The sequence below is a fragment of the Papaver somniferum genome, chromosome 5 (assembly GCF_003573695.1).
Source record: "Papaver somniferum cultivar HN1 chromosome 5, ASM357369v1, whole genome shotgun sequence".
Taxonomy (NCBI): domain Eukaryota; kingdom Viridiplantae; phylum Streptophyta; class Magnoliopsida; order Ranunculales; family Papaveraceae; genus Papaver; species Papaver somniferum.
In genome coordinates this window covers 69732710-69804798 of record NC_039362.1, presented here as the reverse complement: position 1 = coordinate 69804798, position 72089 = coordinate 69732710, and the positions used below count along the sequence as shown (strand labels likewise).

General features: G+C 37.3%; 3 protein-coding genes across 3 annotated transcripts; 2 read left to right on the top strand and 1 right to left on the bottom strand.

Moving 5' to 3' along the window:
* Positions 1–55485: 55485 nt before the first annotated feature.
* LOC113281846 (probable tRNA (guanine(26)-N(2))-dimethyltransferase 1) lies at positions 55486–60352 on the top strand. Its single transcript, XM_026530723.1, has 12 exons — positions 55486–55809; positions 56538–56828; positions 56953–57040; positions 57192–57313; positions 57416–57555; positions 57683–57755; positions 57874–57962; positions 58126–58231; positions 59035–59247; positions 59372–59566; positions 59676–59753; positions 59884–60352. Exons 1-12 carry the CDS (start codon positions 55660–55662, stop codon positions 60157–60159), a joined length of 1821 nt encoding a protein of 606 aa, XP_026386508.1. The 5' UTR covers positions 55486–55659; the 3' UTR covers positions 60160–60352.
* Positions 60353–60949: 597 nt separating this feature from the next.
* Positions 60950–62656, top strand: LOC113281847 (probable UDP-arabinopyranose mutase 2). Its single transcript, XM_026530724.1, has 4 exons — positions 60950–61414; positions 61566–61816; positions 61899–62067; positions 62157–62656. Exons 1-4 carry the CDS (start codon positions 61091–61093, stop codon positions 62487–62489), a joined length of 1077 nt encoding a protein of 358 aa, XP_026386509.1. The 5' UTR covers positions 60950–61090; the 3' UTR covers positions 62490–62656.
* Positions 62657–62841: 185 nt separating this feature from the next.
* LOC113279152 lies at positions 62842–69671 on the bottom strand. The gene is made up of 14 exons (XM_026527857.1): positions 69570–69671; positions 69263–69370; positions 69005–69139; positions 67903–68499; positions 67535–67682; positions 67113–67451; positions 65615–66963; positions 65176–65454; positions 64966–65051; positions 64637–64855; positions 64092–64220; positions 63520–63876; positions 63148–63266; positions 62842–63006 (listed from the first exon to the last, which is right to left on the bottom strand). The coding sequence occupies exons 1-14, from the start codon at positions 69669–69671 to the stop codon at positions 62885–62887; spliced, it is 4089 nt and encodes a 1362-aa protein (XP_026383642.1). The 3' UTR covers positions 62842–62884.
* Between the last annotated feature and the right edge of the window lie 2418 nt (positions 69672–72089).

Below are 72089 nucleotides of genomic sequence, written 5' to 3'. Positions count from 1 at the left end.
AGTCTATATAGCAATACGACTTTTATCTCAAGATAGGAGATAGAGTAGATAGACTTTTGAGTGATAGATAAGTTCAAGTCTCCACAGACTTTTTAGTCGATGAAGTTCCACCAGTTCCTTGAGTAGTTCTTCGTATTTGTATGATGATCGCCATGGAGTCTAGAGCTCAACTACACTTTCTATCCTAGTCCGAGACTTTTTTAGCTAATAGTAGACTAGAAATCAAGACTTATAGTTTTGATCACTAATATTGACAAACATGCTTGAGATAGCAACGCATGCGAGTTCGACCGAGAAGTGCTCTAACAATCTCCTCCTTTTGTCAATTTTAGTGACAAAACTATCAATACATATGGAATACAAAATAAATAAACTTTTGTAGCTTCTCTTCCACATGCATGATCTCCTTGGTTCATTAACATTACTCGAAATCTTCGTCACTTTCAAGTACTCCAATGATTCCAAAGGTTGTAAGTTTAGCATCATCGTTGTTGAAAATCCGTAGCTATAACAATGAGAAAACAAGAGCAATCATTGTTACACAGTGTCATAGTATTATTACACAGCATCAAAGTTCAATGGTATCACAACTTCGACAACAGTACTATGGTGATATGTATCACTCCCCCTTAGTCAATACTCCATGGTGATATCCCGCTTACTCACATGGAAACCACTCCCCCTTACATAATGATCTGAAAACCATATGTATTTGTAGTGTGAACTACACATTAATTCTCCCCCTTTTTGTCAATAAAATTGGCAAAGGTACGAAAACTAGTGGGATCCTAATGAAATTTCCATAGAGACATTTCATGACCAAAAGAAAGCACATATCAACTTTTTAGATGCCATCATATAGCCAAATCTAAATGCATTCATCAAGGAGTTTATACAGATACAGGATAACCCTTATAATATTCCACAACCGCACTCCCCACAAATATTTGGCAATTAAGCACAAGTTCAATTAAGAACTCTCCCCCCAATAATGTCATCCCCGAAAGAACAACAAGAGCGACCTTACTTTCACAAGAAAAGAAGTGTTAGAGCATAGCTCGGTTGAACCCACCAAACGTTGGTATGTCAAGTTTGGTTATCATATTTTAGTGAATCAAAACTCATGTGAAGAGTCGCTTGATTATGTACTAGAGTAAACTTCGTATAGGTTAGATTGAAAGTATTAGGATATGAGACATTAAAAGTATTGCGAAGTCTTGAAGATGTGAAGAATCAATGAGCTACAACGACAACAATCATCCTTCCACTCGAGGTTAGTGATATTTGACCTGAACTGTTTCATTCCCTAATGTATCTTTCAAGTCGTGCATATTGAAAACAAAACTGCGAAGCATATTTGAACTCTAGATAGACATAGTATTAAGGAATACAATACGAGGTTTATTGCTTAACCATTAAACTTTTTAGATAAAACATCGCCATGATCATTTGAATGCTATTGTGATTATGTATGGGTATGAGGTGAGGATTTCATCCTAGGGAACAATGTTTTACATGTGTTCTAAGGAAGTAAGTTCATAAACTTGTTTATGAACCGAAAAGGAAATTGCCAGGCGTTATTGGTTTTGTTATTCATTGCATATCTTATGAACAACCAATATGTGTGATTGAGTATAACCGTTCACGACTTGTTGTGTTCTTGGTAGAACTATTCACAAAGGCCTGACTTATTGTTTATGGGTGAAAAGTGTTTCTACTAGTTTTGGTAAATTTGGGTGTGTGGATGAGAAAAGAATCTAAACCCTAAAAAAATGCACTGCACGGGAGTGCTTTTGATTCGAGAGATCAATCTGTACAATTCTGGCCTAAACCAAGAAATGGTCGTTCCAGAATTGCTTCGGTCACAAAGTGAAGGAGATGGGGTTGATCTTAGGGAGAGAAGCGAAGAAGTTGTTGAGATTATGAAGGTGTTGGATGTTTATGACTTGTATCAGAATGTTGAACTGGCTTGCACAATGTAAGCTATCAGTTCTGGGTGTTTTCTGGATACTGACGACAACACTTGGTTTTTCTGTGTTGTTTGAAGATAGGTCGAAGAACCTATTTATACAATTCATTTGAGCGCAATCCTCATCTCGTAGGAAGTGGAGGAAGTTGAGTGATGGAGTAGTGGGGTCGTGTAGGTGATTTTCACACGATCACGCCTTTTCCCACTTCCCTCATAATCGTTAACCGTCCATGCTTCCTGACACGTTCTCGTAATGGGCGCGTTGCACACCGCACACTGTAAACCGTCAGACCAATACCCCAGTTTGTGACATGTTTGATGTCTCGAATGAGTGGGTCAGGTCGTGGGACCCGCCGCAGGAAATAGCATATGGTGCTATTAAGTTAAATAACTAAGTTATTTAAGGATTTGATATTCGTGAAATATCGTGCATGCTCGATGCATGTAATGCATCGTTTTAAAGAAAGCGGCTCAAAACAATCAATATGCATAAAGCATCGGTGTTTTAAAGCTCGATCGAGTAAGTCACGGATTAAGTGTCTTAAAATGACAGCACGTCCAACCATCTTCGAGTGATCGTTTGGAGGCCGCGTAGGCGGGCCATTATCTGGTCGATCACTCCTTGTGACAGAGTGGCGGACGGTAATCATTGAGGCGCTTTATTGATCGCCTAACTTTTAATCCAAGTCGTCCGACCAAGCTGGCAAAGTTGAACGGACGAGATGATTTACGGCACATATTTGCTGTCGTTGATGGATTTTAGGGTTTTTAGAGATGCACAACATCCCCTCTTTGGCTTGATCGAATCCAAGCATGGGTGCTAATTTTGGTGGGACCGACCAGGCATGCGTGGAGACGGCCTGCCGGCGTGCATGCCTACACCTCTCGGTCCCATAAAGATTCGATCTAGGCCACTCAATTTGACCGATAAAGATGAGTGGTCGTGATCGATTTGCGACAGACGTATATTGCCGCAAAGGTTTAAAAGCCGTGTGGCATGCCACCTTTGGGCGTGCGTTTCGAGGCGCCGGGCCCTAGTCTGCATAGGCCGGCCGGTCACACGCAAAGGTGGGCCCATGGTGATCACGTTGACATCCTTGGTACCTCTTGAGTCTATATCTACACCCTCCGTTTAAGCTGGCGAAGATGGATGGTCACGATCAAACTACAACATATGTGCATTGCCGCAAACCCTAATTAGGGTTTTGAATCAGTCATGCACGTGTGACTTTGGCCAAGCGGTTTGGCACGTCGTGATCCTCCTTTGGAGATACCGATCACGTGGGTCCCATGTTGGGCTGACGGTGAACGTATGTGCACCTTTCTGATTGTCCTAAATGCAATCTAAGCCATCTAAATAGGCTGGATAAGTTGGATGGTTGTGATCGATTTTAAGACACTAGTGGAATTCCGCAACCCTTAGAAACATCACGCCTGCCATGGTTTGAGCAATCATCTCATTGCTCCATGACCTCGCCGTGAGAAAACCGATCGGGTGAAGGATAAGTGGGCCCGCCAACGTGTGTGTTAGCGCTTCCCTGATCATTCATGGGATGATCTAATACGTCCAACTAGGTTGGTGAAGTTGGGCGGTTGTGATGGTTTTAAGACTGCCCTGAACAATCTATGCTCGTCGAACTTCTCCTAAAACAGTGCGGCCACTCAACTTTGGGTTGGCGTTTGATGGCGTTGGGAGAGTATGGTGATTGTTTAACCGGCTAGGGCATAAGTGGGCCCTCCGGTGGTCATTACAACAATTGCCTATTTTTGCCAGGGTTTGGCTAGGCTTGTTAAATTGCGCGGCCAACTTACGTGGCCATGATCGTTTCTGAGACTGATTTGGACAGTCCAGATTTTCCTTAAGGAAATTAAATACGTTCGATAGAGCTTTCTTTAATCAAAAGCGCATCGATTCGAAATTCTCTTTGTCAGAGAGTGATGCATCATGTGTAGGTATTTCATGCATGTCTCAATATTGGCACGGAGATTCATGCTACTCTGATTAGAGTGAACACTCAGTCGTCATGTCATGTCAATAAAGAGAGTTCGGCTGAGAACATAGCACGGGAAATACTAGGCAAATCATGCATTAATTAATTATGCTAATAAAATTCACGGAATATTTGGGATTGTTGTTGCATGCACCATTCTGGGTGAATTTTGTGTATTTATTGAATTGCTTCGAATAAATAAAGTGAAGAGGTTTTCTGCACTCATCACTTATCAAACGGCTTTACCCTTTGCAAGATGTCAGAGCATTAAATTTGGTTTTCCAATTTTAGTCGTGAACTAAAATCCACCATCAACATTAAGTCCCCTGCCTAGCACATAATGGTTGCACTATTGTGGGGTAGGAATTAGATGGTGACAGTAAAAATAAATCCACAGGAAAAGTTTCTGTGCGTGTTACCAGGATAGAGTCTGGCCCGTTTATCGGACTAGATGCGCTTCTTCTTATTGCATGGTAGCCTCCTCAAATATTCAGATTTGATAAGCATCCGCTGATTGTTATCTCGCATCTGTAGACTTTATACACGGAAAGTAAAGACTCATTTTCTTCCCGGGATCCTGTAATCTTGTGAAATATAAAGAAGGCTCTGAGGCTCTTCTTCCCGCCATAGAATTGCTCCCTTCTCTATCCCAGGTATTGCTCCATATTTACTACGCGACTTGATCTTCTGATTGATGATGATTTTTTTTTTACTGATATAATCATAGATTCTTCTTGCAGTACCTCATGGAGGCTGTTGGCGGTGACTACTCTGTTATCTCTCCGGAAAGGAGTTTCGAAGTCAACAAACCCGCTGATGCGTTCGAGGAGGTAATAGCTAAAATCGATCCTCCGCTTCGTGAAATTGGTCGTGCTATACAGGGCATGTATATTCTGCACTTGTGCATCGCCCGAGAACGTATTCAAGCTCTCTTGACTTCAATCGACATGGAGGAGAAATGGAGGTGTGATGAAGCGTCGCAACTACCGGTAAGCGCTGAGAGATTCGCGACACGACTAAAAAGGCGGAGGGTTAAACACAAACGGCCCCCGAATGAAGATGAGTGTGGTTACACGATCCATGATAGTGTGATAATCCTCGACTCTGATACAGACGAACCCGAGCATCCGAAGGTTGTCAGCACAATCTCCAATGTTGCAGTGGCCCTTGAGGAGGATGTGGACGTCGTTCCTACTGACGATGTTGAAGCGGAGAACGTCGCTGATGCAGAAATATCCGAGAGAGAAGTTGAGGCGGACCTAAAGGAGGAAGCGGTAGTAGCCTATCACGACGATGTCGGAGCAGGCTATGGCGGTGGTGAAGGCACGGTTGATCTCCTTGATGACTAGATCTCCATGTTTCCTTTTCTTCTTCTTTTTTTTTGGGACGAGTATTTTTTCGTAATTTTTGAACACTTCCTCCTCGTACTCAGTGGCGGCTGAGTTTAAGGTCTTCCTCTTTTTGCTTGCTTGTTTGAACAAGGGTTTCATATTATTTTTTGAAATAAATCTTCCAATATGGCTATATCATAATCTTTTCAAGCAGTGATGCGCCTTCATGTGATCGCACGTTATTCTTGTGAAGAAAAAGTAATACCATAATGAAACATCACGAACATGTCTGTGCTCCTGACATGAAGTCCGCCTGATTCTGTTGGAGTACATTGTTCAAAGCGCTTTCCCTCTTTCCCCCTGCACATATTCTATTCCTCCAACGTTTTCCAAAGGATACAAAATGTTTCTTTTAGGGTTATCTTTCTGGTTTAATCTGATGGATAATGATGATGTAGGCTGACTTAGAATTTTGTGTCATGTTCAAGGGGTAAAGAAATTCCTAAAAGGAAATAGTGTTCTAATTAATTGAAAATTGAAACCCTAATAATTATGAATGCAAATAGTGCAATCATTTTGGAGGAATTACAAACATTGCATTAAAGGGAAATTGTTGGAGGAACTACTACGGAGAACACTGGAGGAAAAGGGTAGTACAATGCTTTTAGGTATTGTAGGGCTCGAGCCATCGTGAGTGAATCGTCACGCCTTCAAGCTTGTCGGAGTTGATGAGCTTGCAGTAACCGCCCAAGATAACATCCGCCACCAGGTATGGCTCGTCTTCCTTTTCTGTAGGCAAGTAAGTCTGAGCGGTCATCTTCATTGTCATGTCTCCAACTCGAAACGTGGTCGTCTTCACTACCAAATCTCCAATTTGAAATGGGTTAGGGCGTTGCACAACTACTTGATTCTGAGACCGGTTGTCTTTGACCGGGGCAGCTTCTAAATTTTTGATAAAGCATTTAAAAGGACCAGCCTCCCACTCACATCTCCTAGCGGTGACAGGGTTGTTGATCGAAGAGAGTCCCCAAGCCTTAGCGGAAGGAGGAGTGACTGATTGCAAAAAGGGTTGTTGAATAAGACTTACTTGGGCTTGGAATCTTCGGAGATATGATGATAAGCTCTCTCCTGGAAGCCGCGTCACATTCGTGAGTGGTTGATATGGCAGCAAGTAGTCCTCAGGATCAGACGGCTTATTGGTGATCCTCTCAGGTACAGACATCGGTAAAGGACATACTTCTAGCTTCGCCTTATTGTCGTGTATCCATGAGCGCCTTAGGACCATATCATAGATCGAATATTCTTTAACTATGTGAAATTTAGCGTGCGTTAGAGCATCTCCCACCTTAACCTCAAGATTGATGTATTCGTAAGCATCTCGGGCTTCTCCTTCTGAATTCTTGATTATGGTTGGGTTGTGAACAGCTTCCTGTTTTGAAATCTTTGCGGCTCTCAGAGTCTTGACAGTGATGATGTTGAATTCGGAGGCTGCATCAATCAATGTGTTGTCGAACTCGACATCCTTCAAATGAGTGACGGTCAAGAGTCCCCAGTTCCCCTTGCTGGTTGCATCTTCCAGGAAAGATTGAGGTTCCGAAATCGTTTCCTTGTCTGGATACAAACGCCTGCCTGACACAATGAGATTGAGGGCTGCAAATATATCTTGACGTTGTGCCTTGGAGAAATACGAGATTTCACATAAATGCTCCATCATAGATTGTACAGTCTTGCGAACATAATCACCGAAAATCATGCAACTCCTAATAGGAAGAGGATCTCTATGAACACCTTTGTTTCCTAATTGGAGTTCTCCTGCTTCTACCTTTTCTCTGAAAATGCGCTTCAATTTGTTGCAATCACCGGTTGGGTGATGGACTAACCTATGATAACGGCAGTACCTGGGATTTGCCATTTCTTCCTCAGTCGGCGGACGTCTGAGAGGAGGTAGCTTGATCGCGTTGTCTTGAATCCATGCTTCCAAGAGCTCTATGACTTCATTCATGGGAAAGGGGAAGTCTGGGACCGTGTCTCCAGCTTCTTGCACAAGAGTTTTGTATGCACTCTTTCGGGACGGGGTTGTCTGCGCTGGTACTGCACGCTTGGGTTGTTGTTCTGCTGCCGGAGCTTTCCTTTTTCCTCCTTCGCCCACCACACTCACAGAAGGACCGGTGTTATATTGCTTGTTAATGAGACGCCTTCTTCCTCGATTCTCACGTGTATCTTCGTTTTGAATAATTCTGGTTCTTTCCAACAATGTCGGGGCCGTTGTGGCTGAACGCTTAGCGGCTTCATGGAGCTCAGAAAATGTTTGAAAACCCATATTCTCTAACAAAGCACGGTATATGGGCACCATTCCGTTAATACATGACTCCACTAACTGGCGTTCGTGACATTCGGATCATGACAATCCAACGCTTGAATCCTGAATCTCTTAACGAAATCGTTTGGATGCTCGTTGTTTCGTTGAAACATCCTCCCTAAGTCTGAAAAGGTGATCTGCTCAGACACGAAGAAATACCTCCTGTAGAAGGCACTGACCATCTCACTCCAATTGGATATGATGTTAAGTGCGATGTTGTTGTACCAGGTGTACACTCTTCCAGTAAGTGACTTTGAGAACTCTTTCAGGCGGAGAACATGATTATATTCGTGTTCCCCTAAAGATTCCAAAAACCGAGACATGTGTTCACGAGCGTTACCAGTACCATCATAAAGGGAGAACTGAGGAGAGGTGTATCCTCTTGGAAGGGGAATCCGTTGCACATCCTGAGGGTATGGAGGTTGATGCTGGTGCATGTCCATTGGATTTCCTTTTCCCCGGTTTTGGAGGAGTCGCTCCAGGTCCTCACGCGTAATGAAATCGGATGGTTGGTCCCTTTCCCTTGGACGTTCAGGAGCAACACGAGCTTCTTCATCCATGTAGGCCCGCGCCGTTGAAGTGCCTGCTCCGGTGTATTGACTGCGCTCTTTGTTGGCTCCAGGGGTTGTCGTGACTCTCGTGGAAATCGCTCGGTTAATGTCTTGAGAAAATTAAGTACCTCTTTCTGAGTCATAGCCATGTTCGTTTGGGCTCTAGCAAGAATTTCTTGTCTTTCCATCAAATCCACCATTGTAATAGGGGGTTGTCCTCCTCTGGCTCCCCCAGCTCCTCATCCTGACGGAGGAGTGGCAGTTGATCTGGTGACGACTGGAGGCGTTACACTTGAAGAAATGTCGGGGTTTGCAGCTGCTCTGGTTCTGGTGATAGGAGATGTCACACCCAATGGAATATCTCATGCTCTGCTGGTGTTGGTGGTAGAGGACGTAATTCCACGAGATACATTGATCGCATTGACGGGATGTACGGTAACACCACTGACCGGGATATCGACGCCGAGAGTGCTGACAGCGCTAGTTCCGTCGGGATTGGTTGCTGATCCAGACCTAAGATCCACCATTTTGAAATCAGTAAAATTGAACTGGGTATTGAAGAAATTGACTTCACAACCGAGAGATTAATCTCCCACTGTGGTCGCCAATTGTTTATGGGTGAAAAGTGTTTCTACTGGTTTTGGTAAATTTGGGTGTGTGGATGAGAAACGAATCTAAACCCTAAACAAATGCACTGCATGGGAGTGCTTTTGATTCGAGAGATCAATCTGTACAATTCTGGCCTAAACCAAGAAATGGTCGTTCCAGACTTGCTTCGGTCACAAAGTGAAGGAGATGGGGTTGATCTTAGGGAAGCAAGCGAAGAAGGTGTTGAGATTATGAAGGTGTTGGCTATTTATGACTTGTATCAGAATGTTGAACTGGCTTGCACAGTGTAAGCTATCAGTTCTTGGTGTTTTCTGGATACTGGCGACAACACTTGGTTTTTCTGTGTTGTTTGAAGATAGGTCGAAGAACCTATTTATACAATTCATTTGAGCGCAATCCTCATCTCGTAGGAAGTGGAGGAAGTTGAGTGATGGAGTAGTGGGGTCGTGTAGGTGATTGTCACACGATCACGCCTTTGCCCACTTCCCTCATCATCGTTAACCGTTCATGATTCCTGACACGTTCTCGTAATGGGCGCGTTGCACGCCGCACGCTGTAAACCGCCAGACCAATACCCCAATAAGTATCCCCCAGTTTGTGACATGTTTGATGTCTCGAATGAGTGGGCCAGGTCGTGGGACCCGCCGCAATAAATAGCATACGGTGTTATTAAGTTAAATAACTAAGTTATTTAAGGATTTGATATTCTTGAAATATCGTGCATGCTCGATGCATGTAATCCATCGTTTTAAAGCAAGAAGCTCAAAACAATCGATATGCATAAAGCATCGCTGTTTTAAAGCTTGATCGAGTAAGTCACGGATTAAGCGTCTTAAAATGACAGCACGTCCAACCATCTTCGAGTGATCGTTTGGAGGCCGCGTAGGCGGGATGGTCGATCGCTCCTTGTGACAGAGTGGCGGACAGTAATCATTGAGGCGCTTCATTGATCGCCTAACTTTTAATCCAAGCCGTCCGACTAAGATGGCAAAGTTGAACGGACGAGATGATTTACGGCACATATTTGCTGTCGTTGATGGATTTTAGGGTTTTTAGAGATGCGCAATATCCCCTCTTTGGCTTGATCGAATCCAAGCATGGGTGTTAATTTTGGTGGGACCGACCAGGCATGCGTGGAGAAGGCCTGCCGGCGTGCATGCCTACACCTCTCAGTCCCATAAAGATTCGATGTAGGACATTCAATTTGACCGGCAAAGATGAGTGGTTGTGATCGATTTGTGACAGAAATATATTGCCGCAAAGGTTTAAAAGTCGTGTGGCATGCCACCTTTGGGCGTGCGTTTCGAGGCGCCGATCCCTAGTCTGCATAGGTCGGTCGGTCATACGCAAAGGTGGGCCCACAGTGATCACGTTGACATCCTTGGGACCTCTTGAGTCTATACTACACCCTTCGTTTAGGCTGGCGAAGATGGATAGTCACGATCGAACTACGACAGATGTGCATTGCCGCAAACCCTAATTAGGGTTTTGAACCAGTCACACACGCGTGACTTTGGCCAAACGGTTTGGCACGCCGTGATCCTCCTTTGGAGAGACAGATCACATGGGGCCCATGTTGGGCTGACGGTGAACGTATGTGCACCTTCCTGATGGTCCTAAATGCGATCTAAGCCATCCAAATAGGCTGGCTAAGTTGGATGGTTGTGATCGATTTTAAGACACTAGTGGAATTCCGCAACCCTTAGAAACATCACGCCTTCCATGGTTTGAGAAATCGTTTCATTGCTCCATGACCTCGTCGTGAGAAAACCGATCGGGTGAAGGATAAGTGGTCCCGCTAACGTGTGCGTTAGCGCCTCCCTGATCATTCATGGGATGATCTAATCCGTCCAACCAGGCCGGTGAAGTTGGGCGGTTGTGATGGTTTTAAGACTGCCCTGAACAATCTATGCTCGTCGAGCTTCTCCCAAAACAACGCGGCCACTCAACTTGGGGTTGGCGTTTGATGGCGCTGGGGGAGTATGGTGATTGTTCAACTGGCTAGGGCATAAGTGGGCCCGCCGGTGGTCATCAAAACAATTGCCTATTTTTGCCAGGGTTTGGCTAGGCTTGTTAAATTGCGCGGCCAACTTACGTGGCCATGATCGTTTCTGAGACTGATTTGGACAGTCCAAATTTTCCTTAAGGAAATTAAATACGTTCGATAGAGCTTTCTTTAATCAAAAGCGCGTCGATTCGAAATTCTCTTTGTCAGAGAGTGATGCATCCTGTGTGGGTATTTCATGCATGTCTCAATATTGGCACGGAGATTCATGCTACTCTGTTGAGAGTGAACACTCAGTCATCATGTCATGTCAATAAAGAGAGTTTGGCTGAGAACATAGCACGGGAAATACTAAGAAAATCATGCATTAATTAATAATGCTAATAAAATTCACGGAATATTTGGGATTGTTGTTGCACGCACCATTCTGGGTGAATTTTGTGTATTTATTGAATTGCTTCGAATAAATAAAGTGAAGAGGTTTTCTGCACTCATCACTTATCAAACGACTTTACCCTTTGCAGGATGTCAGCGCAATTAAATTTGGTTTTACAATTTTAGCCCTGAACTAAAATTCACCATCAACACTTATGTATTGGTATGACTTTTATTAGTGAATTCGATCTTAAGTAATCACCTGAGATGGTATGATCGGGTTTGTGATTTTATGTCTGACCAATATGGGAAAGGGGAACCGATCCTAGTAAGAGGTGCAGTACATCACAAAGGGGAACCGATCCTTGTATGAGCTGCAGCAAGGTTTATAGAAGAAAGGGGAACCGATCCTATGAACATGTGCAACACGTTTTTAGGCAAAGGGGAACCGATCCTATGGACATGTGCAACACATATAAGTTAGATACCATATATATGTGGGGAACCGATCCTAGTACCTAGTCAACCGAATTTTGAAAGCTAGTGTGACTATGCACAGTACTCACATTGAAGGTAGAACCGAAACTTGTTTTGGTAGAACCGATAAACCCATAGTTGTGATTGAATATTATTTGATCAATCGCATAGTTCTTGAAAGTCGGATGCACCAATTCTAAACTTGTTTGGAAGTGTGGAAAATCGGTTTCAAAGTTGTAAGTGTGAAAGAGAACTTACAAAGTAAGGATGTTGACATACTTTGAACACGTGTTATGAATGTTTATTATTTAATTGTTCAAAGTTATTCCTTAATAGATAAGGGAAGAGAACCCAGGATCGAAACATAAATAAGTTAAGAATCTTTTAATTAAGGTATTTAACTTCATTTTGTAGGGAAATAAGAATTAGTAATGTGCATTTACTAATTAGAGATTTTCCAAGAGATTTCGATTATTATTTTCGGTTTTGGAAATTCCTTGGTGTCCAAACTTCCTTGTCTATAAATACTTGAAGTTTGCCTTTCTTGCAAACTAATCCTTCGTAACAACAAGCTTCCTCTTTGTTGTGTTGTTACTGGTGTAGCCGCCTATTCGGAGAGGAGAGTAACCTAATTAGGCGAAATCTCTTACGGCCGCTCAGTTTAAAGTCTTCTTTGGGATTGAGAAGCTCTAGCGTGTATGTATGAGTTGTCGTAGGCACAACAAATTAATAAATATATTTCCCACAAATTAACTGGTAATATAGCGGTAGTAAGAGATCGTTCCCATAGAGAGTGTGTAATTGATAGGTTATTTGATCAGCAAGATAAAGTAAATAACAAAGGGGGGATTTGGTTTAAAGAGTATAAATTAAAAGACAATAAAGAAAAGAGATGATCAAGGAATCCTTCGTCGTTACCAAGTGATAACTGGATTAATATACTTATCTATTGTTCGTAAGAACCATTCATCACCAACCGTGGAATAACAACTAGCTCAGTGTTATCCCCAAAACTCCTTTTACCACGGATACGGAAGCTCTCCAATATCAGATTTTATTCAACTGAACCACCAAGTAGTCGCTCACTCAAGGTGTAATCCAAACGAACGCTTTAAGCTTTGTGAATTAGGTTAATCCCAGTAGTTAAACTCTTAGCTCAAGGTTTACTTGCTAGTGTTGTTTTCACACACGATTAATCCACAGAATCCCTCTGTAAGGTCTCGTGATTTCTACTTGTGTAGAGAGTTATTCGATAATTACTTATCTCCTAACTTCCACTAGCAATAGATCAATCTAGCGTGCACTCCAAATCAATCCAATAATCACTCATAAACCCTAGATATGATAAAAACAAACGATGATGATAAAAAATCTCAATAGGTTTGTATTATTAATAAAGCTTCACGCTTAGAACATTGAATTCATCCTTAATCAACAAAGGATTTAGCTACTCATATTACAAAGAAGATGAAGAATGGTGGTTTCCCCTTAAAGGGGTAAACCCTAGGTTTTTGATGTAAAACTTGTGATATGAGATTCGATGATATTTTTACATAACCTAATATCTTTTTATAGGTTTACATTACTTGGTCTCCAAGTATTTAGTTAGGTTTAGGAACCTGATCCGAAAATATGACCTAACGACTTCAAACGTCCCCTTAGGCTTTCCAGGATCTGAATACACGTTTCTCATTTGATAAGTTCGCGTACCCAGTCCGCAAACTTCAAATTCCATCAGATATTTTCGGAAATAAGTCTGCGAACTCTGTTCGCAAACCCAGTTCGCGGACTTCACTGTCTTCGGTATTCAATGAAAACTGTTTTGGCCACAATTTCTTCATCCGAACTCGGAATGTCCTCATTATTTTTGCATTATTTTTATCTTTAAATTCTATTCAAGATGATGATGAGGAATCCTTAATTTGAATGAGTTAAGATCGGTCTTTGGCCTATGTCTTGATTATGAGCGTTTTGCTCCTTTTCGTCGCACGTCTTCCACTTCTCTTGGACTTGGGCGCTTGGATACTTGGGATACTTCTCTTATTAGCTATTTTCAGAACTTTGTAGCTCCTTTTTGGATGATTCACCTAATAGAGACGAATAAGAGAAAACAATGGTAATAATACGAATACATGTAAGAATAATAGCTAAAACAAGTATGGAATGGATACTAAAATCATATGAATTATGCACTTATCAAATTCCTCCACACTTAGATTTTTCTAGTCCTCGAGAAAACTAAATAAAACTAATCCTAAATACAACAACTCCATCTCGTTGAGGATACGATTACTCTTAGCATGAATAACAGGCCTTTAAACCCCTAGGTGCCCCTAGTGGACGAGTTATAGTCCCGTGAGGGATTACAAGAGGTATTCCCACAAAACCTACTCTAATTTCTCGCCTTGGAAGACCTTCTAAGGATAGACACAAAGCAAAAAACCAAATATTTAGCTTGCATAAGTTCTTTAGCTCCATAAATTCCAATCATCACACATAAGTAATTACTTAGTGTGTCATTCAACCTGATTGTAAAACTCCACTAAGATATTCATTTTACTTGTTGCAACGTTTATCACAACACTCGCATACTGAAATCACATGGATAGATAAGAAAATGGAAATAGAAAAGTGAAGTGTGCAAATGTTGACTTAAGTGAAAGATGTTACCCATAATACTTGTATGAATGTCGTCAAAGGATATATATTTATAGTGCACTAGTTAAGAGAAGCACCCATTTAACTCGACCACATGATTAGATACTCTAAGCGCATGTTCCTTTTCAGCAAGTACATGATAGTTGCCTTGGATCCTGCACTCCATGCTTGCTTAGGCGACGGAGACAAAGACAACGTTTCACACATACTGCTATCAAAGTGTCAAGAACCTCATCAATAGTCTTTTGAGTTGCTATATAATGATGATATGGTTTTTGTTTTCATCGACTATGATTATCCGCGATTCCGGACCTATCATTTATCAGTGTCGAGAAATGAAGAGGAGCCTTATTTATATATATATATATATATATATATATTTTTTTTCTTTTTTTTTTAATCATCGGCTCACTCTTTACTCTTTAAGAGTCTAAGACAATTGTCTTATGGGGATTTTATGTACTCAACCAATGATTACCTTGCTACAACATCCACGACAGTATCAGGATCCCACCAAATCACTTTAGAGAAACATAAAACTGCAAAAATAAAAAGAAAGTGATTCAGTAATGATTAATTGCGAGGATGACTCTTTCAAACTACTACCATAGCTTAGTTTCGCATTCAATTATGAACGTATATATTTAAGGATTGAAATACATGGAACTTAATCTATAGCTTGAAGAACTGTTTCAACCTTAAAAGGTGTAGTGTGTCATCCAAAATATCTCATAAGTAACTCCAAAATATGAAGTCTCAAGAATGCAAGAAAACAAAGAGTATTATTATTTGTTTTGTATGCAAACCAAACATGCTTAACTACTCCCCCACACTTAAACTCAACATTGTCCTCAATGTTTAAAACCGAAAATTCTGATTTCTGACATAACATCCCTGAAAAACTCGAAAACTGTACAAATGGGTAGGGAACTTGGAAAAACATCCTAAACGAAATTTGTTCACCTACTCTTTTCTATAACGTGTCAAAATTTTACAGTGTTTCGATAAAAGGTCTGACTTTTATGGCCTCCGGACTGACTGACATGCAATCTGAAAAAGTTCTGGAAAAAATCTGAAACTCAAATGTCCAGGCCTATCTCTCCAACTTAAAAGACTCCGAATTCAAATTTTCTTTTTGGAAAATAAATGTATGTCTTTCCTCTTTAAAAGTTGGGATCAACCACTCAAATCGGACTCCGTATGAAGTCTCGAGAGCTATTTTGGTAACAACTGCGCAGTCAGAATTTTCTGACGAGAATTCATCAAAACTTTCATTATAGATATTTGACTTTGTAAAACTAAGATGGGAATGCAAGATATGATATGAAAAACTAATAAAATTAAAAACAAAAGTGATAAAGATACAAAACCGATGGTTTGCCTCCCACGCAATGCTTGGTTTAACGTCGTCAGCCCGACGTTATTTTTATCGTCCGTACACCAACAATCTGAAAATTTGGCAATCCTTCCAAATAAAAATCTGCAATTCCATTAATAAATTCAAAATAACATTATCACAAAATATAAATATTGAAGTTATCACTTTATTGAAGTTTCCCCCACACTTAGTCCTTTTTACACTCGAAAGTGGATAGAGAACATAGAATTCGGGAACTTCAAAAGGTTCCTCAGCTTGGTGAACCTGCACAATACTCGAATCAAACACATCAAGTGGTGGATACTTAGAAGCAAAATAATCCGTTAAAACTTTAGAAGCACACAACTCCGATCCTAAGTGATGTCAATCAAAAGATTTAGAAATATTCAAAGGATTAGACAAACCTTCCACAATCTCTTGTATTACAGGATCCTCGTCATTCTTAAAGAATTGCAATTAATTATTTACCTCATTAGTATCGTGGTCCTCTATCAAACTATTTATCCATTCTTCGTCAGTTTCTGCTTCAATCAAAATCTCAGCATCATTATAATCCTTGGCTAGCTCAGTTGGGTCTTCCACAACTTCAACCAATTTGGTTTCATTCTCAATCTCTATTTCTTCAACAATCTCTTCATCGAAATCAGAATCATCTCCTAGAAAGTCTAGTTCATTGGTGCAAATCCTAAAATCATTGTTTGAGTACGTTACACCATTTATAACAACGGTTATGTCATATCCATTTTCCTCCTTTTGAATAGGCGAGTGATCATTATAATGATCCAGAGTTGGAATAACTTTACCATTATTGCAAGGACTTTCCAAAGGTTGCTCATCTTCAAGATACTCATGAATCATATATCCATTATTAATCATGGGAACGTCAAAATTGATTTGGCTTTGAGGCCAAACTTCTTCCTCAGTTATTCCCTTCTTAATTTGATCCATTTCTCTTCTTAGGTTGTCCATAACCTCTTGAAGTTCTTGAAGCGTATCTTCAGTCTTTTTGTTATGTTCATCCAGTTGTTGGTTTTCCCGGTCCAAACTATTCATAAATTGGTTCATTAGATCTTCGAGAGTAGAAGAACTATCTTTAGGAGCATAACTTTTCATAGTCTGGTCGTGTTCATCCATCATTTGAATGTGCTGGTCCAATTTTTGATTTTCCCGATCCATATTATCCATAAATCGATGCGTTAGATCTGTAAGACTAGAAGAATCATGATTAGAAGCATAACTATCCCCCATCCTTGTGGTTTTTCACTTACATACCCGTCATAAGGTTGTTGATATGCATGAGAATGACCATAAGGTTCCGTAGGATATTGATCACAGCCAAAAGATTGGTTTTGATTATACCCATAGGATGGTTGGTAGTTTTCATATGAATGAGATTGAAAACCATAGTGATTACCACTGTTGTATTTGTAATTTTGTGCTCCGTACATGTTATTTCCGTAAGGAAACATCACGACTCACAAGAACAAAAGACAATATCAAAACAAAAACCTAAAAAAATAAAAAAATAAAAAAAATATATTTCCCACTAATTAACTGGTAATATAGCGGTAGTAAGAGATCGTTCCCACAGAGAGCTATGTAATTGATAGGTTATTTGATCAGCAAGATAAAGTAAATAACAAAGGGGGATTTGGTTTAAAGAGTATAAATTAAAAGACAATAAAGAAAAGAGATGATCAGGGAATCCTTCGCCGTTACTAAGCGATAACTGGATTAATATACTTATCTATTGTTCGTAAGAACCATTCATAACCAACCGTGGAATAAGTTCTAGCTCAGTGTTATCCCAAAAAATCCTTTTACCACGGATACGGAAGCTCTCCAATATCAGATTTTATTCAACTGAACCACCAAGTAGTAGCTCACTCAAGGTGTAATCCAATCGAACGCTTTAAGCTTTGTGAATTAGGTTAATCCCAGTAGTTCAACTCTTAGCTCAAGGTTTACTTGCTGGTTTTGTTTTTACACACGATTCCTCCACATAATCCCTCTGTAAGGTCTCGTGATTTCTACTTGTGTAGAGAGTCATTCGACAATTACTTATCTCCTAACTTCCACTAGCAATAGAACAATTAATAGATCAATCTAGCGTGCACTCCAAATCAATCCAATAATCACTCATAAACCCTAGATATGGTAAAAACAAACGATGATGATAAAAACTCTCAATAGGTTTGTACTATTAATAAAGCTTCACGCTTAGAACATTGAATTCATCCTTAATCAACAAAGGATTTAGCTACTCATATTACAAAGAAGATGAAGAATGGTGGTTTCCCCCTAAAGGGGTAAACCCTAGGTTTTTGATGTAAAACTTGTGATATGAGATTCGATGATATTTTTTCATAACCTAATATCTTTTTATAGGTTTACATTGCTTGGTCTCCAAGTATTTAGTAAGGTTTAGGAACCCGACCCGAAAATATGACCTAACGACTTCAAACGTGCCCTTAGGCCTTCCAAGGTGTGAATACACGTTTCCCATTTGATAAGTTCGCGTACCCAGTCTGCAAACTTCAAATTCCAGCAGATATTTTCGGAAATAAGTCCGCGAACTCGGTTCGCAAACCCAGTTCGCGGACTTCACTGTCTTCGATATTCAATGAAAACTGTTTTGGCCACAACTTCTTCATCCGAAATCGGAATGTCCTCATTCTTTTTGAATTCTTTTTATATTTAAATTATCTTCAAGATGATGATGAGAAATCCTTAATTTGAATGAGTTAAGATCGGTATTTGGCCTGTGTCTTGAATATGAGCGTTTTTCTCCTTTTCGTCGCACTTCTTCCACCTCTCTTGGACTTGGGCGCTTGGATACTTATCTTCTTAGATATTTTCAGCACTTTGTAGCTCCTTTTTGGATGATTCACCTAATAGAGACAAATAAGAGAAAACAATGGTAATAATACGAATACATGCAAGAATAATAGCTAAAACAAGTATGGAATGGATACTAAAATCATATGAATTATGCACTTATCAGTGTACCGTTGGTGGGAAACTAGATAATTGTGGTTTATCTTTTGTTTTCATTGATTTGATTGACTAACGGTGGTTGAACTTTGGTTGCACCTAGTTTGTTTATGCTTGAGAATCTTCTCTTCTGATATAAGATTCACTCAAACTAGTTCAGAGTTTAGACAGGGATCTTTAGACTGTTGTTAATTCTAAAGACGATCTTGTGATAATCCATTGTTAACAGACTTCGTTCTGTGCGTGATTGATCACAAAAGATTCAAGTGATTGTGTGCAGGTTATTATTGAAGATCTAAGAAGATTTGAAGACGAAGAAGATATTGAAGATTTCTGATTTGTGGGTTCATAATCTTTGGTGTGCACAATACTTGTTTCGGTAAAAGAGGATCTAATTAATAATCGGTTTATCCTTGTGATAGATTGGATTGACTAATTGAGTAGATCGGCATCAACACAATTTTTTGGATTAATAGTGTTGTTGGCTTAATCTTAAACGATTACTTCGGTAATTGAATATAAGATAGATCTAAGAACCTGACGAAGGAGTTTATGTTAAGATAAAAAGAAGAGCTTTTGTCCGACTCATATCACTTGGTTGAATAGAGTTGATACCAAACAGATTTGTTGTTCCTTTACTGTTTGGAATACGAACCAAAGGAATTGTTCCAAGTACGTGACTAAGGTCGGAGGCATGGGAATACAGACGGAACTAGGTGAACTATAGGTTTAGTTGCTTGGTCTCAACTATACGAAGTTAGGTGTAATTTTGTGTAGCGGCTTAATCCTAAGAGTATTCAATTCTGAACAAGGTCCCGGGGTTTTTATGCATTTGCGGTTTCCTCGTTAGCAAAATCTTGTTGTGTCATTTACTTTATATTTCCGCATTATAATTGTTTTATTATAATTAAAGTAAATTACACAAACGTTAATTCCTATTTACTTGATAAGTGAATCCTATTGTGTTTGGTCAAGTACGAACCTTTTTATCAAGTAACATACTTCGTTGTTGTATTGTCTCGATCTCGTATCCATAGACGATCACACGAAGTGTAAACCGATTAGTTGTATTGTCTCGACTCAGTCCATAGACAATCACTTTCGGAGAAAGGACTTATAGGTAGGAAAAGTTTTAGCTTGAGGTATATTTGGGTACCTTCGCCTTTTCAATTGGTATCAGAGCGGGAAAACACGAAAAGATCTAACAATCTATGTTTGGTGCGATCCAACCTATAAGAATGAACTCGAGTTCTCATGAATCGACTTCAATTAACGTACCGCCAAAATTTGACGGAACAAACTATCAATGGTGGAAATCTGCTATGAGATATTTTCTTCAATCATGAGACTTTAATACTTAGCTATTACTCGTCGATGGTTATATTCGTCTAAAGATAGAAAATTCGAAAACTGAGTTTAAACGCTTAGTAGATTTTTCGAACAAAGAAAAGGCACTTGCAAAGCAGAATTTAGATGGTATGAATGCTATTATTCATGATGTAAGTCGTGATTTACAACATCATGTGTCAACATGTCAAACTTCGAAAGAAGCTTGGGATAATCTTCAGATCGTATTCAAAGGAAATTCATCAGAGAAAGAAACTAGACTTCAAACTCTCACTTCCGATTGGGAAAACCTTCGAATGGATGACAACGACGCTTTTGAAGAGTTTCATATTAAACTCTCTAAGATAATTAATGCTTCTTTCTCGTTAGGAAAGACTATTTCTGAAAAAGATATAGTATGCAAGATTCTCATATCGTTGCCATCTAAATACAATTCTAAGAGGCATGAAATCATAGAAGCAAACGATCTTTCAACTCTCTCACAAAGCACATTCGTTGGTAAGTTAAAGATCTTTGATCATGAATCACAGTCTATTCAAGGTAAAGGAATCGCTTTTAAAGCTGCAAGAATTCCGAAAGCTCCAATGGAAAGGAATAGACAGATGAATGATTCAGATGAATAGATTTCAGAAAATTCTGATGATGAAATTGAACAATCATTGTCATTAATTACTAGACAGTTTCGAGATCTCTTAAAGAAAAGAAACAAGAGATTCGTTAAGGATACTTATCGATCTTCTCGCCCACATGATCTAGTTCCTGTCAAAAAGGATCATGAAGAAGATGATGAATATCATCCGCAGTGCTTCAAGTGTAAAGGGTTTGGTCATATTGCTAAAGACTGTCCCAATCTTAAGAAATACACTGGAAGCAAGGCATTGGATGTAACTCTAGATGAGACCTCTGATTCATACGACTCTAAAGAAGAGGAAACAATTAATATTGCATTAGTTGTCAATCTTATTCCTTCCCCGTCCATTAGTGATTTACCCATTTTAAGAATGGACATATCTTACGATGTTATTAAATCACCTAATGGTAAACGTAAAAATAAGACAAGATGCAAAAATTGTCTTAAAAACAGAATTGCTAAGAGTTGCATATGCAATTCCAGTCAATCTCAAGATACTTCGTTAGTACGGGGTAACAAAAGGAGATCTTTTCATACTATACTAGATCAAGAACACTCTGGTTGTTCAAAATTCCATAATGAGAGAAAAACTCATACTAATGCCACTTGATCGATATTAGAATTCTTTCCTCACCACGTATGCCAATTCTTTGAGTGAGGAAGAAGAAAAATCAAGGCACTTTTGTGTAGATTATGGACATAATATCTAGTATTTGAAGATATTTGATATATTCGTATTTTTAGGAATATTATATTTTTGGTAGTATGAAAATTATAAAAATATATTTCTTCTAATTTGGTCATTCCTTGTCCGAACTATGGGTCTGGATCAAACGGTTTCTCTGGAGAAGATGCTAGATCAGAAAGATCATCTTAAAACTAAGTCTGGATCGTCCCTTGATATTAAGAGTAAAATTAGAAAGGGAGATGGGCTTAGAAAGAAGAAAAGAGAGAATACTCTGAAGAAAGATCAGTGTATTGAGGCATTGACACACTTTTGTGTTCAATCAAAGACAAAATTACATGCTCTTGCAGAATCCTTCACGAAAATTTCTCATCTGCAAGAGATTCTGGTCAAGCAACAAGGTTTTGTACTTGAAGAAATTCAAAAGCTGAAGAGTAGTAATCCACCTTCATTCAGCTCTGATATGAAGGACTAGGTTGCAAGAGAAAAATAGACATCAATTTTTGATTTCTTTCAATGATTGTATTGGTATATTATGAATAAAATTATTTGATAGTTTTCGGTTTACATAGCCTGTGCTTGAATGCTTTTATCTTATTGCTATGTATGTTTATGGGATGTCTGATTTCGGTTTTACTACCTTAATATTCGATCTCATATATTGTGAACCCTTGTGGTTTGGGTGGCTTTTTGATTTAGCAGGATTAAGTTCTAGCCCATGTTGGTAGGATTTATCAAAGGATCATGAGGGGTTCTGGTAGAAACAATATGTGAAAAAGTCACAATATGTTGAATCGGTTTTGGTCTAGCATAAAAGCATATGTGTTCGACGGTTTTCAACTTTTGCTTGCAATTGTTAAAACCGATTTTCAACCTTTCTCTGGTAAAGACTGGTTGTTGTTATTCTTTTGTTTTTGCATAAGGATGACAACATGATGATATTGCGATATCAATTCTCCCTGGACGAAGATGCAGTCATATTGGAGAAGTGGATGCGAAATTTGAGGTAACAATCTTGTTAGTTAATTGTTTTCCTGTTTAAGAAAAGCCTGAGTTTATATCATATGTATTTATTGCTTTTGCTTAACAAAATTTCGGTTCAATTGATGTTTATTCCATTATGTGTGTGTGGATGTGTGTTATTCAATTGGTTCCGGTTAAGAAAAACTATTGTTATCTTGCTTTATTGTGTGGTATCAATTGTTTAGGCTTACAAAATTTTGGTGCAATTGCGGTGCTTTTAATGTCTATGTTGTTTCAATTGCTTCCGGATGAGGTGAATAATTATGCAAGTTGATTTATTTGGTTTGTATGAATTATTTATGGCTTAATGAAATAAAAGGATTACGGGATGAGTTGTTTAGTCCAATTCGATTCCGGATAAGAGAAACTAAGTTAATTATGATCTTAGTTAGACTTATCGAAGTAAGGTTTCGGTTATTCAAGTCTAATTGAATGCCTTAACAAGATATGCTAGTTAACTAACCTAGTACTTGTCTTGTTTAAAATTGAAAGGTCTAAGTTTATGGATAATTAGAACCTGATGAGAAAAATAGAGTTATCTTTATTTTGGTCATATCGAATTAAGCGATTGTTTTTGTACAATCGGTTTAGCAAAGGGACTAAGGTGCTTATTTGTTTTTAGTTTGCTAAACTAAAATGGAAAAATTGTTTCGGACAATTGTTTCCTTGGTAACATATCAAAATAAAACTACTTGTAGTTTCGGTTTTTGATATTGGTTATCAGAACATGATGTGTGGAACCCTCGTGCCTAACTCTACAGATTGCAAGTCTTTTGAGATTTATAAGATTCTTTTCGTGTTGTCTTTTATTTTTTTCGTTTCTTTGTCATTTTGTGACAAAAAGGGGGAGAAATATATGGAGTAAACAAGTATACTGGCATTGATTTTATATTGATTGGTATCGCTAAGGAAAAGAACATTGGTGCTTAAACGTTTTATCTAAACGAAAGAGTGAAAGCATAGACTAAAGGGGAGTAACATGTCATATGAAGTGGTATAACAAAGACGTGCGGTTTAACAAAGCTAATACTCTTTTTATTTGTTATTATAATATCAACAACGACATTTTCAAGGATTGAATGTAAGCAGTTTACTGTGTTGTTGAATCGGGAATCAAGCATATGTGTAATGAATTATTGTAATTTGTTTATCCATATGATGTAAGAGTTTTGTCACTAAAATTGACAAAGGGGGAGATTGTTAGAGCATAGCTCGGTTGAACCCACCGAGCGTTGGTATGTCAAATTTGGTTATCATATTTTAGTGAATCAAAACTCATGTGAAGATTCGCTTGATTATGTACTAGAGTCAACTTCGTATGGGTTAGCTTGAAAGTATTAGGATATGAGACATTACAAGTATTGCGAAGTCTTGAAGATGTAAAGAATCAAGGAGATACAATGACAACAATCATCCTTCCACTTGAGGTTAGTGATATTTGGCTTGAAGTGTTTCATTCGCTAACGTATCTTTCAAGTCGTGCATATTGAAAACAAAACTGCGAAGCATATTTGAACTCTAGATAGACATAGTATTAAGGAGTACAATACGAGGTTTATTGCTTAACCATTAAACTTTGTAGATAAGACATCGCCATAATCATTTGAATGCTATTGTGATTATGTATGGATATAAGAAATCCTATTGTGTTTGGTTAAGTCCGAACCTTTTTATCAAGTAAACATACTTCGTTTTTGTATTGTCTCGATCTCGTATCCATAGAAGATCAGACGAAGTGTGAACCGATTAGTTGTATTGTCTCGACTCAGTCCATAGACAATCACTTTCGGAGAAAGGACTTATAGGTAGGAAAAGTTTTAGCTTGAGGTATATTTGGGTATCCTCGCCTTTTTAATAAGGATTTCTTTGGACATAACAAATCACATACAAATATAAATTTGAATCCAAAATACTCAATTAAATTAACCACAAGAAAACCCATGATTAATTTAATCGGAAATGATCAACATAAGAGAACTTATGGAGCCGCACAGTATATACATAAAGATATGGATCAAGGAAGATCAATACTGCGGAATAAACAAGGATTCATTCTATTTTCCATCACTATTTGCACAATGACATACAATAGACATAATCCTTGTAAACAAAAGTTCATCCTATCTTCCAAATGACATACAATAGGCTTAACTTTTGTAATGTCAAAAGTTCATTCATTCTTTTATCAATACGTGCATATCGCCATGTGAAAGACTTAACTTTTGACAAAGTATGGGACAATCATAGTTCACGGACGTAAACACACATATCCCATAACACATTGCAATATATAAAATCATAAAGATTAATACTGCAAAAATCATCTTCCAAACAACTTTAGAATTTAAACAAATAAACCTAAAAACAATGAAGATGAAAACGTTGGACATAGTTATGTGTAATCACAATAATGGCTATTCCAAACTCTAGTTATTCTTCCTAAAAACACAAGAATAAAATTCTCAGCAGAAGATTTACTAGATATAATAGAGCAATCTCAGAGCATCTACCGAGAATTCCTTCTCATTATTGAAAAACTCATTGATTATGGGGTCGTTCAATTCCTCTAAATTTTTAGAAATATCAGTCAACTCACTAAGTTCTCTTTTTATCTCACACAGGGTGCTCTTTGTTAGAGACAACATTTGCTCATAGTGAGTTATCTTTTCTAAAGACGTAAAAATTTGAGATCTTAAATCATTTATTTTGTTGATGAAATCTTTCACCATACCTCTGAAGTTATTCTCGAAATGACAAACAGACAAGAGGCAGTTAGAGGAAGAACCTTCTCCATTATTTGTAGCTTTCACATTCTTCATACTTGAAGAAGAGATTCCTTCACATAGATACACATTAACTGCTTCAACTGCATCCCTCTTTGTGGTGCCTCTAGTTACGGGAGCCATTAAACAGTATCTTTCAGGGAATAGAAGAGCTACAAAAGAATATAAATATACTTATGGATATTCAAACCCTAGAAGAATGTTGAACAAGTCTCCCGTGGTTTATACTCCATTTTCTAAAAATATTAGGAGAATATTTTCTTAACAAGAATAAGAAAAACAAATAAATACACAACTTGAGCCACCTTGATGCAAACCTCATTTTCTCAAGTTAAAAATGAGGATGCGGACGTCACTGGCATTAGATAATGACAAAGTGAGCCAAACGCTCCCCTCTTTTACCACATAGTGGTTTATCAAGGCTTGTTGTATAAACAGATTTGTTACCTCGTCTGAAAGTACAGGTTTTAGAAAACCCACGTTGATTATCTAAATCTAGATTCATCATTCTCATGTTCTCTTGAAGTTTGGCAATTCTTTTGTTGTTCCTTTTGAATCTCCAACACGTGCTTTGAACATGATTCGCATTTCCACAAAATGAACAAATCAACAAGGATTTTTTTTGTTCTGTTGAATTGCATTCTTTTTATCACAACATTCAGCATTCATTCTTCCATGATCAGTTGGAACAACAGAGTTGTTTATGCTTTCAGTTTTGCTTTTAAATCCTAAACCATTTGTGTTTCCAAAGGATTTCTGACCGAATAGCATTGCTGAAATTTTGTCAGAACTTCCAGATAATCTCTGCAGATCATCCGTAAGAGTATTAATCTCTTTTTCCTTTAGGGCAATGGTTCTGGCGAGTTCATAATTAAGACAATCTATCTCAAGATTTTTCACATGGATTGATGATTCAAGTTTCTTCAATGAAGCTTTTAATTGAAGATTTTCTTGAAGAACCTCTCTATTCAAGAATTCAAAAATCTATGTGTCAGACTCTCAAGTCCTGAATCAGAATTTGAGTAGGTGGATGTTTCTGCTGCAAGAGATGAGGGTTCATTACATCCATCAGACGTATCCAAGATGTTGACACCCAGGAAAGATTTTTCTTGTATTGAATCATCTGAAGCAAAATCTAACAAAAGACGTTTATCACATCTATTGCTTCTTTTTACAAATTCTTTGATCTTTTCTGTTATCAGTGATTTATCAAAACCAACATGATTGGAACAACATTCATCAGCCCAATACAAGTTAAAGGCTTCATTTGCGTTGGAAATAGCATTGAATGCAGATGTTCTAATAGAATTTTGATCGATAATTTTTAACTTTCCAACAAGAGAATTTCTGGAAAGAGTATCAAGGTTATTTCCCTAAACGATGGCATGCTTCTTAGAGTCATATCTAGATGGCAGCGATCTGAGAATTTTCATCACAATGTCCTTTTCAGGAATAGTTTTACCCAATGCAAAAGATGCATTAACAATTTCAGACACTTTGTGATTAAACTCATCAAATGTTTCTTCATCTGCCATACGAAGGTTTTCCCACTCAGAATTTAGGTTTTGAAGCCCAGCTTCTTTCTCGCTAGTATTCCATTCAAATACCGTTTCTAAGATATCCCAGGCTTCTTTAGACTTTGTGCACCTAGACACATGGTGCTGAAGATCTGGGGTAATGGCATGTATGATAGCATTTAAGCCGTCAGAGTTTTGCTTTCCAGCAAGGATTTCTCCCGGACTATATCTACCAATATCCTTAGGTATAGATACATCGCCTTCTGTATTAACCGGAGGATCATAGTTATTAACAACATGTACCCATGTTTGAAAATCACGAGCTTGAAAAAAAGCACGCATAACGATTTTCCACCATAAGTAGTTTGAGTCATCGAAGACTGGTGGTAGGTTTACGGAGATAGAATTCCTGTCCATAGAGTCAGATCGCTACAAACACAGACTTATAAGGTCTTTAAACGTGTTTGTCTGCTCTGATACCAATTGAAAAAGCGGGGGCCTAACAACCACACCCAATATTTCGCTTAACAATCTGTATGGACAAACTCCAATATACTTTTAAGAGAATCAACTAGACAGTAAGACTCAATCTTATTAAAAGTATATCAAAGAGTTATATCTCACTTTATCGATTCAATACTTACTCAAGCAAATAGAAATCTGCAAGTCTAATTGAATACAAGAGAAATCACTTGAACGGTACCAAAGACCAATGTTCAAGGATCGATCAATTTCAATCAACAACCAAAGGTTGGATTTCCCAATTGATCGATTCAACGGACAACCTGTGATATTTAAATTATATAACAAAATATAATGCGGAAAAGAAATAACACAGACACCAGAAGTTTTGTTAACGAGGAAACCGCAAATGCAGAAAAACCCCGGGACCTAGTCCAGATTGAACACACACTGTATTAAGCCGCTACAGACACTAGCCTACTACAAACTAACTTCGGTCTAGAATGTAGTTGAACCCCAATCAATCTCACACTGATCCAAGGTACAGTTGCGCTCCTTACATCTCTGATCCCAGCAGGATACTACGCACTTGATTCCCTTAGTTGATCTCACCTAGGACTGTCAATGGGTACCCATTACCCGGAACCGGAACCGTATCCGGGTCCTAAAGTTGGACCCATTAGCAACTTAGGACCCGAAGGGTAATTACCCGATTGGACCCAAATCTAAACGGGTCCAAACGGGTGATACCCGCGGGTATCGGGTACCCGTTTATTCATACTTTTATTCATGTTTTTGCTAGTTTTAGCTTTGATATTATACTCGTTTTAAATTTTTCTCTTACATTTAATCTTTATTTAGTACATTAATAAGAAATAATAATAAATTTTATAAAAGTTATTTAAATCCAAGCCAAAAAGAGACAAATATTAAGTTTTTGAGATTTTTTTAATAGTTTTCTTAAGACCCAATGGGTACCCGGGACCCACGGGTACCCGGGTATTTAAACGGGTCCGGTTCTGGGTCCACAAGTTTAGGAACCGGACCCGGAACCGTTAGGACCCGGATCCGACCTTTATAAGTAGAGTTCGGGTCTAGTGATACCCAGGAGGACCCGGACCCGTTGACACCCCTAATCTCACCCACAACTAAGAGTTGCTACGACCCAAAATCGGAGACTTTAATAAACAAATCTGTATCACACAGAAAAGTCTACGGTAATAGATAAATCTGTATCCCGCAGAAATACCTACGAGTTTTTGTTCCGTCTTTTGATAAATCAAGGTGAACATGAACCAATTGATAACCTGGACTTATATTCCTGAAGAACAACCTAGAATTATTAATCACCTCACAATAATCTTAATCGACTAGCGAAACAAGATATTGTGGAATCACAAACGATGAGATGAAGGTGTTTGTGACTACTTTTCTATCTTGCCTATCGGAGAAATTAATCTCAAGCCAATCTTATGATTGTACTTAAATACGATAGAAACAGTAAGATCAGATCACGCAACTACAGAGAAAATAGTTGGGTCTGGCTTCACAATCCCAATGAAATCTTCAAGTCGTTAACCGACAGGGTCATGATAGAAACCTAAGGTTAAAGGAGAATCGACTCTAGCCAATACAACTAATATCACACATGAGGTGTGGGGATTAGGTTTCCCAGTTGCTAGAGTTCTCCTTTATATAGTCTTTCAAATCAGGGTTTGGAACCAATGTTAGCTTAGTAACAAAGCATTCAATATTCAACGTTATATGAAAACCTGATTAGATTCAAGCTAATATCTTTCAAAGATCGAACTTAGCTTGTTACACACAAATGAAATGCACGTTTACTTAGGTTTGTGTAACCGTACCCAAACATGTACATTTAGTTGGTTCAACAGTAGTTAACCAAATGGTTAGCCATATGAGCACTTTCATATCAACCATATTCTTCTTAACCATAACTAGTTCAAATGACTCAGGAGAACTAGTTAGAGAGTTGGTCAATTGCTTAGATCTCATAGAAGTATATAAGATACAATCGAAGCAAAAATTATTTGATTCACTCGAATCAATTCATGAACTTTATAGCCACGGTTTGCAAGTATGCATTCCTTAGTTTATATAAGTTTAAGTTCAGGAATAATAGTTTTTAGAAACTAACCCACTTAAGTACGCATACTGGTACGCGGACTTAAGTACCCGGAATAAGTTTGTTTTCAGTTCACAAACTCCAGCAGAAATTCACGGGATGTGAACTTCCGACAGTGCGCGTACTAGTACACGGACTTCAGTTCCGGTTTTCCTGAGCAGCAAAGTACGCATACTTTGGTTCAAGGAATAAGGACTTACACACGTATGAGTTATCACACAATGTTTATATCCTTTCAAGGTTATATTCTAAACTCTCATTTCAATCGTTGAAACATTCTTAGAGGACGTTATATAGTTGTTGTTCACAAGCTATTTTTCGTCAAAGCGATTTTCAAGTGATTGAAACTAATATGACTTTTGTCACTAGTAAAGATGAACTTGGCCAAAGCGAAAGCTTACCAACACATATTTCGAGAAATAGATAAGCGAGATAAACTCGGCTCGAAATAGCATTGTCTATATAGCAATACGACTTTTGTCTCAAGATAGGAGATAGAGTAGATAGACTTTTGAGTGATAGATAAGTTCAAGTCTCCACATACCTTTTAGTCGATGAAGTTCCACCAGTTCCTTGAGTAGTTCTTCGTCTTTGTATGATGATCGCCATGGAGTCTATAACTCAAATACACTTTATATCCTAGTCCGAGACTTAGCTAATAGTAGACTAGAAATCAAGACTTATAGTTTTGATCATCAATATTGACAAACATGCTTGAGATAGCAACGCATGCGAGTTTGACCGAGCAGTGCTCTAACACTTATAAAGAAAACCTCTTGGAAAATTATAAGTTTCCGAAGGTGATGCCGTTCTTGACAGAAAAGATAGCCTGGAGTATGCGTACTTTTCAAAAGTAGGGTTTGGTATTTAAATGGTTTCACAGAAACCCAGAGGTTAGGGTTTCCAAAGTTGGTTCGTGACATGAACAAGGATACCCGTACGGACACAAACTTGGCCCATTATTCATAAACGACTCAAAAAGAGAAAGGCTCAATTTAAGACGACTATTCAGCGATAATGTTTGCTTATGTGAGAAAACTCACAGATCTTAGCTCAATAGAAATTATATTCTTACAGGAGAACAATTCTAGAGCAAAGGTAGCAATTTTCACAGAGAAAAACTTTTAAGATTAAGAAAACAACTATTTGTCAAAACAAAACACAAATACTTAAGAAGAAATGTTTGTGAATGATCATCCAGCTAAGAACGATAAGAGAATAACATAGAAAATCAGAAAAACATTTTGCCATCAAGTATACCTGAATAAATCTCACTCTGCCAGGATTTTTCTTGAGAGTGAGGTTTCAACCTTGTGATTAATTAGCACAAGTATGAGCCTTGAGCTCATCAAATGAACGTTTTTTTCGGTTAAGTCTCTTTCTTCTGAAGAATTTTGACCAGAGGGAACTGACAGCCTATTAATGATATCTTTATATCCTTCAATTATCCTTTTTGGGTTGGCTTCCATCTCTCCATTGCTTCCTTCTACTGGTACCTTTTTCACATCATGAACAACATAATATCCTTTCTTAATTGCAGAATATCCACGAGTTCTTCTTCGACGAAATGGTTTAGGAAGACTGTTTCGCATTTGAACATTTGAGGAACACATTGAACTGACTTTCCTGGTGGGGTACACAAGATGAGTACTAAAACCAATTGGTTTATACATACGAATATCAGTTACACCTTTGAGAATTAAATCTAAGGTGTGTTGAAGACGAATAATAGAATTGTCATTCAACCTAGAATTCCTCTTTTGTTCACCAATCCCTTTTGAATCACAAAAGAGACACACTTTCTGATCACCTGAGTGATTAGACAGAACAGTCTTAACACCATTGTTGGAAGAATTCTTCCTTCCATGTGATGTGGACATTCCTTGATTAGAGGAAGACACAGGTGCATCTTTTTCAACCGGAAGGGATTTCGATTTTGCTTCTGAACCATAAATTTTTGCAGTCAAATCAGAAGCAGTTGGTATAGTGGAATCTTTGGAACATTCTTGACTAGAGAGTTTACTCAAAAGAAGTTCAGTCTCCAAAGCATCCTCTTTGAGTTTTCCCTCATGCAAGGTCTGTGAAGGACAGACAGAGGTGTTTTCCTCACGTAATACTTTTAGAAGCGAGTCACGCTCATTTACCATACCAACAAGAACATTGACTTTGTGCTTCAACCGATTAATACTATCATCCTAACAAGTTTTAGAATCACTGCACTATCTTTGTCTGCATTCCTTTCATCTTCAGAGTCAGACTCGTCAGTAAGGTAGTCGGTGAAACACTTGTCAATGCAAGTATGTTTCATTGGAACACTGGGTTCATCTATATTCGAGATTGACAAATCTTTCTCTTTAATATATAGATTTTATGGAAACAAAACTTTTGTTTCTGGCGATGTGTTTATCAGAGATAGCACTTCTGTCCATATCAGATTGTTACAAACACAAACTTATAAGGTCTTTAATGTGTTTGCCTCCTTTGATACCACTTGAAAATGCGGGGGTATAACAACCACACCCAACAATTCGTTTGGAAATCTGAGAGGACTTACTCCAATATACTTTATAGAGAATCAACTAGACAGTCAGACTCAATCTAGAGAAAAGTATATACAAGAGTTTATATCTCTATCTCTCAATTTAACACGCAATCAGTAAATAGAAATTTGCGAGCCCGATTGAATATAAGAGAAGTAACTTGAACGGTACCAAAGACCAATGTTCAAGGATCAATCATTTTCAATCAACAACCAAATGTTGGATTTCCTAATTGATCGATACAACGCACAACCTGTGATATTTCAATTATATAACAAAATATAATACGGAAAAGAAATAACACAGACACCAGAATTTTTTTAACGAGGAAAATCGCAAATGCATAAAAACCCCGGGACCTAGTCCAGCTTTGAACACCACACTGTATTAAGCCGCTACAGACTCTAACCTACTACCAATGAACTTCGGACTGGACTATAGTTGAACCCTAATCAATCTCATACTGATTCAAGGTACAGTTGTGTTCCTAACGTTTCTGATCCCAGCAACATACTACACACTTGATTCCCTAAGCTGATCTTACCCACAACCAAGAGTTGCTACGACCCAAAGTCGAAGACTTGATAAACAAATCTGTCTCACACAGAAAAGTCTATTGGAATAGATAAATCTATCTCCCACAGAAATACCTATGAGTTTTATTACGTCTTTTGATAAATCAAGGTGAACAGGAACCAATTGATAAATCGGTGTTATATTCCCGAAGAACAGCGTAGTATTATCAATCACCTCACAATAATCTTAATCGACTAGCGAAACAAGATATTGTGGAATCACAAACGATGAGACGAAAGTGTTTGTGATTACTTTTATATCTTTCCTATCGGAGATATAAATCTCAAGCCAATCTTACGATTGCTCTCAATCACGATAGAAACAGCAAGATCAGATCACGCAACTACGGAGAAAATAGTTGGGTCTGGATTCACAATCCCAATGAAGTCTTTAAGTCGTTAACCTACAGGGTATCGTGAGAAACCTAAGGTTAAAGGAGAATCGACTCTAGCTATGCAACTAGTAACACACAGAAGTGTGGGGATTAGGTTTCCCAGTTGCTAGAGTTCTCCTTTATATAGTTTTCAAATCAGGGTCTGCAATCTAAGTTACCTTGGTAACAAATCATTCAATATTCACCGTTAGATGAAAAACCTGATTCAACCAAGTTAATATCTTTTAACCGTTAGATCGAACTTAGCTTGTTACACACAAATGAAATGTACCCTCATTTAGGTTTATGTAACCGTACCTAAACATGTACACCATGTTGTCTCAACAATAGTTAACCGAAGTTAGCCATATGATCACTCTCATATCAACCTTTTTCATCTTAACCATAACTAGTTCAAATGACACGAATGAAACTAGTTAAAGAGTTGTTCAATTGCTATATTCTCATAGAAGTATACAAGAACACAATTAAACAAAATCGGTTTGATTCACTCAAATCAATTCATGAACATTATAGACACGGTTTGCAAAGATTTCATTCCTTATTATATAAATGTTTGAGTTCATGTACACAACCGATTTTAGAACTTTAACCTTCTAGTATGCAAACGGGTACGCATACTTGAAATACCCGGACCAAGATTGGGTTTCGCCAGTACGCAAACGGGTACGCATACTTCCAATCCCAGCAGAAATATTCAGACATGAACCTTACGCCAGTACACGAATGGGTGCGCTTACTTAGGTCCCCGAATTTCTCAAGCCAACAGGTGTGCGTACGGGTACGCATACTATGGTTCCCGGATATGGATTACATATGTTCAAGAGTACACAACATATCATACCCAATAATGGTTAAGTGTTCTAAACTCTTATTTCAATCATTGAAACTTTCTTAGAGGATGACAATAGCCGTTTTCACACACTATTAGCATCAAAGCAAATTTTAAGTTATTGAAATAATCATAACGAAACATTCCAAGTCTACACCAAATGATTGTATCACACAAACCATGTATGATGTTACTCGGCGATTTTCACATGATCATCTTTTGACTTGCGTCAAGAATATAAGATGAACTTGGTCGAAGCGAAAGATTTCCAACACATATTCCGAGAAATATGTAAGCGAGTTAAACTCAGCTCGAAATCTCAAATGTGTATAATAGAAAACTATACCGTAACACGACTTATGTCTCAATATAGGAGATAGAGTAGAAATAGACTTTCCCAGTGATAGATGAGTTTCAGTCTCCACATACCTTTTGTTGATGAAGTTCTACAAGCTCTTCTTAGTAGTTCTTCGTCTACAAAAGATGAACGCTGCGAAGTCTAAGGCTTAACTACACAATCTATGTCCTAGTCAGAGACATCTATAAGTAGACTAGAAATCAAGACTTATAGTTTTGATCACTAACATTGACAAACATGCTTGAGATAGCAACGTATGCGAGTTCGACCGAGCAGTGCTCTAATATGTACTCACAATAATTGCTATTCCAAACCCTAGTTATACTTCTTAAAACACAAGAATAAATTCTCATAAGAAGTTTCCTAGACATTAAGACTTTTGAAAAATTATTTATCGTCCCCGAACTCCTTGTCGTCAACAGCCATTGGAACATAAGATTCATGAAGAAAGCAGTCAATTCCAACAAACCTTCTTGACTGATGCCGAACCAGGGCCTTCTGAATTTCATGAGTCCTAAAAATAATAGCCTTTATTTGTTGTGTCTCCTTTCTTGTTTCCTTCAACTCTTCAAGAACACCAGAAAACTTCTGAAGATTTGAAGGAACATCCCTTGGTTTTCTCACATTCCTTCTTTTTCTTTTCAAAGTTGAAGGTGCAGGAGATTTATCTTTTTCCTTCATGATTGATGGCTTAACAATCATATTAACATCTTTTCCATCAGAAGACATAATGTTTGGAGTCTTCATAAGTATTTGATTGTGAAAGGAATTCACAAATCAGGCTCAACAAGTTATCTTGTGATAAAAAAGGTTTTTCGGATAAAGGAAAAAAGAATGTAGGGTTACAAAACCTTTATACAAAAGAAGATTCACGTACGCACAATTCGCAACCCTAAAGAAGACAGAATTGTCGATTTTAACCCTTCTTTTATTGATCAAACAGGGAAACCCCTTTCAATATCAATTAGATATGAAAAGATGGAAAGTTCCAAACAGGCGAAAAACGAAACCAAAAAAAAAAAAAAAAATCTTTTCCTAAGGCCTGAAGTGTGCAATTTCTTGTTTCTTTTGAACCAGGCACTTGAGACAAGATACACCAACAACACAATTAAGTTGTGCTGGGGTGAACAATAATCTGTCCACCATAACCTTCTTGAATGGCATTCTCAGAACCCTGTTTCACAGATTGTTTAGACCGTATTTTTTTCTCTAGTGGTCTAATCTTTTCTTTGAAAATTAACTTCTTCGGAGAAGAGATGAGTTTACATACCTCGGACGACTTCTGAAAAAGTTTGAGCTTGTTTGCTAATCGATTTGCTCTCCATTGAAGTTTATTGACATATCTTATTTTATGTTTGTACTTGTAACACATAGAGAGTTCATGACCAGTAAAAGTACAATAAGAACATGTCAATGTGGAGGACGGTTCAGACACCATAGTTGAGCATGATGCTAAACAAAATGTGGTACCTGAAACATGTGAAATAGAATTTTTAGTAGTCAAGGAAAAATCCATTTTATCCTCCAATGTGGTTGACGAAGTTTCTCCAAGAAGAATATCAAGATTGATGTACGTATTGCTATAATTATTAAAACTAATATTTTCACTAAAGAGTGCAACACTTGGATTTTCATCTTCATCTGAATCATAGTGATCAGACATCTCATCAAGAGTTGCAGCAAGACCTTAATTTGTTCCCAGTGTATTTTATACGATTTGGACACTCATTAGCAAAATGATCAAAACCTTTACATTTGAAGCACTGTGGCATATACTCATCATCAGTATCGACCGTATCCCTGTTTTTAGGAGGAACACGGTCATGAGGTTTAATTGATGATCTAGGCTTATCTCTGACAAACCATTTACTTCTCTTCAAAAGAAGATCTCTAAACTGTCTTGTGATCAGGGAGACTGAGTTATCAAGATCTTCATCAGACGAATCAGTCTCACTAGAATCATCCACAGAGTTGCCAACACTTTTACTTTTATCAAGTAATTTAGTTTTCTTTTGTGCTTAGAAAGCAATATCCTTCTCAGACTTGGATGTATGCTCATGATCAAAGATCTTTAACTTCCCAACCAACGTATTTCTGGATAGAGTATTAAGGTTATTTCCTTCAATGATGGCATGTTTCTTAGAATCGTATTTGGCCGGCGATCTGAGAATTTTCATCACAATGTCCTTTTCAGGAATAGTCTTACCCAATGCAAAAGATGCATTAACAATTTCAGACACTTTGTGATTAAACTCATCAAATGAATCTTCATCATCCATATGAAGGTTTTCCCAATCAGAATTTAGGTTTTGAAGCCTAGCTTCCTTTTCAGAGGTATTCCCTTCGAATACAGTTTCTAAAATATCACACGCATCTTTAGACCGAGTGCACGTAGTCACATGGTGCTGAAGATCTGGGGTAGTGGCATGAACGATAGCATTTAAACCATCAGAATTTTTCTTTATAGCGGGAATCTCGTTAGGTTCATATTTACCAATATCCTTTGCAATAGAGACATCGTCTGCTGTAACCATTGGAGGATCATAGCCATTAACAACATAAACCCATGTATGAAAATCACGTGCTTGAAGAAAGGCATGCATACTAATTTTCCACCATAAGTAATTTTAGCCATCGAAGACTGGTGGTACGTTTACTCAAATAACACTTCTGTCCATAGAATCAGATCGCTGCAAACACGGACTTATAAGGTCTTAAACATGTTTGCCTGCTCTGATACCAATTGAAAAAGCGGGGGTCTAACAACCTCACCCAATATTTCGTTTAGGCAATCGGTATGGACAAATTCCAATATAATTCCAAGAGAATTAACTAGACAGTCAGATTCAATCAATGGAAATATATCCAAGTGTTGTATCTCTGTTTCACAATGTAATCAGCAAATTAAACAGATAGAAATTCGCGAGCCTGATTATTATGTGAAACAACTTGAACTGTACCAAAGACCAATGTTCAAGTGTCAATCAATTTATATCAACAACCAAAGGTTGGATTATCTAATTGATTGAACTACGCACAACCTGTGATATTTCAATTATATAAACAAATATAATGCAGAAAATAAATAACACAGACACCAGAAATTTTGTTAACGAGGAAACCGCAAATGTATAAAAACCCCGGGACCTAGTCCAGATTTGAACACCACACTGTATTAAGCCGCTTACAGACACTAGCCTACTCCAAGTTAACTTCAGACTGGAATGTAGTTGAGCCCTAACTAATCTCACACTGATCAAGGTACAGTCGCGATCCTTACGCCTCTGAATCCCAGCAAGACTCTGCGCACTTGATTCCCTTAGCTGATCTCACCCACAACTAAGAGTTGCTACGATCCAAAGTCGAAGACTTGATAAACCAATCTGTCTCACACGGAAAAGTCTATTGAATAGATAAATCTATGTCCCACATAAATACCTATGAGTTTTGTTCTGTCTTTTGATAAATCAAGGTGAACAGGAACCAATTGATACATCGGTCTTATATTCCCGAAGAACAGCCTAGTAATTGATAGGCTGGGAAAGATGCCTACAATTATATTAAACTGCAAGTGCACAATGTCTGTTGTAGACAAAGCAAATACAGGTCGATCCCACAGAGACTAGGGCGATGTAAAGTTGAATTATAAGTCTTTCTAAACTGATTTAAATGAGAAGTAATAAAAGGGGGTTTGTTGTGTGTCGATACGACAAGATAAGATTATGTAACACAAATTAGAAAACAAAGTGCAAATAAAAGGGAACTAGGGTAGTTGAATCCACCACCTAATCTATGCTAATCTATTTCACTTTCAAGTTATGTTCTTGTCCCTTTACAATGGACACCGGTGAAGGTTCAAGCCTGCCGTTTAATCCAGGGTAATCTCAGCTTGGATAGCTTAATGTGAACTAAGGTATTAATCTCTAGCATTAGTTGTCTGACTAAGGCAAAACTAATCACAGACCAACTGATTCAATTAAGCATAAGTTGGAGCAACAATTACACAATTTCTAACAACCTAGGATGCAAAACATACTAAGTGAAAGTTATGTAAATGGCAACTCTAGATTAAACCCATCCTTACTCAATGAAACACATCAAGAACAATATTGAAAACATGAATAATCTAGAAGTAAATTAAGGGGTTCATCTATGCCCTAGCAAAGATTTTTAGAATATGATACAAAATGAAATTAAACCTAATTTACTACTTCTAGTTGCTCCGTCTGGTCCGGGTTTAAGTTCTTCATCACAATCTCATCCCTATTTATACACAAATTCCCCCAATCTAACCAATCCCATTTTCAACAAAGTACAACAACAAAATTAGGGATTTGATGTTCTTGAAACTCACCACTGATTCGCCGCCATATTGTCTTCATTTTTCTGTTGTTGTACATGGTGTTTCAGAGATTTTAGACCTTTAATTCGACAAACCCTGCTGCTTGGTTTACTCGTTTATTCTCTAATGTCTTTGTGGTGCTTGAAAGAACAGCAAAATCAGATCTCAACTAGTCAATTCTGCACTCTTGTAAACCAATTAGCCAACCTAGTTTTGTACAATTCATAGTTTAGGGCTAGGTTGAAATGAGTGCAGAGATAACAATGGAGATTAAACATCTAGTATGACAGGGGAAAGATGATGATTGAGGTATGGGTTTGACAGATTGAAAGAGAAGGAGACAGAGGTTGGTGGTGCTGGAGGATGCATGATGTAGTAAATATAGGTATAGGTTCCATAGAGAAAGGAAATGGGGAGATAAGAAAGATAAAGAAACATCTTGTTTCTCACGTGAAGAGGATAAGGGTTAGGTTTTTTCTTACGGTGTATTTTGAGCATCAACTTTTGATATAGAAAAATGTACAGCAAAAGATTACTTTTGAATCAGTTATGTCGGCCCATGAGTCCATCTGTTAGTTCCTTTCTACATCAGTCTAATGTAGTCATCTGTAGCAACACCTTTTCCCATTTGATTAGCCAGCAAACTAATTTCTCACACCCTCTTCACATCATCTGCCATAGTGATTAGTCTGTTCAGCCCATCCAATTCTTTCTGATATGAGTTGATCCTTTAGTCCACAGTTAACTCCACTCTCTGTATTGTTACCATTCTGACCTCCAATCACCTGCTCACTTTATGAACCTCCCATATTTATCAATCCTACAAATACAAAACAAACACAAAATATCAATATTTACAACAAAAAAAAGATTATTGGTGCCTCGAGACGCAAAACACCTAATTTGACTTAAAATGGGACATCAAAGCACTCGGAATGTAATAAAAGAGAACAAAATGATCTAGAAATATGCATTATTAGGCACCGATCGGTAATATCAATCACCTCACAATAATCTTAATCGTATGGTAGCGAAACGAGATATTGTGGAATCACAAACGATGAGACGAAGATGTTTGTGACTACTTTTTATCTTGCCTATCGGAGATTAAATATCGAGCAAATATTAGAGAAGATAGTACTCAATACGATATAAAACAACAAGATCAGAACACGCAACTACAGAGAAAATAGTTGGGTCTGGCTTCACAATCCCAATGAAGTCTTCAAGTCGTTAACCTACAGGATTTTGGAAAAAACCTAAGGTTAAGGGAGAATAGACTCTAGTCGCAACTAATATCACACAGGAGGTGTGGGGATTAGGTTTCCCAGTTGCTAGAGTTCTCCCTTATATAGTCTTCAAATCAGGGTTTGCAATCAATGCTACCTTGGTAACAAAGCATTCAATATTCACCGTTAAATGAAAACCTGATTAGACTCAAGGTAATATCTTTCAACCGTTAGATCGAACTTAGCTTGTTATATACAAATGAAAAGTGACTTCACTTAGATATGAATAACTATACCTAAACGTGTGCACCTTGTTGGCTCAACAATATTTAACCGAAGTTAGCCATATGAACACTTTAATATCAACCTTATTCATCTTAACCGCAACTAGTTCAAATGACTCAAATGAAACTAATTGTAGAGTTGTTCAATTGTTTATATTCTCATAGAAGTGTACAAGACACAATTGAAGCAAAATTGATTTTGATTCACTCGAATCAATTCATGAACATTATAGCCACGGATTGCAAAAGATTGCATTCCTTAATATATAAATGTATTAGTTCATGAACAAACCGATTTTAGAACATAACCTACTCAAGTATGCAAACGGGTAAGCATACCTAAGTGGTCGGACTAAGTTTGGATTCGCCAGTATGCAAACGGGTACGCATACCTCAGTTGAATTTCCGGACATGAACTTTATGCCAGTACGCATACGGGTATGCATACTAAGTTCCCGGACTTTCATTGACCAACCAGTACGCATACGGGTATGAATACTATGGTTCCCGGACTTGGAATAACATGCAACCGTTTAGCATACAAGTACGCATATTGTGCTATATCCAATCATGGTTAATTGTTCTAAACTCCCCTTTCAATCATTGAAACATTCTTAGAAGATGACAATAGCTGTCTCACACAAACTATTAGCTTCAAAGCAATTTTCAAATGATCGAATCAATACGAAACATTTTGAGTCTACATCAAATGACTGTCTCCCACAAATCATGTAAGATGTTACCAGGCGATTTTCACATGATCATCATTCGAATTTCGTCAAAAATATAAGATGAAATTGGTTAAAGCGAAAGCTTACCAACACATATTTCGAGAAATGTGTAAGTGAGTTAAACTCAGCTCGAAATATCAAATGTGTATAAACGAAGTCTATATATTTATACGACTTTTGTCTCAAATAGGAGATAGAGTAGATAGACTTTGGAGTGATAGATGAGTCCAAGTCTTCACATACCTTTTGTTGATGAAGTTCCACAAGCTCCCCTTAGTAGTTCTTCGTCTTTAATCAATGAACGCCGTGAAGTCTAATGCTCAACTACATTTACTATCCTAATCCGAGACTTAGCTATAAGTAGACTAGAAATCAAGACTTATAGTTTTGTCAACTAAACTTGACAAACAAGCTTGAGATAGCAACGCTTGCGAGTTCGACCGAGCAGTGCTCTAATAAAAATGCAACACACAAGCAAGACAAATCCAAGACCGGGAATTACCAAATAAGGTTGCTCACACCAATTTGATCGTCTCGAAATCCTTAGAAAAAACAACATTTGTGCATCTTTTATCGGGGCATGTCAGGGTTTTCCAACAATATAATGATGTAATCGTTATCTTAGTCATCATTGTATGTATTAATTACATTGGTTATAATCGATTTGGAAGTCCGACGACCATGGTATTCCTTAGAGCTTATTAATTCTTCGATGAGTCTGAACAAAAAGAAAGTTTAAACAACTAATTGTAAAAACAGTTAGAGGAGTCAGTTTAGCTACAACTTTTGGAGGAATAATTGTCATCTAATATTTCATGTTACTCGATTGTCGTGCACCATACAACATTATTTTTGTTCTTGACTAGATTCATGCTATCAGGGCGGAAACTTCCACTATCTATTAGTATCTAAAGTTTGTCGCACCCACAGAGGTGAAAGTTAGGAATATCCATGTGGCTTCCGATAAATATCATGACAGCGCTTTGGGAAAATAAATGAAATCAGAGGAAAATGGCAAGGACATATTCCTCGTTAAGAAAATGTTATAGTAGCAATATACTGGTGGTCCATGAAGATCCAATACAATAAGAAAGTGTGAAAACCAGTACTCATGCTAGGCAAATATGTGTTATAAAAATAAGGCAGAACGCACTTGATGCAAATGGTGAGACTTGGAATAAATTTTAGGATGAACCATACCTAGTTGATGGGCCAACAAGCTGCAACGCATTACGATTAAGGATTTTTAATGGAAAGATGGACCCTAAGCCATGAAATTCCCTCAACCTAAAAAAAGTTTTATTTTTATAACCACTTGACACTGATAAATGATTTTATACGTCATTTATGTCTTTAAACATGCATGCACTATTTGTACTATCATGACAACTTGATATATATCCCTTGTAAAGGAACAATATACCCTCAGACAAGTAAAGACCTAAAAAATAATATAATTTTTAATGTTACTTTTTAATTCTAGTACACGATATATGTACAACTTATAAACTTCAGTTTAGTCATAGGTCCTAGATAACCTCACGCGATTATGGCTAATTTTCTCATTTACTTCGATCTAATGTATCGCTCAAAGCTTCCCCTGCGAGGTTGAAGTCAATCCTTACGAACTTATGACCAACATGTCAGTATAACCTAAAAACAAGTATTATATTTGTGAACATTGTGAGCAGAAAAATGTTGTCACATCCTCAAACACATGGGATTCAACTGGGATTTGGTACCATAAGTTAGGTCTTATTCATCTTATGAGAAAAACAAATTCAACCTATATCACCAAATGAACTTTTGCTGGCAAGTAAACTACGATATTTTACTGGGCTTGAGGCTTGGAAACAATAACTATCTGGAATAATCGTTTATAACAGGATTTGATAGATAATTGGTCATTTGATTTAAAAATATTACATTTATATGCATCGATAGAATTAGGAGAGCCCGGATGCATCATTAGAGATGTTATTCATGAAAGTTCATCGAAGTTTGGTGATCTTTTGGATTCAATTTCCGAGAAACCTTTTGTAATCATATCCTTTCTAAATTCTTGGTTTGTTGCAACTAACTTATAAATGTTAGGAAAAGAACCCTTGAGTTTGATTTCATCTCATAATTATCCCACCAGAATCTGATTAAAATCTCACTACTAGTTGAGTGATCTTTTTAAAATTTATGGTTGGACTTTTGAAAAATAAAATTACAAGTTTCTTCCTTGAGGCTAAGTGTTGTCCCTCACCCATATATCATGTTCAGACCCATCCACTTTTTCTTGAATCACTATCCTCCAAAAATGTGTGCCTATAAAGTTTTAATTTCATGAATTTACTACGGTCTTACTAATTAATTTGTCATGCATGGTTATGTATCAAAAAAAATATATATATATTTGTCATGCATGGTAATATTGTAATCAGGGTGAATATATGTATATTTATAAGTATCATTTGAATTTAATCCATGAACAATATATATATATATATATTGTCATGCATGGTGATATTGTAATCAGGGTGAATATATGTATATTTGTAAAGAGGGAGGATCCCTTGATAGCCCCCTCATTTTGACATGGTTTGACAAAGTCTCTTAGTTGTTGGATAACAGTGTACACACGGTCCGGATCTTGAAGATAATTTTAATTATTAGATGGATATTTTAGTTTACCTGAACCCGATTACATCTCAACAAAAAAAGGTTCTCTCCTTTGCCTCTCTTGGTCTCTTGTATTTCATTCTTTTCACTCTCGCGAAACCACTCATCTTCCCCTCAATCATAATCCAGTATGGATGTGATTGGTATAGCTCAAAATTCTACATTTTTCTCCGACCTTGATTATGCGTATGTGAGATTCAGTAATTAATCTTTCTAATCTCTTAGGATACTTAACTAGTTGCAATTAGAAATTATAAATCCTAGGGTTTTTGCTGCTATGTGTATCGTGTCTATGTTGAACTTTCCATGCCCCCACTTATTCTTAGCACTAGGTCCAGGGAGAATCAAATGTGCTGAATTTCCACCATAACAACATAAATTACCAAAGAAGTTTGTTTGAGAAGGAAAATTACACTATTGTCGGATAGGTGAATATGGACTAGGAAACAAAAGAACAAGAGATTACTGCTTGGAAAGAATAGTCAGACCCAAGAAGATTACTTAATTTCATATTACCTCTGATAATAAAGGTATAATTTTTTAGAATTTTGAGTTAAGCATATTTCATTTGCAGTGAATTATTTGAAAGGGGAAGATGAACACGACAGACAGGAAACCGGAAGACGAGACGAGATAGAAAAAATATCTTAAGAAAAATGTCTGAGATGTAATCGGGTTGCGGTTGCAAAACTATTATTCATCAAATAATTAGAACTATCTACAAGATCTAGGCTGTACATATATTGTTATCCGACAACCAGGAGACTTTGTCAAACCATGTCAAATGAGGGGGCTGTCAAGGGATCCTCCCTCATTTGTAAATATCATTTGAATTTAACCCATGAACAACACTGGTGTAGGTTAATAATATATACCATTTCTTCGGTTTTTTCGAAAAAAAATATCACACTTCTATATTTATTTATCTTTAACACAACATACACATTTTATAATTAAGTTAATGTTAATACACATAATAAATACTACCTCTGTTTTTGTAAAAGTGTTACTATCATTTTTGAAGAAATGGAGGGAATATATTAATAGAATATGTACTCCCTCCGTCCCACTTTAGTTATATAAATAGGATTCTTTTGGTCCTATAATATTCTATGATATCAACGGTTTTCCACGAAAAATTCTGTTATATCCTTACCTCAAAATCATATCACTAACTTTGAAATTTATGAAGTTTCTAGTTTCTAAATTTTCTTCTTTGTTATATACTCCTAAAACAACTTCATTCTTAAGTTAAAGACTATGAACCAAATATTCTTCAAAGGTTGCTCATTTTCAGAATCGTCAAATCAAATACCTATATTAAAACTTCTTCCTTATTCTCCTCCTCATAAATTTATTCAATTGGCTTTTTATATATGTTGTTTATATTCCTTTAAGATTTTGGAAAGCATTTTATTTTTATTTTTAACGACCAGTGACCATTTTGGCTAATTGTTACATATTAATACTTATGTGTAACTACACTCTGCTCAATTTCCCAAAAATTCTAGTTATTTTCAAAGAACAAATTCTCGTTATCTTTTGCAGGTATACACTGTGGCGTACAATTTCTATATGTTGAAGGAACTTTTTACAAGTGGAATTCCTGTGCTTTGTATCTTCCTAAGCACGAGTAGTGCTAAAATTATACTGTGTCGTCTTAATTTTCCGCCAAAGAAAGTTGTTGCTGTTGAGAATTCAGAAGTAAACAAAAAAAAATATTTGAAGTTGTAGGAAAGCAATAAACAGAAGGAGAAACTTATTTAAACATAACAAATAGTAATATGCTTACATCCTAAAAGACTTAGTCAGTTTGTATGGTGGATTCGATGAGGATTATTTTATGGCATGGAATACAGATATACTTTTTGATCAGCAAAGTGGATTCGACAAGGTTTTTTGGTGGGGATGTATATTTTATTGAGACGAGAAGGAATGAAAATTTGTGAAGTTATAATCTTCTTTGTTAATTTGAGAAGATAATGAAAAAGTAAAAAGTTTTTTTGGGTGGTGAATGAATTTGAGATAATGTAGAAAAAACAAAAGAGGTGGAAATGGGTGAGAAAAAGAGGCCCACTTGTTATGCTAAGATTTTATGCTCATCATCATTCAAACATCACGTTTTTTATTTATTTTTATACAAAAAAAAACATAATAAAAGATTTATTTCCCAAATTTTTTCCCTATTCAGATTATTTAAAGGATACACAAAACCTATTAGATTGATTATTACAAGGCTTACTATATTGGCGTGAAAATATAGTTTTACCTTTTGATCAAAGTAAAACTTGTTTACAGAGAGGGGAAATAGACTTCTTATTTTTAGGTATAGGGTGATAACCATATTCTCAACAACTATGGGTAAAATTTTGTAGATAACCAGAAATGAATACCTCATAAAATATACAAAACTCGTTAACTACAATCTTCCTTGACTATACCTTTTGTCTAGATCTTGCAGATAAACTAATAAAGCCCTCTCCTAATTAGCAGTTTTAGATTTCAAAACAAAATCAACGTAAGCATCCTTAAAAGGGAACCCGAAAAAAACTTCAAATTGTTCTCGAAGGAGATGAGCAGTCCCAAAAGAATGAGGTTAATTTGTCTTTTCCCGTAATATTTTATATAGAGGGACGATGTCCCATGAGAACAATAAAAGTATTATTATTGAAAATAATGTTATATTTATATCTTGAAGATAGGTTTTGTACTATATTAGTTTCTCACTCCTTATTGTAGTGATCCAAATCCAATATGTGGTTGCGTACGTTAAATTGCTTCTTTATTGATTTCCAATAATGATCGTAAAATCACCATGATTAGGAAATATGTTCTATTACTTATTTTTTGCATGTTCATTACCGTGAATTATATAAATAATGCATGCATGTGTTTGAAAAAGACATATCTAACGGAAAAGAAATAAATCATTGATCCAGTGGGAGAAACATATCATGTTGTGTAAATACTACGAATTGAATAAAAAATATGTTTGGATTGAATATATGCCTAGCTTAAATTTAGGGGGATTAGAGTTATTGTTATTCAAATGCTTCAACGAAAACAATTATCTTTGAATGTTCACAAATCGGGTTGGTTGTTGAAACTTGGATTAAGTGTATGGAGATAGAATTAAAATATTGTCATGTCACGTGATTTTTCTGTTAATTCTTACACTCTCCATATGTAAATAGCTTTGTCATTAAAATTGACAAAGGGGGAGATCGTCAGAGAACTACTCGGACGAACCCACCAAGCGTTGTTATGTCAAGTTCGGTTGTCAAGTTTAATTGAAAAACTCAAGTCGCATGAGTAGATTAAGAAAGTCAACTTCGTTAGGTTAGACTAGGAACATCCATAGAAATATTGAAACTTTATCTAACTACTCATGAAGACCTGAAGATGTATAGAAGACAACAAAGACATCATCCATCAATTCGAGGTTAGTAATACAAACTTAAGTTGCTCTATTTCTGTCTTTGCTCTTTAAGGTCTTTATTCATTGAAAATATGAAATCTGTAGTTAAGTTTGTTACAATGACTTCAGTATTGATGACTTGGTCATTATAATATGATCAAGGTATCAAAATAAATTGTGTACGATTGTTGTTTCTACAACTTAAGTATACAGAGTTATGAAGTATATAGTTTATCTATGGACTTCGTATATTCAGTACTCTATTAATTGGTAACTTGTTATTATTTAGTGTGTTGGTGAATCCGTCCTTTGATATTTATGTTACAAAGCGGTTTCAGAAACATATATTTAAGTAGTAGACTTGCGATTTTCGTAGTTAAAACAGAGTTCGAGAGCGATCTCGGATCTGATCGTAGAAGTGGGACCGATCTTTTGTGACAAGGATCGATCCTAACTATGTTTGACTTGTTTTTACATTTTCGATTGGCCCTTTATCTTCACGGGTTTATGCAAACATGGAGATGTACACAAGTTATACAAAGAATGTTCATAAGTATCGACATAATGTTTGAACATGTGCTAAACTCTATGTTCGAATATATTCCTTTGGTATTCAAGGAAAGATCTCACAATACCGATTTTCAGTTTCAAATATGGTATCAAAATTATACCTTACCAATCCCAGAGGTTTGTATATATATCTCTTGTTGTTAAAATAGTCAAGTACATGGATGTGAGCTAGCTAATTTCAGGTATCATACTATGAGAGAAATTGATGATGAGTTGGAATATACTAGATATTTTTTATAAACATATATTGCAAATCTTAAGGATTTTCGAAATTGGTAGACCTTGTCTCCAGACAAGCCTTGGTCATAATACTATTGTATCCTTATAAACTCATCCCTAAAACACACATCTATCGTGTGGAAAAGTTAACTTGAAAGAGATATGAGTAATCTAATTAGATGAAACATCATGTTTTAGCTTTTGTTTAAAGGCTTCTTTATGATCAAGAATCTTTATTAGTAACCTTGGATGGAAAATAAGAGTTCTACTACTTTAGTTTTCTTTATTTAATGTTTTTGACTAAGAACTAAATGATATAATTATCTTATATAGATCAAAATTGTTTATTTTATGGTCATTCTCTTTTGGTATAAATCCACTCAAGTTTGTTTGAAGATTTGACTATCACGGATCTAAGTGATTTTGGATCTATGAGATAGGACTGTTAATCAATCAGCGTTAAGAAACTCCACTCTATGTGTTTGATCAATAGTGGAATCACGGTGTTCGCAGCAGTTACTTTGAAGATTGAAATTGAAGATTAAAGAATTTTTTTTATATTTGTGTTACTTCTTGCGAACTTTATTCTCTGGGATCCACAAGCATTTATTTCCTTGGATATATCTTGTTCATAAAGATTGATTATTTTGATAATCTTCGTCGGTTTGAGATTTTAACTAAAGGAGTTTATTGATAAGAATGAAAGATCCTTTACTCTGTTTTATCACCGATCTAAAGACTGATTTGGGTGATCGGTAAGTGAGTTGGTTACTACAACATATTTAGTTATTTAATGTTGTTTAGGTTTACGATCCAAATGAGTTGAGTGCATAAACCTTCACAACAGTAAAACAACTCAAAATAGTGGACTCTGTCGTGGGATTCACGACATATTGGTTGTAGGCACAGGGATATAAGTAAAGAAGGAGTGTTTAGTTGGTCTCAACTATACGAATTTGCGGTAGTCAATTCGTATATCGACTCAATTTTGAGAGTATTCAAAACTGGACTAGGTCCCGACTGTTGTATTTTTTGTGTTTTGACTTTTATTTCCGCATTAAAGCTATTTAACTGTAAAAGCATCATTCCTATACTCGTATTCTTGAGATCAGTTGGATTAAAAAGATTTGTAATATACCCTCATCTTTTCGATTTATTAGAAAGAGTTAACAAATAGACTCTCTATATTTTTTAGTTAGGTGTAACAAATATGTATGGAAAAGGAACTCAACATGTCTACTCCAATTAATCAAAATATATGTGTATATTGTAATCGCATTAATTTTCAAATATATTGCTTAAAATTCTAGCTCTCAAGGTTCTTACTTGTTTCCATCCGAGACATGTGATATTGTTTCTTTAATGGTATTTGTATATAATGCTTTCTTTTATTCCAGTAGTGATCATCATTCTGATACATTATTAGTCACCTAGCCTTAACATGCATAAATATATGTCTACTTAAATGGTTTCAAATTTTTACAATATGATCGTTTATTTTGTTTGCTAACAAATGAATGTTAATATGCACCAGGTGGCCATGCAGCGAGCTTACAAGGAATCCAAATTACAACACAAGAACCCCCCGCAGACAATAGTTAATTACAATAATTTGTTTAATTTTTACATAATTATCATATTATGCATATAATTGATTTGTTGTTTCAATTAACGCAAATCTGAAGGAAGTTGTGATCGCGGCACAATGCACAATAAACAATCATCAAGAGACATTAACATCCTTATATGTTCTATAATTGTACGGTGATCAAAGTAGCTCACGCTCGATGTATTCATATAAATTCTATTTATAAAGATTATGTGGCGGAAGACGTGTTTTTCTTGATATATTTTTATTTTTATCACGACATTTCAAAAAATACGGTAATTCTTAAATAAAAAATTTCACTTGTAGTAAAAGTCTAGTCATGTTATGTAAGCACATAACAAGTTTATTTTAGGATTTCTTAAAATTTATATTCTTTTGCTTGCAATACCTTTTTTTATAACAAGAGATGTACCATTTTCCCATGATTCTCATCTTCACTTGTAGTAAAAGTCTAGTCATGTTATGTAAGATTGGAGGATGAAGTCAAAACAATAACAACAAAGCAAGAAAACATAATGGATGAAGTCAAAACCATAACATAAAGCAAGAAAATATGATCAAGGACTTGAAAAAGTTGTTTGAAACGTTGATCTCCCGTTTGGATCGACTTACTCACAGAAAAGGTATATATATATATATCTATATCTATATTATAAAAAGAAGTGTTGTGTGTGTAGCCTTACAAATCCGACCATCGATTTTGTCATCCTACGATGCGGATCGATTGGTTATATGTCTTATATAGACGTCCGTCCGATCTCTTGAGATTTAATTATTTTGGACGACATAGATTATGTCGTGGCCCGTACCAAAGCTAATTTCAAGCTAGACATGGTTCTGAAATAGGCTCTGGCCGACCACCAAGGTAACGAGCCTTATTAGTTCACCTGACCTAACACGCCTAAGCTACCAAAAAAGAAAAAGTAAAGCGTGAAAGCGAAAAACAAAAACGAGTGAGACTCGTTTGGTTTTTCTTTTTTGTGAGCAGTGTACAAACAGGAAGAGAAAATTAATTTCCTTTTACAACGTGGTTAAGATTTGGACTTAGACTTTTCTTCTCGGGATTGATAGTTTTTTATCCTTTTTTTTTTTTTTTGAAGCATCCTATTGATATTGAGCATCAATATTTGGGATATATAGTCGATCAGATACGGGCCATACGGCAACGTCATATATTTGCGAGACTACGGCATGGCTGTGGGTCCTGGCTAATTAGACCGACCAACAAAATACTGAAATTCGCGTAAAGGACTACGACCGGGGTTGTAGGCCCCGGCTAATTTGATCCCATTAACAAAATACCAGAATTTGCGTAGGGGACTACAACTAATTTGACCCGACAAACAAAATACTGGAATTTGTGTGGGGGACCATGGCCGGGGCTGTAAGCCCCGACTAATTTGACCCCATCAACAAAATACGAAAATTTGCGCTACAACCCCGACTAATTTGACACGACAAACAAAATACTGGAATTTGCGTAAGGGACCAAACAACAAAAAGAAAAGAAATCAAAAATGGTTGAGCCCCGGCTGTAGGCCGGAATTTGCGTAGGGGACTACGGCAGGAGATGCAAGTCCCGGCTAATTTGGCCCGACCAACAAAATACCGGAATTTGCGTAGGGGATTACGGCCGGTGCTGCAGGCCCCGACCAATTTGCCCAAACCAACAAAATACAAGAATTTGTGTAGGGGACTACGGCCAGGGCCATCAGCCCCAGCTAATTTTACACGACCAATAAAATACTGGAATTTGCGTAGGGGACCACGGTCTGGGATGTAGGCCCCGACTAATTTGACCCGACCAACAAAATACTGGAATTTGCATAGGGGACCACGGCCGGGGCTGTAAGCCCCGGCTAATTTGACACGATCATAAAACTCTAGGGTCGCAAGTCCCAAACAACAACAAAAAATCGAAAAAAGGTTGAGCCCCGGCCGTAGGCCGGGGTGATACCTAGTGTATATATATATATATATATATGGAATGTACTGTTTTTTTCGATAAGTCAAAAAAATTATTAAAAGAAGCATATATGGAATGTATGTATTGATACATCAAATACTACTAGTCTAAATGATGATGTTCAAAAAACACAAAATGTTGGTATTGAAGAAGTCGAAAAGAGGGTCGAAGATTCTTTAAATATCTGAAGACAAGTATTTTTAGTTTGAGTGATTTCTTTGATATATTCACAGAAAATACTTGGATCTCAAGAATAAAAGTAAGAAATTTGTCGATCTTTCATATCTCTGATTTTTTCGATATATTCGAAGAAAACAGTGATAATGAAAAATTATGTTTTTTTATTCCACCATTGCAAGCTTCTTCAACATATGAATTTTAGTTTTCTGATACAATTCGAAATTGGGTTTGTTTACAAGTCTATTTGCAAATCTTTGAAGAAAGTTGTGGGTAACCAATATCCTGGAAAATATCGTGGTCGAATTGGACCTATAATTCTGATTAACCTTCTCTGTCAACTTAACAACCTTGAGGACAAAATCAGTTTTCAGACGGGATTTTTTTTATGCCAAAGAACTGAATGTACCAACTTGAGGACAAACCTCATATTAAGAGGGAAGGAATGTTATGTGTTGTTGGTTTAGTTACTGTTTTAGATAGTGTTAGAGCATTGCTCGGTTGAAACCACCAAGCGTTGGTATATCAAGGTTGGTTGTTATATTTTAGTATCAAAACTCATAAGTCCCTTGATTAGATGACTAGAGTCAACTTCGTTAGGTTAAACTAGGAAGTTTAGAAATGTTGAGACATACAAATATTACTTTGAAAACCTGAAAATTCCGAAGACGTATCGACAACGATGATAAATCATACTTCCACTTGAGGTTAGTAATACATGACTTGACTTATTTTCATTTCTATATCGTGTGGTTTCAAGTCGTTTCTGATTGAAAACATAACATACGAAGTTATATACGTGAAACCCTCGTATAATAGACTTGATAATCATATTTTGATGAAATTATCAAGGAATAATATATCAATAGTATAAGTTTTTTATAATGGTATATTGAATTATGAAGTATAATGCTTATCTTTTGAACTTCGTTATTGGGACATCGAGATAATCTTTGTAACTCGTTACTAGATTTTGTAGTGAATATAAGTTTGATTCACACCTAGAAATCTATTTTTAATTACATGAGTTTAAGGAAGTATACGTACAAACTTGTTTCATAGTTGAACGGAAATCAAGAGGATTGAAGGTACCGTTTTCATTGAAGATCTTAAGGTTGGACCTATCCTAACATACATAGGGAATCAAGGTAGAACCGATCCCTACCTATATTGGGGGTCAAGGTAGAACCGATCCTAACTTGTTTTAGGAGTCATGGTAGAACCGGTCCCAATAGGCAAAACCGATTTCTCTAACTCACTACACTTTAGGGTTTGTGTGATTTTGGGGATTGGGTTTGCGAAATAGGAAAGTTCAAGATGTCGACATAATGAGTAATTTGAACATGTGCTGAAATCTTATTTGTTAATTGTTCAAAGACATTCCTTGATACTCAAGGTGATATCCCAAACCGAAATAGTAGAGAATCTTTTTGAGATTTTCGAAATTAATATGTTTTGTTTTACCAGCAATCAAAACATATCTCTGGAACGATATGTTAGTTAAGCGCTGGCTAATATTTAGTTGACCACGAAGATTTCGGTTATACAGTTGGATATTGGTTGGAATTAGACAAAAACCGAATTTAGGTGCTTTATTGCATATCTTAAGAATATTTTCGGTTATGGAAATTCCTTGGTATCAAAACTACATTGGTTTATGAATAATTAAGTTTTTTTTTCTTGCAAACTTTATCTTTGTTATTTCTGGTGTAGCCGACTAATAATATTCTCGTAATACTATCTTGGAGAGGAGAGTAACCTAATTAGGTGAAATGTCTTACGTCCGCTAGTTTTAAGACTTCTTTGGGATCAAGAAGCGTTTACTAGTACCATTGGTGGGAAACTAAAATTGCATTGTTATTTTAGTCTAAATTATTGATTTGATTGACTAACAGTTAGTTAACACTTGATTGCACCTAGTTTGATTATTCTTGAGAGCCTTCTCTTATGACATAAGGTCACTCAAACTATATTAAGAGATTAGCGGTAGTTTAGATATGTATTTAGATCTGACGTTGACTTGTGATCTTCTATTGTTAACATACTTTGTTCTGCGCGTGACCGATCACAAGTCGAAATCATGTTTGTTATTGTGCAGGTACAAAAGACTATTGAAGATTTGGAGACAAGAAGATTTTTCTTATTGGTTTCATATCTTTGTGATTTTCTTCGTGGAAAAACTTGATCAGCTGGGATCCAACTAGATCTAGTTTATCTTTTGAAAAAAATTGTTATTACTAGTTGTTATTTAGATTGACAAGCTATCATTTGGTAGTACTCTTCAGTATCCTAATCTGGTAGTTCTGTTTGACTTGATCTGGTTAACTTGTTAATCCCGATCTTGGAAGACCTAAACCCGACAAAGGAGTTTAATTGATTTAAAACAGAAAAGTATTTGTCACACTCAACACAAAAATCTCTGATTAATTTCCTAACGTAGGAGAGTAGTTAATAAACAAATTAGTCATTTACTGTTTGGAAGACGATCAAAAGGGTTGAGTGCTTAAATTTTTCAGAAAGGCTGAAGTAACTTAAGATAGTGGACTCTATCTTAGGATTTACGTTTGTTGGCCAGATTGGTTATAGGCGCGGGGATACTGAGGAAACTAGGTAACTAGGAGTAATTTACTTGGTCTCAACTATACGAAGTTGATAGTGTCTTTGTATAGCGTCTTAATTCTTAGAGTATTCAAAATTGGATTAGGTCCCCGGGTTTTTCTGCATTTGCGGTTTCCTCGTTAACAAAATCTTGTTGTGTCTTTACTTTTACTTTCCACAATTATTATTATTGTTTTAGTTATAATTATAAGTAAATACATTGTACGTTAATCCCGAACACTTGGGTTGATCCCTATAGTTTAAGATTCGGTTTCAAACTAGAAATTATATACCAAATGTATACCTTGTGGTTGTTATCTTCTTGATAGTCATTGTTTATACTAGATCATGCAAGGAATTGACTTATAGGTTGATATCGAAAATATTGTGGTGTACTTGGTATCCTCGTTATTTCAGATAGAGTTTGAGTTAATTAAAATTGTAATGCTAATACGTATAACTGGTTGGTCTTTATGATCCTTGTTTCTAGTATTTTGTTTTAGGGTATTTATTCAGTTTCAAAGTTATTTTTGAATAAGTGTTTGTATCAGTTATGGGGTATTTTCTGTATTATATATGGTATAATCAAATGAATGAAGAAGAGAGAATTATTAGTAAAAACATTGTTAGTGTTTCTAACAGAGAGGTTATGGTGTCCTTTTGATGATACTGGAGGTCCGGCATCCTCTAACGATCCGAAAACCATTTTTCCATGATTTTCATCTTCACTTGTAGTAAAAATATGGTCATGTTATGCAAGAACATAAACTGCCAGGGTGAGCAACAGATAAAATCCATGGAATTAATGTCACTAATGTCCTTTCCATCTAAATCTGGTGTTACATTTCCATCTGCGCGTGGTTCATCACCCGCGAATGGATAGATTGGTTGCGGGTAGATCCACTGATTTCTATTATAATTTATATTTAAGATAGATGAATGCAAAATTGAAAAAACAAACAAACATAATTTAATTAATGTTATATAACATCCTAAATCATTCTTAGATAAATATCCTTGTATGTTTGTCTGAACCCTTTCCGCCCGTTTTACTAGGAAAACATGCATACTACTGCATACTGGGCATGATTTACTAAACTTACTCCCATACCTAATATAATTCTACTAACCTAATGGATGCGCATGTTCAATAGATTTTTAGACTTGTACTTACTCCTGATCCGATATTTAGCGGGTTTTTAAGAATGCACCCATATCCAACCCATCCATAAGCGGGTTGAGTTTCCACCCGCCATATTACGGGTGGATTGATCGGGTTGGTTGGTTGGACCACCCATGCTCACCCATTTCAACTGCCTTCAAAACCATATACTATTAATGGGTCTGGGTCGGGGGTTTTGTGGTGTGACAGCGGTACAATATGTTTTACTGGGCTTGAGGTTTGGAGGCCAGTAGTAATGTACTACGCTGATAACCTGTTTTGAGGCATACCATAAATTTTTGAGGCATACTCAATTTGAACCGAACCTTGTATATTTTGCTTAGGTTCGGCTGATAACTTCGACCGAACGTATGCCTCGAAACATTTTGGTATTGCCTCAAAACAGGTTTCGTACGATGTCTGCCACTTTCCCCAGTTGATACAAGGAAAGATTGGGGTAACATACACGCTATGCGTATGTTAGTAAATCGGTGTTGCCTATTTCTGGCTAGGGTTTAAGGAGCAACTGTCCTTGTAATTTAGGCGCGATATAAGAATTTTATTGTTGCCATTGCCATACTGAGTTTTGGAGTTTTAGAAACCTAAAGGAAACCTTTGGGAGGAGCTCTAATTCACTTCTCATAAAACCTAATCTATCTATCAAAAAATTTTAAGACCAGAAAAACACAGATAGATATGGGTGATGAAGCAGGAGGAGGTGAAGAGATGAAGCAAAACTCAAACACTACTATGTCTACTGATCCCAATGATTATACCATAATCAAAGAAGGAGAAGCTGAGATTCTTATGCATGCCAATAATGAAGTCTTTTATAACAAAACCCAGGTATTGATTTTCATGGGTTTTCTATGTTTTTCCCTAATTCATAAGAAACTGTGTGTATTAAATAATCTAGGGTTAAAAAAAAACATAATTTTTTTTTTGTGCTTGAGTAAAAAAGGAATGATTTGTATGATCTAAGCATAATCTTTATTAATTGCTTAAGTGGATTGATTAAAGCTGTTCGACCAATTTAGGTATTTAAATTGACATTGAATGTTGTGTGAGTGATGATTTCAATGAGGATATTGTTAACTATGAGCATATCATCCCAATGTTTAGCTCAAGCTTAAATATTAGTGTGAGGAAAGACTGAAGCAATCAGCTGTTGAGGTATTCTGGGGATGCTGTGATCTTTTTAAGTTTTTAGTTGTGATAGTGTTTACTTGTAGATTGACATGACAGTTCACGCTTGTCATGAGAATGTTTTTATGTACTAATAAAGCTTCGAGAGATTTGTAAAGTGATGAATGTTGGTTGATAGAAGACTATGGGAATAACTATTGAATTTGTTTTTTGCAGTTCCTGCTTGTGTGTGGATTTTGATAGTATTAGCTGTAAACCTAAATAGGATTGATTAGACTCCTCAAAATTATAGTAGTTTGGTTATCTGATTGTAGTATTAACGGAAGAGAAAAATAAATTAATTTGTATTTGTAAGATTGATCTTGTGATTCGTTTCCTTCAGGATTAATTATCCGAAGCTACTTAGCCTTGTTATTCTTAATGATCAGGTTAATAACAGAGACTTATCCATTGCCGTTTTGAGGACCTTTATATCCAAACGCAAGGAAGAACATGAAGCAATGCTGAGCAAGAAGAAGAAAAGAGTACCGAAAGTGTCATCCGGGGAGGCTTCTAATGGACCCGTACCGCAGGAAATAACTACACAAAATGGTGAAAAATCAAATGGTAAATGTGAAGAACATGTAGAGCCATCAAAAGAACCAGGAAATGTTTCAGAGGAACCCATCAGGGCAACAGATGGGAAAGGGCGAGAATTGAAGCCACCCAGAGTGCTTGAGGTACTTTCTCTATCTATCTTTAGGCATCAACATTTTCAGTGATGGAAACAGTAGTTTCTCCTTTTACTTTTTAATGTTGTGATAGTTCTCCGATCATTTCCTCCTAATTTATTTGGCTTTGCAGGCTTTAGCTGCTTCTGGGTTAAGATCTATCCGATATGCACGTGAAGTAGAAGAAATTGGTCAAGTTGTAGCCTTAGACAATGATAAAGGTGACCTTCACCTGCTGGATGTTAAGTTTTCTGTTTTGAGATTTCTATGTTATGTATTCTTCATTGCTATTTCAAAAATCATTTTGATATTCCACCATGTAAATCATGCAGCTGAAATGAAAACTAAGCAAGAATATATGTCTGTTTGCAGCATCTGTTGAAGCTTGCAGGAGAAACATAAAATTCAATGGTTCAGTGACTACTGCCAAGGTGGAATCTCATTTAACCGATGCTCGTGTTTTTATGCTCTCCCACCCCAAAGAATTTGATGTGGTAAGTTGTTTAGATGACATTACATAAGTCACTCGTAAAGTTTTCATGAAACATGTTGGTCAAATGGCACTATCAAATTCGTAACTCTCTGTGGTTTTTCAGGTTGATCTCGATCCTTACGGTTCACCTTCTGTGTTCTTGGATTCTGCTGTTCAATCTGTTGCTGATGGAGGCATATTAATGTGCACAGCAACTGATATGGCAGTGCTTTGTGGAGGCAATGGGGAGGTCTGCTATTCGAAGTAAATGTTCTTGCTTCCTTACTACCTTTCAATCAATATGCGTGTTCTGTACTCTTCTTCATTTTTCCTTTGGTGTTTGGAGCAAAATCATTAATTTTAATTGTCTTATGATTGGTATTGGAATTAGATATGGTTCATATCCATTGCGAGGAAAATATTGTCATGAGATGGCGCTGAGAATTGTCCTAGCCTGCATTGAGGTACTGCTGCATTATCAGCTTAGTGATTTTCTTCCATATGAGTGTGTTCAATTGCGATTTAGTAACTGTTTCAAAGTGCATAGAAATAATTTTCAGCTGTATGTACTTCTCTCTGCAGAGCCATGCAAATCGCTACAAGCGCTACATAGTTCCTGTTCTCTCCGTTCAGATGGATTTCTACGTCAGAATCTTTGTGCGAATATTCACGTGGGTGATTTATTTCAATATGATCACTAAAATATCCTGTTAAGGCAATTGGGATCTTGATAGTTTTATCTTTTTTGTTCTTACGGATGATAATTTAATCATTCTTTTGGTCCATAGTAGACAAGATAAAAGGCTAAAATGTTGTAATTTGGTTGATTTGCAGTTCTGCAAGTGAGATGAAGAACACCCCTCTAAAGCTTTCTTACGTATATCAGTGTGTTGGCTGTGATTCTTTCCACCTTCAATCTCTTGCAAGGACTGTTTCCAAGGTATCTAGTTTTACTTACCTATTTGCTTTACATTGGTTTCGTAGGAGTTGCTCTATAGCTAGTAATTCATATATTATTTCAAAGAAGATATGCGGGCACTGATACACAGTGGACGAGCTATAGTTGGCCCCGGGGAGTCATATGGGACTTTAAGCGACCTTTGTGTTTAGAATTGTTGCAAAAAATTGTAAAGGTAGTGCCGCATGTGACTTGGGATAAATTTTCGGAAAAGGTCATATTAGCCGTAGACACCTTTGTGTTTTAAAAATGTAGCAAAATTCGGTTAGGCCCATGAATAAGCTTTATCGTGCCATGATTCTAGCCTTGGCTCCTAGAGAAATTATATCGTTATGGCCCTGATTAGTTAATACGCACGTGCTCATAAATATTAATTTATTCTCACCTTATATAGAGAGACTTGTAAACTCAGTTTCAGTTTTCTATAGCTTGGATATTCTGAGTATAATTTTTTTTTGTAACTTGCGTTCTGGTGTATCAGTGTGGAAGACTTGCATATGTTCCAAAGTAATGGTTTAATTTCCTCTTGATATATATTTAGACGTAATTCATAGCTGGTAGAGCTGTGGGATGTTTTGATAAACTGATTCAATGCCGTGTAACCCCATTGTCTACTGGTCGTACGATTTGATTTCAGAAGTTAAAAACATAGAAATATCTATAGTTGGTAGGAACTTGGGGCAAATGTTAAATTCCACTGATTTCAATGCAAAGTAGACTGATTAGCAAAGATCACCAGAATTCTGAACATATAATTTTTTTGTTTCCTTGGTTTCTCTTTTTAGAACAACAGCGTCAGATATTTACCAGGGTTTGGTCCAGTGGTGCCTCAAGAATGCACCGACTGTGGAAAGAAGTTCAACATGGGTGGACCTATTTGGTCTGCCCCCATCCATGATCAAGAATGGGTGACATCCATTTTAGAAAATGTTCAATCTCTTAAGGAAAGATATCCTGCTTATGATCGGATCTCGGCTGTATTAACAACTGTATCAGAGGTACCAGCAATTTGTGTTACTTTGCTCTACTAAGTTCCTCATACTCGAGGATTATTATCTCAATCTTTAGAATTTCCATTTCACTCCTTATTGATTCGATTCTCAACTAACTTGACATTTGTAGGAGTTACCTGATGTGCCTCTCTTCTTGAGTCTGCACAACCTCTGCGGAACTCTAAAATGCACTTCACCTTCAGCAGTTATGTTCCGATCTGCAGTACTCAATGCAGGATATCGCATCTCAGGGACGCATGTGAATCCTTTGGGGCTGAAATCAGATGCTCCCATGGATGTAATATGGGATATTATGCGTTGCTGGGTAATCCATTTCTTCTTGCATTTGTCTTTTTAAATTAGAATCTTAGAGCTGATGAAGTCAGTCTCAATGTGCATGTGTTGATTGTCATTGTCTTGATGTCTTGGTGTAGGTCAAGAGTCATCCGGTGAAAGCTCAACCAGCAGATCAGTCTGGGACTGTGATTCTGGCCAACGAACCAACTTTGCAGGTGTGTTAAACTAACCATTTTCAAAAAAAATCTACCAGGGAACTCGACTATCAGACCTAGCGAATCAACTTTATCACCAGCTTTATTTTTGGCTAAATATTCTGTTTTCCACATTTGTCATTGTGAACAGGCCAATTTTGCACGAGCAGTTGCTTCCCTCAGTAAAGCACAGGCAAAGAAGGTTGCACGTTTCCTTCCTAATCCTGAAAGGCATTGGGGACCTAAGCTCAGAGCAGGTCGTACGATTACAAGCAAGCACGTTTCACTACTGGGGCCCAAAGCTCTTAACGGGTCTAACAAGGATGGAGAAGGGTCTAACGGTAATCAAGAAGGAACAGGAGAAGAGGAGCCTGAGTTGAAGCGTCAGAAGACAGAGGATCCTACTATCCCAATGTCAGAATCATAACGAGCATGTTGAGTTCGCAATTGAATTGAATTTATGTATTTCTAAAAGTTGGTTCAGTTACCCGGCCATGTTTGCTTCGAAACCATTGGTTTTAGTTGATTTGATCAAGTAGAAACTAGTTTGAATTCGTAATCCAAGAAAATTAGTGCAAAATGCCATGTAATATTAAATTTTTTTCCCTGCAAGGGTATCTTCTTTCAAAAATAACAAAAAAAAAAAAAAAAATTATTTTCAAACCAAAAGCACATATAAGTTCCGGATGGTCTTTATCTTATGTCTTCCACTTCCTAAGAGCAAATTTCTGCGACATTGACCGACTCCGGAAGGAAGAGAAGTCGTTGCCACGAGGGCCATGAGAAGTTGGTTTGTGAGGAGCTTACACGAGCAAGTCTTACACGGCTAGCAATTCAAAGATCCGTTTCCCATGAGAAGTTGGTTTGTGAGGAGCTTCTGATGGAAATACTAAAGTTGCTATTGTTATTCTGAGGTCACACATCAACAAAGTCGTTGTACTATAGTAGTAAGTATTCCCGCCTGTCACCCGGGTGACCCGGGTTCGATCCCCGGCAGCGGCGTTAATTTTTATAGAGCTCTTTGGTATTTAGCTTTTTAGCTTTTTGTTCATTCCGTAGAAGTTGGATTGGAAACTTTGAATGAGTCGACACCAATCAAACAGACAGAGACAAAAACTGTCCTTGAATCCTTGCCGACTACTACGATCTTTCCAGCACCACCACGTAAAACCTACACTCTAGGAATCACAATATCACTTTGTACAAAATCATCATCACCACTATATTAGAGAATTAGATTATAGAACAGAACAAAACATTTCACCGAGCAGTTTTGTTTGTTTCATTCCCTCTCTCGCTCTACACATACTAAGCTCCTTCTTTAATCTTTTGCTGCGACTCTTTTGAGTTGCAAAAATATGGCAGCAGCTTCGGTTTCACCGACACCACTTCTGAAAGATGAGTTAGATATCGTGATACCCACTATTCGAAACCTTGATTTTCTTGAGATGTGGAGGCCATTTCTCCAGCCATATCATTTGATTATCGTTCAAGATGGTGATCCGAACAAGGAAATCAAAGTCCCTGAAGGTTTTGATTATGAACTTTACAACAGAAATGACATTAACAAGATTTTGGGTCCTAAAGCTTCTTGCATTTCGTTCAAGGACTCTGCTTGCAGGTGTTTCGGTTACATGGTTTCTAAGAAAAAGTATATTTTCACAATTGATGATGATTGTTTCGTAAGCTTTCCTGACTTAACCCTCGAAATGTTTCTCTTGTCATTTCAATCATAATATACTTTGAGGGTTGATATGTATGATTGATTAAAGTTGGTTAGCAGAAACTGACAGATTTATCAGATCTGAACTTGGGAACAAATTTGATGCACAGGTAGCCAAGGATCCATCTGGGAAAGAGATCGACGCACTGGCACAACACATTAAGAATCTGCTTTGCCCATCGACACCTTTTTTCTTCAACACATTGTATGAACCATACCGAGAAGGTGCAGATTTTGTTCGTGGGTACCCTTTCAGTCTCCGCGAGGGTGTCCCAACAGCTGTTTCTCATGGTCTCTGGCTCAACATTCCTGACTATGATGCTCCTACTCAACTCGTGAAGCCTCTGGAGCGGAACAAAAGGTAAGAACAAGAAAATAAATATTGAAATCTACCAGGCCAGATCAAATTTGAAACTTTTGATTCACTGCCTTCTTCTATTCAGGTATGTAGATGCTGTTCTGACGATCCCCAAAGGAACCTTGTTCCCCATGTGTGGTATGAATCTGGCATTCGACAGAGAGCTGATCGGCCCAGCAATGTACTTTGGGCTCATGGGTGATGGCCAGCCAATTGGACGCTACGATGACATGTGGGCAGGATGGTGCACCAAGGTATTTCTTTCACTGAATGCCAAAGTAAAGGTATATCTCTGCTTTCCTCAACTCAAGACTTGTCTCAATGTTTTCTTGTGTCTTTTCAGGTGATATGTGACCACATGGGATGGGGTATTAAGACTGGTTTACCCTATATATGGCACAGCAAAGCAAGTAACCCCTTCGTGAACCTTAAGAAGGAATATAAAGGTATTTACTGGCAAGAAGAGATAATCCCATTTTTCCAAACCGCAACCCTTTCAAAGGAATGTGATACTGTTCAGAAGTGCTACATTGAACTCTCCAAACAGGTTAAGGACAAGCTTGGGAACATAGACCCGTACTTCACTAAGCTTGCAGAGGCAATGGTCACATGGATTGAAGCTTGGGATGAGCTCAATCCTTCTACAGGCACTAAACTACCCAATGGAACTGCTTAGTATGTGATATCTTGACAGAAAAATGATGCATTTCTTCACATGTATTTGGGGTTGTTAGCTGTTTAAGTTTGTCTTTTCCAAGTGTTGTTGGGACATTTGCAGTATCATTTGCTGTTATCTCTACTTTCCTAGAACAATAAAGATGTTTTTCTTTGTGTCGACCACTATTTGAATGGAACTTCGGTATACATAGGAAAAAAAACTAAATGGAAGAATGATTTTAGATTATTAGATATGCATGGGTGGAACATATTTTTACACATATTTGCAAAGAATTTAGACCCTTGAAAGCCTCACATGCTAGGCAGTTATTCATGTTATGACTAGGACTAAATGTTCTGACCCACATGAGCAACAAAAAGGAGTGATACATTTTAGGAGACAGTTGCTTTTACTTATCTGCGCACTAGATTCTCAAATCCCTTTGACAGTGTTGCATAAACCAGTAAGTAACCTTGTTCGTTCGCTATTGCTACCACACCTGACTTATCAGAAGCAATGCATGAAACAGACCCACCTAACAACAAAGAAGCAACCGGGTAAGTGAGAATATCAAAAATTCTGTGACAATTAAATAATTATTCCAAGTCACACATTTTTCATAGCCCAGAACCATGTATGAAAAAAAGCTTAGTACCACCCTACAATCGATACTTACCTTTAATGTTATTAGGCAGATCAACCAGCTTCATTCCTGTGGTTAATTCCCATATATGCACAAGCCCGTCAGTTGTACCAATAACCCCATATCCTGCCGATGCATCAACAGCCGAAGCCCTGTAGCATGAAATTTTTCAGAGTCAAACTTCCCTCCTAAACCAAACTATTTGTTCATGCATTTTCTGGGCTATGTTACAATGGGTCCCGGAATGAAACAACAAAAACACGTTTTATACAAAAGAAAGATGATAATTAAGAGTCAAACTTCCCTCCTAAACCAAACTATTTGTTCGTGCATTTTCTGGGCTATGTTACAATGGGTCCACATTTTATACAAAACAAAGATGATAAAATATGAGGCTGAAAGCACCTTGAATCTAAAGCACTTCCCAAGATCAACGTATTTTTCACCAACAGAGCTAGTCTCCAACACCCAGTAGGCCTTGGTTTGATACCACTCGATCTATGCTGATACTGAATCTCGGAATCACCAGCAGCATAAATCAAAACCCAGACAGCCATACCTTCATCATTTGGTGAAAAAAAGGCAGGATCTTCGCAGGAACTTGAAACACAAGCTTTTGTGGCAGCCATGAGTCCTTTTATATGCTCCTCGACGTCAGCACCTGAAAAAGAAGGTATTCTGAAGAAGCCAATAGGAAGGACCTGGATGACTGAACTGCCTGTATATGAATATTTTGATAGTAGGATGCGCTTGGAAATATCCCTGTGCAAGATCAGCAGTATGTAAAGATCTTCATACTTTACAAGCAGATGAGATGCAACTTAACCAGGAAAAAGGAACTCATGAAGTTACTAAGTACACCTATGCAACATGACATCGTTCTACAATGCATATTCATGTCCGAGTGTTGTATATAACCAATACCTACATCTCAAAAGGACATGAAACTTTGAATATGCAATGTCAATGCAACATACCATAGACCAAAGTTTCCAAATCCATCCTGACCAACGAGCAGGGAGTCGCACTTGGGAACTCTTTTTAACTCCACTAAACTAGGAGATATATAGCCCAAACCTGGTAAATCGAACTCGTTCTCCGATGCACTGAGAATAGGGGGGAAATTTGTCATTATGTATTTCATAAGTAGATATCATATCAACGGAACAGGACACGCTGGAAATGTACATGTTAATGACTATTAGGGTCAACTAAAAATGTCAGAGAACTTGTCTCCCAACACATTTAAACTTTGTACCACCAGTAGGCACATCAGCATCAATGATTTGCTGAGGTGCACTAAAGACACTCCCTCACTGCAAATTAGTCTTAACTATCATTTGCAAATGTGAAGTGGATATTACACGAATAGAGAATGTACTGTGCTATATGGGTGGGTCTTTACTTGGTCCAGCAACTATGAATGCACAGAACAATATTCAACGCCGCTTGTTAAGAGTGTCTCTACATCAGTTATGCAAAAGATGCACCCAGACAAAAATATAAATAACTTCACACGTACCTCCATCTAGAATTCATGGCCCACACATGCAATCCCCCATTCTCTTCAGCAGCAACAAGATGGTTAGGTTCGCATACTAAGATACAGCAAACGCTCTCGCCTGTCTTCAACTTTGCCACAGGAGCAACATAACCAAGTTTGACATGCACAATTTTTAGAGCATTCTCCTCCAAGCAATCAGATTTACACACAGAACATGAACAAAGTGCGCTCTGATTCCTGGTAAAAGAATTGTGGTTCATTAGTACGACTGCCAATTAGAAGGGATTAGTAATACTTATAGACTAATTTACCATAGACTAGGGTTGCACGGACAACAAATAGCTAACCTGCAAGACGCTGCTTTGATGCTATTCGGAAGAACAAGGTACTGCCCATCTGGAGTGAATTGCCATCCAGATCTCTCAAACGCATTCTTGAAAAAGGAATCGCAATATTAAGTGACATAGAAAACTAAAACTAGCAAAGTTTTCATCTCACATGTATCCATGGAAAAGAGAAAACACAGGTCGCCATGAAATATGCTCACGATAACCTACCTCTCTAACGAAAGTAGTACCAGAACCTGGTAAGATAAATGATGTGTAACCAAGGAAAGAAGGGCACCCTCCCTTTGCTTCTTTTATAGGAACCTTGTAGATGAAAAGCACTCTATTTCTATCTTGCAGAAGTCCACATAAAACACAAATATGGATGTCATCCCCCTGAGAAATCAGCTGCATAGACAGAACTGGACTTGGGTGCAGGTAGCTTCCAAGAAGCTCAACAATGTTCTTGGAGTCTTCGTTAGGCTCTATATCCAGTGAAAAGCGATTTTCCTGCAAACAAAATCTTGTTTATGACATCCTATTTGGATACTGAAGTAAAGAAACCACCAACAGATGACATGCCAATGAATAAACGGCCTGATTGCGTCATACAAACTGGAGAAAGTAAAGAAAAAAGTTTAATGGAGAGTGTAGTGTTCTAGTGACCTACCATCTCAGTGACAGAATCAAGATGATGTGTTTCCACATTTTCAGATTTTTCCTGGACAGCGACTGCTTCAGACAGGGACGAACTAGAAGACATGCAGATGAACGTGCCTTTGGGTCTTGCCATGCCCTTCTCCGCGTTTAAACCCTGGTGATGTTCACCAGTTTTAGTTTCACTTCCAACTGTAACCAATCTATTGCAGAAGCTACCTGAAGTTTCGACAACTCCTGTCTCAGATAGTGTGGCAGCATATGCCTCGGGAACACAATCCTCTCTCGTGTTCCTGCATATACTTTCACTTATGGGACCACTATGGTTCCTAGTTGAGTGAGCTAAATCAGGCATTTCCATAAAGGCGCGATCTGTTTCCGAGCCAACTCCCTTTTCTGAAACAAAAGAACTCTCAACACCCTTTATACGATCATCTTCTATACACCTGGTTGAAGATGGCTGGAGACAGTCAATACTTTCTTGATTTTTATGGGAAATATAATCAGGATGACCCTCAGGGTTATCGGTATTTTGCAGCTTCATAGCTGCAGAGCACCTTTTGCGTTGGTATTGAACAAGTTGTGGTTCAGGTGGATCACTGGTTAGAGACTTAATGCTCTTCATAACACTAGAAGAGAGGAACGGCAGCTCAAGATTTGATGCCTTTGAACACGAAGCTACAAGCTGAGAACTAGACGCAGTTTCTTTACCATGGAATCTAGTTGAACTATTCACTGGTCCATTATCTGCAACAGATTTGGGCATGGCTTCACCAGTAGACGACAACAACCGACTCTGTGGTGAAAATGTTGGTTCCAGAGGAGTATCTTTATTGCAATCTAACCGAAGCTCTTCTTTGGTAAAACTACCCACTCCAGATTGGATTTGAGGGCATAGTGAGTTCCCATTTGTATTAAGAGGTGCATTAATTGGTGGTTCTGTATCCAACAGGATTTGCCTATCTGGAGAAATGCAACTTAAAGGAGAGTCGGGTACGAAGTTATCATTTCCCACCATTTTGTTTTGAGCATCAGATACTTCACCAAGAAGGACTTCAACTTTTCTACCAGTTTCAGCATTAAGGTTTGAGAACTCTTGATCCTCGCCACCACATACAACTGACTTCCAAGTATCAAGGTTATATTCCTTCTGCTCAAAAGCTGTGTTTCTATCTGCAACTAAATCACAGCACAAAGGTCTGTGGTCAATGTCATGATCCCCAAATTGGCCATCCTCGCTGTCTGGAACAACACGATTGACATCTTGACTTACGAATTCCGAATCACGTACTGGGCCGAAACTCATCACTTGCTCATGGTGAACATTATGACCCTCGATGGGAATTCCAGCTTCATTTTCACCTGAAAACATCACATCAGTCAGTTCATGGAAGCCTAATCCTCTTTCAAACTCTAGTCCTCCTTACACAAAAATGGTAGCACTCTGGTGAAATCAGAGCTGCTAGTATTGACTCGGAAGGAATAATCTCGTCAGTTATAGAACAGCGTACCTGCAGTTTTCACCGCTGAAAACTCCAAAGATGGATCTTTTATAAAAAGAGAAATTCCAGAATTGTGAGGAGCTGGTTGTTTGTTACGTCGTGTCTTCTTAAGTAGTGGCAGTACTTGTGGAAGAAGTAGTGTCATCATTGAGTTAGCTGCCTCCTGTCCAACAGAATCTTGTTCGCTCTTCTCAAAACTTGCATATGAAAGAGATGGTTCCGAATGTTGTTCTGAATGCATGTCCATCATCAGTTCTTCACAACCAACTTTATTGGCTTCCACCAGCTCATTTTTGTAATTGCAAGACTTTTCCTTGTAAAATTCTTCATCAGAATCAGCAACAACTTCTGCAAAAGCAAAGTAAGCATTTGAATTAACGAATCATCAATACCAAGAGGGGAAAAAAAAAACTTAGGAATACCAGGATTACCGTGCAGAACTTCCAAAGTATCAGGAACACAAAGATCGAAACCACTAGCAGTGTTAGAGTCTGGCAAATTAATGTTCTCTCCGTAGTTATCTTCTGTCTCGAGCAATGAGTTGCATACTTTATTTTCAGCACTAGGTAACCTATGGAGCTGTACAAAATTTTCAGAGTTCAACACACAAGAACACTGGAATATCTAGAATCAAGTCAGAGTTCAGCCAAAAGAAACTGATAGGCGCTGCTTTGATAATTTTGAAAAGATGTTATTACAAGTTACAACTGGCACATTGAGACAAAAGAATATTCTGATCTAACCAAACGTTATATAAAGTGTAGAAAGAGTAGAAAAATGTATGTATAAAAAAACTTACGTTTTTCTCCTCGTTAGACGGATTACTAGGCGAACAACTGAATGAAGAATTTTGGAGATTAAGAAATCTGATCTCCTGCGATAAAACCAGTTTTTGTCCATGATAATCTTCAGGAGACTGGTGAAGGGAACAATCTTTGATTGGGATTGGATCAGTTCCCTTGTCAACCAAAGTAAGCCTGTCTATAGATAATGGTGAAGCTCCAGTATCCTTGTTTACTCGGCAATTTTCCTTTAAAGTTGAAGAGGATAAACATCTTCTTTCATTATGAGAACTCCCATTACCTCCGGTAGTAAAAGAAATCTCAGCATTGTCGAAAGAAACTTGAGTTTGGAGTCTTTTAAGGCTTGCCCCACTAGCTGAATTTAAGGTTTTAAGATTGTGTTTCCTAGTTCTCTTTCTCATGTTCTCTGGGTTCCCTAAGGATGGTGATAGGTCGGGATATAAGATTGAATCCGGCGACCGCGTTTCAGGCTCTACTCTACCATCCCCATTACTAAAATTTGAGGATAAAATACTCTGTTGTGCTTTCCCACTGACATTTGTGATAAGCTCACGAAGTAGCCTCTGAACAAGTGGATTTCGGAACCCAAAAAGCTGCATTTTACAGTAAACAGAAGGATTATATATGGGATTAACCATGCACCTGGATAGAGATTTGATCTATATTTTAACAATGGGATATTATTTAACAATGGGATATTATAATAGAGAAATACATTTTTCGACTGAAACAATAGTATCTAAAATTCAGGCTTTCTTCCACATAGATCTTTCTCTAACACCAACTCCACTGTATGAATTGGCATTGTACCAAATACTAAGACGCACACAACTTGGCAAAAAACAGCTAGGTCATTGAGGTGTTACTTAGCCTACACTGTCTAGTCTAGTATCAGTCATTGCCTTTTGAAGGACCACTACTTTCACAGCATTGGTACCCAAACCTGATGCAAACACTCAAATTTCCAAAAATTTTGTTACAGAACATCAACCCCAAAGTATGCTAACATAAGATGCAATGATAGTAGATTTTTACATTAGAGAAACTATTAAATTGAATTCTCAAGAATCATAAATTACATTCTGCGACACCACTAACCTCAACACCGCCGATCCTGCAAGAGAATCTCTTCCCTAACCCCGATTTCACCCTAGGACCACCTTTCTTTTGAAAACTTTCCCAAGCAATATCTGGTGTCTGTCCTGTAGATGATTCTCCATCATTTGAAGAAATCTGAAAAAAATTAAAACAAAACCGTAAACCTTACACTTCATAATTTTCATACCTCTACTACACTTAACACTTGAGATTACTATGACATAATTTCATCAGAACAAGAAAGGAATAAAGATGTACCGCAAACGAAGGACCTTTGAGTCCTTCACGAATTTCCATACTGTATACTATACCGATATGAGTTCGAACAGCTTGATACCCAATTGGATATGGATATCGATCTTTGCCCTAAAACAAGCAAAAAGAAGATGCTTAGATGAGCATTTACTTCAATTTTTTGGCAAATCCGTACTGAACTACTGATAAATCAGTTTAAATCAAAATAAAATACAGATTTTAAGAATTAAAAAGAGTTTCGAAATCATATTTGTACGAATAGATGATTGAGGAATGAAATTTGTAAATGAGGAAAGATAGATCATCAAACCCTAGAGCTGCTCCAATACTTTTTCTCCAAAGATCCTTTGTATAGAGTTCCGATCGATATTATCTCCAATCCATCTGAATCTTCTCCGTTAGGACTCGCCATTGGTAGAGATGCGTTTCGAATCGATATCTGAACTACAGCTTGTAACGAGAGAGAGGGAGGCGGGAATGAAATGAAAACACTACTTTTAGTGTTTTATTTCCCCGCCAAGACCGAAGAGATATTTCAGCCCCACACAGAAGGAAAAATCTGTTCGCCTCTAGGATCGGACTAGCGGTCATCAATCATCATTGTCATCACGATTCACATGTATCATTATGAAAACAAAACTAGTCAAATAAAACCAAGGTGACCAAACATGTGGTACAAAAAATCCAGCCATATTATTTTTAATAAATGAAAACCATTTAATTAAAAGGTGACACAAAAACTCCAGGTCAAATAATAATGCGTAAATTTAATTTTTATTATTTTAAAAAAAGCCAAACATACCCTTTTTACCTTGTCTTCTTCTTCTTCTCTCCTTTCTTTTTTCTATTTATGCGGTCTTCATCTCCCCACCACCATTAACACCAGCAGCAACAAATATCTCTCCATGAACACCATCGCAACACCTCCGTCACCACCAACAACAACACCTCTGTCACCACCAGCAGCAACACCTTCGTCTCCTCCACGAAACCTTCGTCTCTTTTTCTTCTATTTCTATTCAGATATATCACCAACAGTAGCTCCGCCACCATCAAACCAACCGATGTGTCCAGATCCGCCACCAACAGAACCTCCGTCTCCTCCGTTAACACCATCATCCCCTCCTCTCCTCCATTACACCATCATCACCTTCTCTTCTTCTCTCCGTCTACAAATTTTCCATCAACAACACAGCCTCCTCTTATTTTTGTTTTCACCACCAGTACTACTTCTACCTTTCTTTTATCTCTAAAACACCACCAATACCTTCAAATCGGCACCAACAACACCTCATCTACAATCACACCAGTACCTGCAGATCCGCTCCAACATCACCGCCGCTCCTCGTTCATCCTCTACAATCACCATCACCACCTAGATGTTTTCATCACCAGCAAATGAGTTCATCTTCAAGTCGAAATCAATATTGTATTGGGAAATGACGATTTATGATGAAACCAAAATTGGTTTCATCAAATTCGACAGTTTGGTGTGAAACAGTAAACTAATGATGAACCAAATTTGGTTTCATCATAAACTTGCCTATTTTCTGTCATGAAACCAAGATTTAATGATGCAAAAGTTAAGTTTATGATGAACCAAATTTTGGTTTCACCATGTTGTCTAGTTATTCGGTCTGACTTGGAAACGGCATGTTTGGTTTCATCATTGAAGTTATGTTGGTGAAACTGACAATGTGGTTTCGATGTATGTACAATGGTGGTTTTGATTATATCTGGTGTATGAATGGAGAATGTGTATAGAGGGTCTGGTACTGGTACTCCAGGTATTGATGAAGAAGTTTTGTTGGTAGGTGGCCTTACTGAAGTTATGGAAGTGATAAAGAATCAACTGAGTAGGGGGGCTCTGCAATGAGAGTTATAGTTGCTTCAGGTGTTTGCATAAAGGACTGGTATGGGTTACAATTAAGAGTGTATGTCTGCATGTTAAAGTGTAATGAATTGGCTGAAGTTGATAAACCTAATTAGGGTTTCATCGTATTTTTTCATTTTGTTGAATATTTAATTTGTGAAGCCATTTTTGATGGTGGGATACAGGTGGATTATTTTTTGTTGAAACTGTTTGTTGTTGAGGGGGTAATGGTAGTGGTGGTTATGGTGCTGGTGTTTGTGGCAGCGATGGGGGTGGTGCAGTTGACGGTGGTGGTAGGTTTCATCTTATTTGGATTGTTTTTTGTTGAAAGTAGTCTTAGTTAAGGAGGTAATGGTAGTGGTGGTTGTGGTGTGATTGGTTGTGGTGGCGATGGGGGCGGTGCAGTTGACGGTGGTGGAAGGTTTCATCTTATTGTGTTTCATTTTTTCTTCTTCTTCTTTCTCCTTTCTTTTATGATGAAACCAAAATTTGGTTTCATCTTATTTTGGTGAAACCAATTTTTGGTTTCATCATTTTTCTGGTGGTGGCGCGGTGGTGGTCGGTGGAGCCGGTGAAGGTGGTCGGTGGCGGCGGCGGCGAAGGTGGTCGGTGGCGGCGACGACGACGGGCGGTGGTGGTGTTGCTGGTGGTGGGTTGTTGTTCGTGGTGATAATATAATAAAATTTAAAGGTTGGGTTGATTTTTGTTTTTGTTGGGGTGATTTAAATAATAGAAGGGTAATGTAGACAGTTTATGTTAAATGGGGTTTTTGTGAACATTTTGTTTTGGTGGAGTTTTTGTGCATGGATGTGACACCTTTGGAGTTATAACTCGCGGACCGTTATGAAAAACCTCATATAGGGGATTTAAAATCCAATAGAGGAGCTTCTTCGGGATTTTCTATCATTATGGGCTTAGTTAGGGGGTGACCCAAGGGATGTAAAATATCCAAATTAT

Excerpts from the sequence above, each read along its gene's own strand:
- LOC113281846 (XM_026530723.1), top strand. The coding sequence starts at position 55,660 with ATGGGTGATGAAGCAGGAGGAGGTGAAGAGATGAAGCAAAACTCAAAC. Across the intron at positions 56,829-56,952 it reads AGCCACCCAGAGTGCTTGAG|GCTTTAGCTGCTTCTGGGTT; the intron begins GTACTTTCTCTA and ends TTGGCTTTGCAG. Across the intron at positions 57,963-58,125 it reads ATCTTTGTGCGAATATTCAC|TTCTGCAAGTGAGATGAAGA; the intron begins GTGGGTGATTTA and ends GTTGATTTGCAG.
- LOC113281847 (XM_026530724.1), top strand. The coding sequence starts at position 61,091 with ATGGCAGCAGCTTCGGTTTCACCGACACCACTTCTGAAAGATGAGTTA. Across the intron at positions 61,415-61,565 it reads CAATTGATGATGATTGTTTC|GTAGCCAAGGATCCATCTGG; the intron begins GTAAGCTTTCCT and ends TTTGATGCACAG. Across the intron at positions 62,068-62,156 it reads GGGCAGGATGGTGCACCAAG|GTGATATGTGACCACATGGG; the intron begins GTATTTCTTTCA and ends GTGTCTTTTCAG.
- LOC113279152 (XM_026527857.1), bottom strand. The coding sequence starts at position 69,671 with ATGGCGAGTCCTAACGGAGAAGATTCAGATGGATTGGAGATAATATCG. Across the intron at positions 67,452-67,534 it reads TACTTTGGAAGTTCTGCACG|AAGTTGTTGCTGATTCTGAT; the intron begins GTAATCCTGGTA and ends TTGCTTTTGCAG. Across the intron at positions 64,221-64,636 it reads GCCATGAATTCTAGATGGAG|TGCATCGGAGAACGAGTTCG; the intron begins GTACGTGTGAAG and ends CCCTATTCTCAG.